Source organism: Bacillus rossius, chromosome 15 (assembly GCF_032445375.1).
Source record: "Bacillus rossius redtenbacheri isolate Brsri chromosome 15, Brsri_v3, whole genome shotgun sequence".
Classification (NCBI taxonomy): Eukaryota; Metazoa; Arthropoda; class Insecta; order Phasmatodea; family Bacillidae; genus Bacillus; species Bacillus rossius.
Genome location: NC_086342.1, coordinates 47,806,915 through 47,879,003, shown reverse-complemented (window position 1 = coordinate 47,879,003; position 72,089 = coordinate 47,806,915). Strand labels below are relative to the sequence as shown.

The 72,089-nt window shown below is 38.5% G+C and overlaps 1 protein-coding gene and 1 long non-coding RNA gene across 3 annotated transcripts; one reads left to right on the top strand and one right to left on the bottom strand.

The window, feature by feature from the left end:
- Positions 1 to 2,091: 2,091 nt before the first annotated feature.
- LOC134539594 (uncharacterized) lies at positions 2,092 to 6,700 on the top strand. Its single transcript, XR_010076338.1, has 3 exons — positions 2,092 to 2,840; positions 2,877 to 3,692; positions 5,933 to 6,700. It is a non-coding gene; the product is annotated as an uncharacterized LOC134539594 (long non-coding RNA).
- Positions 6,701 to 15,333: 8,633 nt separating this feature from the next.
- Positions 15,334 to 68,198, bottom strand: LOC134539593 (uncharacterized). 2 transcript variants are annotated; one of them, XM_063381758.1, is made up of 5 exons: positions 68,078 to 68,198; positions 31,396 to 31,649; positions 28,580 to 28,720; positions 24,176 to 24,333; positions 15,334 to 15,747 (listed from the first exon to the last, which is right to left on the bottom strand). In XM_063381758.1, exons 2-5 carry the CDS (start codon positions 31,585 to 31,587, stop codon positions 15,567 to 15,569), a joined length of 672 nt encoding a protein of 223 aa, XP_063237828.1. In that variant the 5' UTR covers positions 31,588 to 31,649; positions 68,078 to 68,198; the 3' UTR covers positions 15,334 to 15,566. The 2 variants fall into 2 exon arrangements, 1 of the variants encoding a protein (XP_063237828.1); XR_010076337.1 differs by lacking the exons at positions 28,580 to 28,720; positions 31,396 to 31,649; positions 68,078 to 68,198 and adding an exon at positions 24,457 to 24,507.
- Positions 68,199 to 72,089: the final 3,891 nt, after the last annotated feature.

The following is a 72,089-nucleotide window of genomic DNA, read 5'->3' as shown; positions in this document are numbered from 1 at the left end:
GCACGCACGAAAAAGCATGACTCATTGTCACGTTCCGCCTGAGCCGAGCGTGCAAGCGAGAGCGCGGAACAAGCGATAGAGAGGCACGATCGGCTTGTGACGCATCTATCTCTCTTCCACTCCATCGGCCGATGCGTCCGAGTAGAAGAGAGACAGCGGCAGCACACAACCTGCACGTGAACTGTTTTGTCAACTGTTTATAAAGTGAAGTGAAAGGTAATGTGGTTTTCATTGCTTATTACAACAACAATTTCGGCAATAAATGTTAATTATTCTTGCATTTTAAAAATCTGATTACTAGTATAATTTCAAGTATTTATTCTTTTATTATTAAAAAAATAGCATCTGTCGGCGAGTGCAGTAATAATAGGTTATGTTAGCTATTTGATTACAATTTCTTTATATGAAAACTTGTTCATAACTATATTTAAACGAAAAGTTAATGTGGTTTTCATTGCTTATTACAACAACAATTTCGGCAATAAAGGTTAATTATTCTTGCATTTTAAAAATCTGATTACTAGTATAATTTCAATTATTTATTCTTTTATTATTAAAAATAATGATTCATTTTTATTCATAAAAGAGTGCAGTCAATTCATCAATGTTTTATGACGTTGTCACGTTAAACTATCGTCCGTAAACCAACTTTACAGACAGCCAATTTTTTTTTACAAATGTTCATAATGTGCATTTTTAGATATACAGCACACATCCAACAGAAAGTTTAATTTTTCCACACTTCAGATAATACGTCCTGAGTAATAGACTCTTAAATGCTGTGTGTCAACCCTGGAAAATCATTAGGTAGCGCTGAAATGTGGACACGATCCTTTATGAATCTCCAAAGGAAAAAAAATCGCATGGCGTTACGTCAGGTGAACGTGGAGGCCAGTGGAAAAAGAGCTCTGTCGTCTCGACCATTACGACCAATCAACGGTCAGGGACTTGGACGTTCAACCACTCTCGTGCAAAGAGATTCCAATGTGGAGGGCCTCCATCCTGTTGCCAATTAAAGTTTACAGGTTCACTCTCTACTAATTGGGAAAAGAGCCATTCCATCTTTGAAGGTGACATTGTCCTCCTGTGGTCGTCCTTAATGAAAATATCTTAGTTAAGTTTGTTATTTCAAATAGACTTGAGTATGTGGTAGTTTTGTTGCTCCATGCCACCTTTTGGGTGATTTTTTTTTTTTGCTTGATTCCCCCAAGAATAAATTAAAGTATTTATTTTTGATCGATGTATTATTATTTTATATTTTTTTGTCATTTATTCTAGCGGTCGTTGTGTGGCATGAGACATCCAGTTCCATGGTCGATTAATTTCCCATAACTTCTGGAACATGAGTAAGTCTTTCTCCTTCTCTTGTGGCCTCAGGATGCTGCATGTTTGCGTATTTACTTTTCCTTTTTTCTTTTTGGACCGCTACACATATATCATCACATTGATATTCCAATTGATTTAACCTAAAGAAAGGACATATTATTGTAAATTTTAATTGTTTACAAAAATGTTAGTCTTTCTATATTTTGTGTAACTCCAGGGTAGGTTTAAATGCCACAAAGGTGTAACAATTTTTTTTTAAATATCGTTATTGTAATAGTTTCAGGATATATGCGGGGCCCCAAAACTATATTGTGTAAGTTATATTGATGTCAGTATGTAACATAAAATACTCAGTACAGATATCAAGATATATGATGATATATCTTTATATATATTGTCGCGGGTTGAAATTTTGCAGGGTTGTTGAAATCAAATTTAGGGACTTTACTGACGGGACTCTGGGCTGGCTGCTCTGTTCACTCGTCAGCGCAAGTGGCGTGACCATGTAATTGGGGCACGGGGCCGGCGCGGCGCGCTGCGGGCTTGCAGAATTTTGTTTGTTTGTTTGGCCGCGCGCTGGCGCAGCCACGGGCCGCAGTTACTGGGGCGCGCTGTCGTAACAAGCCGCGCGGTGTGGCCTGCACATCGGGGTAGAGGGGGGTAGCCTTCCCAGATGTTCTAGTTAGTTGTTTAGTAAATTTGACTTCAATAACGAGCTTTTGTTATGGTAGGCGCGGCAGGGCGCGCGAATTTAAGCGCAAGTGATTGGTGACTCGGGGCTCACTCAGGCGGAGGCTATGCGTCTCACCTGTGGTCACGAGTTGTTAGTTCGTTCGTGATGTAGGAATTCAAGCTTTCGGGCGGAAGCTATGGCCGACGCCAGAGGCCACGAGTCGTTTAATTTAAGTTAGGTCATAATGTAGTCATCTTCAAGCTTTCGGGCGGAGGCTATGGCCCTCGTCAGGGGTCACGCGTCATAGTTTTTAAAATGTAATGTTCGTTCGGGATTTCAAGGGCAGGAGAGGCCCCTACGTTATTTTTTTAAAGTAATCGATCAAGAAAGGCTTTTCGGAAAATGTGAGTATGGACTTATCTTTGTTTTAATTTTAAGTATTAATTATGATTTGAGGTATTCGGAAGGACTAGGGAAGTGTTTAGTGAAGTTCTCTCATTCTCTCTCTTGTAAGGTCGTTCAATCGTTAAGGAAGTAAAGAGATTATTGTTTTAAATTGTAATCCCGCTATTTAAATGTTCTTTAAAATGATGTTTAGTATTTGACTTTAAGAATAAAATAATTTTAATTAAGTATTATGTTATTTTGCAAAATCTCCTTAGTTCAGCTCTCACCAGACATCCTGTACGGGATGACGAACCTATGATCCTAGGTACAGTAAAGTATTTTATGAAGTTAAGACTAGTTGATGCCAAGCGAGTTGTTTCTATGTAAAGAGCTACGATTCTCGCCCCCCCCTCTGAAGGTGGATCGTGACAGAAATGGTGGAGGCGCCGGGTAGGTGCACGTGACGGAAATGGTAGAGTTCGCCGGATAGGTTCTATTTCTGGAGAGAGAGAGAGGTAGATTTTTATGTTTATTATTAAGTTAGTTTCAGCTTCTGATAGCAGGTTATTAAGAGTTTACTTGAGGAGAGGATTACGGAATTTAATCTAAGTGGAGGAAGTCTTTGAGATTTTTTTTTGACGTAACAGATGTTTATTTGAGTATACTTGTAAGGATAAAGTTTATAGTGATAAGTTGTTTTAAGTCGTTGAGTTTATCAGGGATTTTTACGTGAGGAGAATACGTTATAATTTAAATGATTAATAGAGATAATGCAAGTGGTTTAATTTAATTGAAATTAATTTTAAGATTGTAGGTTAAGAGAGTTAAAATTTAAAATAAAGTTTTTTTCGTAAATAGGAATTATTTTCAAGTGAAGTTTGTTTTGCTGTCGTGCGCGTAGGAGACGAGACGTACGAATTAAATCAGTCGAGGGAAGGATAAACGTTAGAAAGGAATTAAAGAGAAAACGAGAGTTTATGTAAAAGAGAGTTATAGAATTTATACCTAGTGATGTTTTGTTTTAATTAGAAAAATGTTGAGAGTTGTTTCAGAACGACACGTCAGTGGACGTGGCAGAATGAACACGTGACGGGGAGGTGCTGAGACCTAGCGGAGAACGGAGGAACCGCAAGCGAGGGTTGGCGCACCTGATGGAATTCGGTGACGTCACGAGCACGTACAGAGACGTGGACGGCCGTGACCTTGTTTTGATCAGCTGTACGGTAACTTAGCGATAAGAAAATAGACTATTGGTTAAATAAATTTAAATTTAAGTGTGTTTTAGAAGAAGAGGAACTTTCAGTATGTAAGTAATTTATTTTAAGAAGTGTATGATGTATAGGCTAGAAGTGTTTCGTTGTAAGTTGTTTATGTTTTTGTTAGTTAAATTCTACCTCGGTTTTAAAAATATTTTTTTGGGATTTGTAAACATTATTAAGGAGGTACACTATAAAATCGATAAGCTTTGAGAAAACTGGGAAGGCTAGATTTTGTGTGTAGAGGGAATTTACTCCAAGGGAACAGAGAGACAAAATTAATGTTTTCTTTAGGGCGAGGGACCCTAAGGTGAGGTGTTGTGTCCCTGGGAAGTAGGGATTGTAGAGCAGACCCATAGGAGATGGGCTGGCTACGTGAATTAAGGGTTAGGAGAATCCTGAGAGTTGTGAGTAGTTTGGGGCAGGAGTTCCCCATGGTAGTACCGAAGTGGCTATCCTGTATGGGATAGGGTACCATTTCAATGAAGTTTGTTGGTGGGGTTAGAGCCCCCTGTGTAGTGGGCCTATAGCAGATAGGCACTACAGTGAAATTTTTGGTTATTTTGTGAGGTAAATTCCCTGGAGGTTAAGTAAGATTGGATTCAGTTAGGAAGGAGGGAAATGAGAAACATTGCTGTAGAGAGTTAGTGTACTTGCCTAATGTGAAATTGAATTTTACTAAATTAATTTAGGAGAAAGTTTTGTTCGGTAAATAAATAATAATGGAAGATAGCTAGATAATTAATTAATTTTTTTTGAGTAAGGTGTTTTAAGTAATGAAATAAAATAAGGTGAAGTAATTTGAATAATTGGGGAGGAGTTTCTTTAAGAGTTTAGATAATTGTTTTTGAATTTATTGAGATATTCAGCCAGTGAAGTTTGAGTGTGAGAGATACAGTGAGATTTTAAGGAAATCGGTTGTTTATTAATTAGGACAAATGAGATTTTATGATTAAGAGTCAGTAAGCATAGTTAAAATTTACGACATGATATTTGTTGACAGTTTACAGTTATTAAGGAGAAAACAGAGTAATCTATTTATTTTTATTTTAATGGTTTGAAGATAAGATTATGAATTTTTTTTGGAAGTTTCTTTGGCATGTTGGAATAATTTTTTTTGATTTTTAGAATTTACAGAGAAAATTTAATTGATTTACATTAGTTTGGAAGTATGGAGGTTTAGTGTTCGATTAGCCCTAACTTGATGGTCGGATCCCAAAAGAATGCCGTAAAACCGATAGCCAATTGAGAGGAATGCGGTAGGCGCTTGTGTAGAGAGGGGTTGTGGGAAAACTCCTTGGGACTGATGGCAGATCAGGGGCCCTAAATAGTGTGTGATGCTGTAAAACCAGTGCAGAGAAAGCCTGGTATGCTTAAATTTTTGGGCACAGGTTATGTAAACCTGGGGTTCCATGGGATTTAGTCATGTTAGCTGCTGTGAGACATTAAGATTTCCAGGCTCCATAGTAAATTCAATGTAAATTTTTGTTTTCTTAAAATAATAAATTTGTTTTTAATTTTTTTTGAGATATTTGATTTGTAACAGTGAATACAGACCCCGAGGAATAAGAGTTGTCATGCTGTGAGAGGAGAAGGTGGTAGGCCTAAAAGGGTACAGGCACCACAGAGGTTATGTGCATTGCATAATTTAAATATAAGGAAACTTGAGAATTTGAAATTTTGTTGTTGGTTTGTACACCCATAAGAAGAGTATAGGCAGAATTTTTATTGTTATGAGATGTCTAATTTAATTGAAAAGAAGAAAGTTTAAAGATGCAAGGTAACATTATTATTGTAATAATTGAAAGAGATTAAGAGGTAGAGAGAAATAGGCAGTTTTTGTTTGTAAGTACTAAAGTTTACAAATAGAAATTTAGTAACTAAGAATGAATAATAAGTTAAGTCTAGTGTAAAAGTTTTTTTTAAGTTTGTTAAGTTAAGAGTCACAAGTAAATTTTTTTTAGAGAGAATGTCTTTGATAGGAAGTATTAGAAACTTATGGGAATTTTAGGGTAACATAAATAATGTAGGTAATGAATAATAAATAGATGGTAGGTCTTAAGTTAGGATTAACATTTGAAGCAGAATTTAATTAAGAAGAAGGAAAATAAATAGGCCTAATGAAAAGAACAAAAAAGGATTTTATGGTAAAGCATTTTTTTTAAGTAATAAACAATGAATAATAATGTTGTTTCAGGGTAATGTGTACTAATAATACAATTTTTTTTTTAGGACCAAAGAACAGGAATTATGTAATTTAAATTAACATGTATTTTTGAAACTGTTACAGATTCCTTAAGATGAGCTGAGCAGCAGTCCAGTTTACAAGATGACAAGAGTTCGAGAGACAAGATACAAGATCACTGAAACAAGAGCCAAGACTGAAGATTCAAGAGAAGAGAAAGCTGGCAGCCATGGACTTACAAGTGGAGATTAATAAGGTCATGTAAAGTTTTTTTTTTTTTATGGAAGACAGTAACTGGAGTTTTTTTTTGTTATAAACATTATTTACAGAACTTTTTAGGTTATAGTAATGTAATGGAACTAGTGAGTTGTGGTAGCTGTCAAAAAGAACTAATACCTTAAGTTTAATTTTTAAAGTTAATTTTCTTAATTTACAGAGGGATTAGTAGTTTTTTTTAAACCTTATTTAGGTTGGAATTTAAATACAATAGCTTATTATAAATGTGTACGAACAGTTCAAGTTCACAGTACTGATAGGTAGGTCAGATGATCTTATTGATTTTGATGATTTGTTGTTTTGAGTTGATTTTTAAGTGTTGTGAATTAGACAATGAAATAGTTCTGAAAACTTAAATTATTTCAAGCTAAGAAATAGTAAAGTTAATTGTAACTCAAAGGACACCAGAATTTAATTTTTTTTTGAATTAGTAATGTTTGAAAATTTTATACTTTACAAGAAAGGTTATAAACAAACAGATCGGATGGAACAAGGATGCAGTAAATCACAATTTCATTTAGAATTATTGATTAGCTTTTGAGGTTATGAAGTAAAAGTAATTATAGTTTAAAAGTTTGAATAAAAAAAAATGTTTTTTTTTTTTTTTATTTGTTTGAAATAGAAAGTTTAAAAGTTAATTAGTCATGATCTAGGTGGGTGATGGGGTGGGAATTGGCCACTCTTTTTCCCTATAACCTCCCTAACATGGCCTTCTATTACAACTAACAGAAATAAAGAAGAAGAAAAATGAAGAATTATTAGTTAGAATGTTTCTTTCATGAAGATACCTGATGAACTTTTACTGTTTGGAAGAATAGAAGCAAGGTTAGTCAGATATTTTTACTCAGAAGAAGAAGAAGATAAAGCAGTTTTATGACTCGACAAGCCAGAGATTGGTGTTTCCCCTCTGCGCTTCTATTGACTACGTTGTTTACTCTCATGGGATAGCTGGTTCGGCACCATGGAGAGAGATTGGTGGGCATTGTGGTTGCCCCCAGAAGAAAAGAAGAGTAGAAGAGGTTATGGGTGGGTCATGTGAACTGACCTTCAACCCAGTTACTTCGTGGGGACTATTTGCTGTATAGAGAAGATCAAGACTCAAGAGTTAGGGAAAATCATTGGAGGTCATGTTTCCCTTCCTTAAGTTTTTCCTATCAAATTATTTGCCTGATTAGATTATGCTAAGGGTGGGATACTTTATGTTAGCAGTTGAATTAATTAATTATATTTTTTTGTGTGTTTGCATCCTTGCCCATCGATTGCAGTTTAGTAGTTAGTTTTGTATTTGTCAGGCGTGATGGTAATGCCTGTTGATGATGTTTCAGAATTGTAATCTGTTCGTGATGAGGATGGCACAACTCCGAAGCAGATGTGGGGAGAAGTTGTGAGCTGCCCTGGAAGCCAGTCCAGTAGCTGTTGGAGTTGAGTGGTGTTTGCTGATGGCCAGCCCAGGGAGCTACTCTTCTCGACAACACTGACTTCGAGGAGTTGCACCAACCTTCACGAGATAAGAGTTTAATTAATTGAAACACTGTAAGGACACTTAATTTTTTTTGAAGAACGAAAGAAGTATGGTAATAAACGGAAACCGAAAAAAAAAAAATAATAATAATTATCAAGAATTTGCACATTGTTTAACGAATACTGAGAAACTAAGAACAGTAATTTAATTTGTAAAGAGAGCTTCACTAACAGAACAATTTTTTTAGAATTGAGAACTCGAGCCTCTGAAGGTTCCTGTGAGACATAACCAGATAAAAGTTTTACATTTAATTTTATGAATACTTGTTGTTTTAAAATAAATCTTATGCAGAATCTAGATGTATGTTCAGACAGCAAGGAACTAAGAAAATTATTATTTTTGTGAAATGAGGAATTTATAGTTATGGTTTAATGGAAAAAGACAATTTGTAATTTTGAGGTAGCTCAATGGGGCTCGAGCTCTGTGAGGGGAGGGTTATGTCGCGGGTTGAAATTTTGCAGGGTTGTTGAAATCAAATTTAGGGACTTTACTGACGGGACTCTGGGCTGGCTGCTCTGTTCACTCGTCAGCGCAAGTGGCGTGACCATGTAATTGGGGCACGGGGCCGGCGCGGCGCGCTGCGGGCTTGCAGAATTTTGTTTGTTTGTTTGGCCGCGCGCTGGCGCAGCCACGGGCCGCAGTTACTGGGGCGCGCTGTCGTAACAAGCCGCGCGGTGTGGCCTGCACATCGGGGTAGAGGGGGGTAGCCTTCCCAGATGTTCTAGTTAGTTGTTTAGTAAATTTGACTTCAATAACGAGCTTTTGTTATGGTAGGCGCGGCAGGGCGCGCGAATTTAAGCGCAAGTGATTGGTGACTCGGGGCTCACTCAGGCGGAGGCTATGCGTCTCACCTGTGGTCACGAGTTGTTAGTTCGTTCGTGATGTAGGAATTCAAGCTTTCGGGCGGAAGCTATGGCCGACGCCAGAGGCCACGAGTCGTTTAATTTAAGTTAGGTCATAATGTAGTCATCTTCAAGCTTTCGGGCGGAGGCTATGGCCCTCGTCAGGGGTCACGCGTCATAGTTTTTAAAATGTAATGTTCGTTCGGGATTTCAAGGGCAGGAGAGGCCCCTACGTTATTTTTTTAAAGTAATCGATCAAGAAAGGCTTTTCGGAAAATGTGAGTATGGACTTATCTTTGTTTTAATTTTAAGTATTAATTATGATTTGAGGTATTCGGAAGGACTAGGGAAGTGTTTAGTGAAGTTCTCTCATTCTCTCTCTTGTAAGGTCGTTCAATCGTTAAGGAAGTAAAGAGATTATTGTTTTAAATTGTAATCCCGCTATTTAAATGTTCTTTAAAATGATGTTGAGTATTTGACTTCAAGAATAAAATAATTTTAATTAAGTATTATGTTATTTTGCAAAATCTCCTTAGTTCAGCTCTCACCAGACATCCTGTACGGGATGACGAACCTATGATCCTAGGTACAGTAAAGTATTTTATGAAGTTAAGACTAGTTGATGCCAAGCGAGTTGTTTCTATGTAAAGAGCTACGATTCTCGCCCCCCCCTCTGAAGGTGGATCGTGACAATATATTTCTTGTGTGCGTGTGTATGTCACTGAACTCCTCCTAGACGGCTGGACCGATTTTAATGAAATTTTTTGTGTGAGTTCACGGGGATTCGAGGATGGTTTAGATTCACAATTGGATATTTTATCTCGATTCTGAGTTAAGAAAAAACTAAAAAATGTAATGTGTGTCATAGATATACAAACTGTTAGTGTCATTCCTCTATGTCTGCCGATCAATAGCTTTCAAGCCATTACGTTACGTTTTGCTATTGTAAGGAACTAAGTAGAGAGTAAGAAAAAAAAAGCTCTTGACAGTTTGTAGTGTCGCCATATTTGTTTCAATTTTCAATACCGTTTTTGTATATTACAATTTAAATTGCAGAAAAAAATCATGTTTCATAGACACATAAATAGTGAGTGTGTCATTTCTCTATGTCCACGAGGTCTCGCCGCGTTATTTTCTCCTTGGGGCGAACCCATCCGCTTGATTAAATAAACAGGTTTTATCGTTGAATGATTTCATGATATATTTCATGAAAATCTGCTCTCATAAAAAAGTTAATTTTATAGACATTCAATAGGTGTCTCTCTCTCTCTCTCTCTCTCTCTCTGAAGATCAATCTATGAATCGTTACAAATTTATTTCCTTTATTTTTTAGTTTGATTTGATACAATATGATTTCACTAAAAATCAATTTCTACCCCTTCCTATTTTCATTTCCACATTACGAAGTTTCACTTCTTCCACGCGGAGGGACTCCACGCAATATTTTTGCATGCAATTAAAAACTATTTTTTAATGATGCCAAAGAAGTATAACTTCACATGCGCGTACCTAAGTACAAGCACCCATTTTTTAAATTTAATTTCACGTGTATGTTTTCAATGTCATTCGAGTTGTAAAATTTTTTTTGTCAAATTGGTCATTATTTATACTTTGTTTCATTTTGTAAACATACGTATTTTAGGTCTTATGACAAATAAAAAAAAAATAGTTTCACTAACATTCTTAGGTTTTTATTGTGTGGATAGTTACAAGTTTAATATTATGTAGGTACATAAATTATCAAACATAAATTTCTTCGAAATTTATTCATAGGTAGGTAGGGCTACTAATATTTTCTATTTGTCAATATTGATATTTTTTTTTACATTACCTACTTATTTGCAAGGAGTTTGGTTTAGTGTTTATAATTTATCTGCTGAGCGTCAAGAGTCTTAGGGCTGCTGAGACCGAAGACCAGAAATATTTATCAATTATGTAATATATTGTTGAAAAATTTGAATTTAACTATTTCAGGAAAGTAGATTTTTTTATTAATTAGAATCGTTACGTGTAATTGCCATCTTCCTTTATTTCATATTAAACATTATGTTTGGTTGAGTGTGAGATAATTTTATTTATGTATGTTTTAATTTCATTTAATTTCTTATATATATATATATTATTACCTACCTACTCCTATTAAATTTCAGGCGGATGTTAACAATGTCATTCCAGTTGCATAATTTTTTTGTCAAATTAGTTGTTATTAATATTTTTTGTTTCATTTTGGAATATGTTTTTTTATACTTAATTCAAAGATTTGTGGTGTGTACAGGGAGGGATGTCTCTATTAATTTCTATACTCCTTTGGATAAGCGGGATATTGCCACCACAGTTTTACATATAAAGAAATCCTACAAATGTTTTAAACATTATGACAAATAAATATAGTTTCACAAACATCCTAAGTTTTTTTTTTTTTTTTTGGTGTGTATAGTTTGAAGTTTAATATTATGTATGTACGTAAATTCTTAAACATGCAGTTATTTATTAATTTATTTAGATAATTATTAAAAGGTAGGTAATAAGCTTTCTATTTGTCAATATTGTTATTATGGTAGATAGGAGTACAGTAAATGCCTACATTCTTATATTCCTTTATATCTCTTTCGATTTGGAGTGTTTCCGAGCCATTCGGGGTCCTCAACGTCAACCCCCCCCCCCCCCCCCCCCCAGGTGGTTAGCGCCCCAAAATTTCGAAAGTTTAAAAAATTTGAAAAATCTATCCCTTTCGATTTTAAGTGTTTTCGAGCCATTCAGGGTCCTCGAACCCCCCACCCCCCTCTGGGAACAAAGCCCGAAAATTTCGACAATTTCAGGAATTTCAAATATCTATTCTTTCGAGATGGAGTGTTCCAAACCATTTGAGGTCCTGAAGATCCACTTTCCGCAAAAGTGAAAGCCCCAAAATTTCTAAATATAAGAATATATATAAATTGGATGTTGGCATGTATGTCGTCGATAAACTCTTACACTGTTTGACCGATCGCCATGAAAGTTGGCACATCGAAGTGTTTTTATTATGGAGAAGGTTTTTATGCTAACAATTTTTTTGTAACTCGCCGCTAGATGGCGCTGTAGCGCATCAACTTCTAAACCTTTCAACCGATCGCTATGGGTAAACAGAAAACCATAGGTCACAGATACACAAACAGTAATTATGTGTCATTTCTTAATGTCCACCACACTGGACATATCGCTATCCATTTTGCTGTAACTCGCGGACAATATATAACCCGGTGTTCAGCCCGGGCAAAGTCGGGTACTGCAGCTAGTAATTCTATATAATCGTAAATGATGATATGACCTCTGAAGTATTTTTTAACAACCTTAAAATCTTTTCCTTTTAGTATTAATTTCTTAACACCCTGTTGAGATTGTACTCTGTTGTTCGAGCCAAGTGATGAATCAGTCGGCGCATATTGTTTATTCTGATACTTATCTATATACATGTGGGACGGGGTGCCATTGATACTTGATCCCTGGGCTTCTCTGCTGTGTCTTTTGTGATGCGAACCTAGCCAAGTAAGGCCACCGGCAGAAATTTTGGTAGCAGAGCTGGTGGTTCTGGCATTCTGTCTTGCTGAGTTGTTTACGCATGTGTATAAAGGTTTTTCTTGCATGTGTTCCTACCTCAAATTTTTGCATGGCTTGGGGGTTGGCAACAGTTCTGTGTTTTAGTGATAGTTGTGTAGGTTATTTGTTTACAATACCATCTACTTTTGTTCCCGAGTTGTTGTTGAAAGATGAACTCGCTTTCGAGTGACAGTCACGTGGCCTTCCTTGCGAGGATGCCACGGCGGCCATTTTACGTTAAACATTGCGAACGGCCCTCCAAAACAATGTACCTTCTGTTTCTGACCAAATAAAAAAATCTTAACCCAAATGATGAATATAACATATGTGCGAGTAAGATCCTGGTATTGCAGGAGTTAATTTATAACCTTGATGATGAGAATTTTCCAATCACACTACCTCGGGTAAAAAAACCGTTCGAGTCATTTAAGCAGACTCATCCAGTGTTTACTGGATGTTCATTCCGCTTAAGTTCTCTGAGTCATAGATTGCCTCACTAGAGAATATAGCTGCAGATATATAGAAGTTATTTGATGAAGTTAGTAAATCAGAAACATATTTTTCCTTCGTGTGTGATTTAGCGCCTTTGTCATATCTGGCAAAGATTTGTGACCAGCTTAATACATTAGCATTTTTCACTTCCTTGGTACAAAATCCACCCTTTTCACATGTTTCAGGTATTTCCAGAATTAATTTCGATTCAGTTCTAAACCATGTGTGTAGTGCTGTTTCCTTGTCCAACCTACCCAGTATGGACAACACTGCATCGACACAACCCACGAGTTTGAACGCTCGTGTTGTTTTCAGTGCATCACCAGGTATGCCACATGCAGTAACCACACCAAGCAGTTTTCCACCTCTTAAAGTTGTTGGTAATCTTACCCACCAACTTGATAAGATTTTGAAGGACTTCCCGGCCACTTGTGGTCTTTGTATCCCGAAATTTTTGAATTTTCTGAAGCCTATTGGGAAGTTGCGGCAGAGCAACAACATACATGAAATAAAACTTTTAGAAGTTATTTACCCTTTCACTTTGGGACCTTCAGCTGAAAGAACACAACTGGCCATTGCACAAAACTTATCCTTTGTCAGTTACCGTGAGGCCATTCTGATTTACAACCGAGTCGCTTAACGAGGCTGCTGCCATTTTTCGGCTGAGCGTAACTGAACATGAAACTGTCAACAGCATTCTAGAGGGACTGTCCCCTGATGAAAGATCTAAACTAAACCCTTAACATTCTCCGAGCTTGATAGAATGTGTATTCACTCCCAGAACGTCAGATTTGCTTAACATCATAAAAATATTATATTTCCTCAGTTTTAAGGTAGTAAAGAGCCCGGGTATTTTTTTATTTCATGTAAGGCAACGAAAACTACCCTTGATTCAGGTAGTGGTTATTTATTTGGAAAACCCCACATAGCTCAACACATGGACTATTTTTCATATATTGTAAACGAACCAACCATATCGTCAATAATTGTAAAATATTGCAACAAAAAAAACACACACACAGAGCAGGGATGCAAAGTGAGTGACTTACCCAGCAAACCTAACAAATTCAGTAATTCTTAATACAATGCTTACCTATTTTGTAAAATCAAATCTATTCATTGTTTTCAAAGAAAAATATTTTGGAATTCAAATTTCTTGTATGTCGCAGATCAGAGCTGTAATCTTATTTCACTTAATTTAGTGTGATTTTAATCCTTCCCCTGTCCATCGTATTGAGGTATCTTATGGCACTTTTGAAACTGAAGCTCTAGTGGATTCAGGTTCCAATCGTTACATTATTTCACAATATTTGTTCATTAAATTAAAAGAAGGAAATCTTGTTAAACCAGTTGTAAATGGTGATTTTAAATGTTACACTTCTTGAAATGATATTTTACTCGTAGTTAGTCGTCCTACCATTCAGTTAAAAATTGCACTCTTGACCTTGATGTTTCCGTGTTTGGTTTCCACAGATGTTGGTTTGTATTTTATTCTTGGAGCAGATTTTATGGTAAAATCAGGACTTATCCTTGACATGAAAGAAAATTTCATTTTCTTTAAGTTTCAACTTAACCTTAAAATTCATTTTCAGATAGTAATCAGCATCACGATAACCTTCCAAAAATTAGAAGTGATAATAACAACAATAAATAATTTGACCCTTTCAATCACTTACATGACAAACAGCATCTGGCTATTAAAAGTTAATGTTAACAAAGTATTTCCTAAAGTCCTAATTTTTGAATTAGGGCTTAACAAGCTTCTCGAACACGAAATAAAACTCCATGATAAAGGTTATGTTAAAAGTCAACCTTATTGTTTGGCACCTACACAGATGAACCTTTTGACTAATGAAGTACAGCAACCATTGGATAAAGGTTGTAATCGAACAGTCTACTTCTCAGTAAACGAGTCCCGCGTTTTTGGTCCCTAAACCTAACGGTAAACATCGAATGGTTGTTTACTTTCGTCGTGTTAACCAGAAAAATGAGTTAGAAAGAGTGCCTCATCCTGATTTACATCAAACATTTCATTTATTTTCTAAACTAAATATTTAACTATTAGTGATCTAAATTCAGAATACCATCAAATACATTTAAAAAACGAGTCTAAACCCATTACTAGTTTTTATGTACCCTGGAATTTGTATCAGTTCACATACGTGCCTTTCGACCTTCATATTGGTGCTCAAGTACTGACACGTTTATTGGATCAAAACTTCCGTGATACTAAATTTCAGTTTGTGTATGATTACTTGGATGATCTTGCGGTGTCCTCCGAGCGATGCTTGTGAGACAACTGTTGTTACTGAGGATAAAGAAGCCTGCGTTCTGTTCCCATTACTGCACGGGCTACGTCAACAAGCAGATCTCGCAGTTCGGTGTCTCTCACAGGGGGCCTACCATTTGTCCGAAGGACCACTTGTCCGAGTGACCACTTGTCCGAGCGGCCAACTCTCCGAACTTTGAGGGGCGGATGGTTTCTCCCACTCGCTCGACCTTGCTCCGCCCTGCCTCCTCTTTGACAGCCAATCCCAGCACGGCAGATAGGCCGCCAATCAGCAATAACTCTCTCACATACCTCCACTCTGCTACACCGTCTGCCAGGGGCTCTTGACCCTGTGAGAGGACAATGCCTCTTGCAGAGCTCCTGTTCCTTACTTTCGGGGCCAATCTCATTATTCTATACATACATATAGCCTGTATGTAAGTTATCGCTATGTTTACACTTACAGTCATGGTACCTTCGTACTATTTTTTACAACATTGCTGAAAATGTTAAAAATGAAAAAAAAATGTAATGATGCAGTTACATAATTTATTCACTATTTGGAATGAAAATTACATTAGCCAAAGTTCGATTACATATGGTCAAAAAAAAATATTTCAATGTTTTTTTAAAAAGTTATAATTTTAACATATGTCACTAAAAATTGAATTTTTTAAAAAAATATGTAATTGACGTAAACATATTTAGTTTCAAAATCCATTAAAATTGCGTGTTTTGGCCCACACCTTTCTTCAGTTAGCTTTAGCCGGACGTAACGAACTTGCCTATATCCACATCATCCATGACTGCCAGCACATAGTCTGTGAGCGCGGTAAGACTGTAGTCTCTGTTTCGTTTCAAGTTGTACTCTTCAATGACGTGTCTCACGCGTTTCACCAGGTCTTCAGAGCCGTTTGGAATGGATATGTTGTAGTGCTGATGCCTGAGGAGAATATACGACTGATTCAAGAACATTTCAAATATCTCATAAGCTTCGACATAATGACGATGTGTATTTGAAGAGACCAGAGCAAATATGTTTTTAATAAGTAACAATATATCATAATCTAATAGCTGAGGTAATTTTGTGACTCTTTAGATATCAGTTGAGAGTCTTGACTTAAAACAATATAAAATAATTTTAGTTCTAGAAACATTTCTCATTAAATATTACTGTTTACTTTTTTTTTAGGAATTATTTATGTTTTTAAAATGTATAACTGTATGAAAAATTGTTTGAAACTATATTTCATTAAATTATCATATTGTTTACATCAAATATAAAAGCCACATTTAAATGATTTTTTTTTCTTTTGACTTAAGTAGTGTTTTACATACACATTATTACACATTTTTACTTTTTACATAGGTTTTAGTATTCAATTTAATACAAAATTGTTCCACAATTGTAAACATAGACTCGCCCTGCAATGTCAAAACTCATTTCTTCAATATTATTCATGAAAGAACTACAGAAATAAATGAAGCCCTATTCTTATTTAATTTGTGTATTATATAATTTAAAATGTAGCTTAATATTGTAAGTAATCAAAAAAATTATATTTCTATGATTTTTTTTATTAAATTCTTTATAATATTGCTGATGCTGTACACAAACGTGTACGTGATGAAACTAAGATTTTCCATTTTTAATTACTCAGAACGTTATTCCAGGACTTAATACTAGGGCGCCAGAGGTCATCAAGAATTAAAAACAAAATAACACAAAAAACTTATTTTATTGTTTTAATCATAATGAGAAACCTCGAGTCATGGAAATAATAACCAAACAAACAAATATTAAATAAAGTCTATGGGATGTCGTAGATAACATGACTCTTGAATAAAATACAAAATAAATAAAGTTCCTGAAATTGTTCACTGAGTAAAAGTTTTGGGGTTTTGCTCCGGCTTGCTCGAGCATGAAACGCCTAACCAAAAGACTTCTGGACTTGTGTACATATAGTTTGTGCTAATGTGAGTAAATTTGCTGTTAATCGCCGAAAGTCAATGTTCTACTAATTTTATAATAATCCAAAGTTTATAAAATTACAGTTCGTTTACGTTGACGGTAAAATTTACGCCAATTTTAATATATAGCGATGATGCAGACCATACCTTAACTCGGGATGATTAAAGTCGTTCGTAAAATACTTCGTCACTCACGTGAATTGAATGCGATTCTTCTGCATTCAATTACAGGGCGTCAATTAACATTGCCCAGTATTTTGACGTAATTTCCAGATCAATAACGCCGAAATTAGCATCGCCACGAACGAAATATTCCCAGAGGGAATACACTACCACACGCACTAAATGGCGTCATTTTCCACTCTTTCTCTTCTCTCTTGCCGAAATTAAATTGTTAATTGAAAAGGGCCAATCACGGCCGCGACACGTTAGCGTCCTTTTTAATGAAGCCAATGAAATGTCAATATCAATCAAGCATAGGCTCGTTAAAGCTGTTCCGAACGCCGCGCGATTATTTATTTTAGCAGTTGTCATGACGACACAGCACGAGATGCGCGCGCCGCCATGCGTGGAACAAAACAAAACACTACCGAAAGTATCGGGAAGCGGTATTAACCTCGAACGTAAAACAATAATAAACAGTTTCAGTTAGTCTGATAATACCGTAGTATTACAGTGCCGCTCCCGATATAAATTTATATTTCACTGTCCAAAAAGTTAAATTCAATTTAGATCGTTAAAACAAATAACTGGAACTGGTTACTTCACAAGTTGGCAACATTGCGATGAAAGTTGAAAAACGTTATTCTCTTGCCAAACGACACTACTCTTCGTAGGCTGGACAGTCGCACTGTTGTTTGTAAACATGATCTGTCTACATGTTGTGGAGTATCAGTTACCTGATTAGGCGAAGCAAGGATGTAGAAGACAGCTCACCAATCTCCATACATGGTAAGTGACAGCTGAGCAGAGAGGTCGACTGCGGTGTAAACCACAGTGCTGGGATGGCGGTTCAGCCAACAATACCCTGTTGTAGGCGATCGACGTCGTGAAGACTGCTGGACCAGTGTGCTGTTCATCGATGATCGCATCACCTGATGTCACCAATGACATCACGATGGATGCTGTGGTGTCGTGCTGATGCGGACCCACCGGGTCTGCGGCGTGTTCGCTGGGGTCGTACCAACTGGTACGAGCTGCTGAGTCAAATGTCCAACACATGACTCTACATGTGCCTTGGACTACTGCTGCTGCTGCTGCTGCTGCTGCTGCTGCAGCTGCATCTACTGCTGCAGACGGTGTCGAAGGGGACCGCAACAAAACTCGTTCAGTTCGTCGGCAATCAGAAGACACACACACATTAATCACACGTCCTATAACAGTTCTTATCACTCGCGCGATATGAATATACAGCGTCCTGTGATCGTGCCTCATGCTATCACTAACCCCTCTTCTTCTCTTGCTCCCCTACTCTAACATAAATTAAATGACTCGAGATTCCTCAAACTCATAAAATTAATAATTCATAACAACTTAATAATAAATATAAACATTAATTGAACACATAATAACTCTGTTAAATAATAAGGTAATGCATAAATAAACAGTATTTGCAACAATAACATTGCATAGTGCTTTTCAATAACAACAGGTTATTGTTTACCTTTATTGTAGGTGATGAATAAATAAAATATATTTTATGGATGTTATCAACATAATATCCTCACCTAGTAAATAATTACATTCAATTTCTTAATTGATACTTGTCAATAATATTGTGCTTTCAATAACATATTAGCATATTTAATATGCTTCTCACATGATCATATGTGAATATTTTCCTTCATCACATGTTATACAATAGCTACACTTATTTACAAGAAGAGACATTATTTGCTTCTCAGCTATGAAATAATGACAATAACCTCAAGATAAATATTATTGATTGAGTGCTAGTGTATAGTGTTTATGTTTTTAAAGCTGTTCATTAAAGACACTCTTTAAAATTCTTTATCTTTCATTTCTTCTTTTCTCAATATAAAGTGGAGTGTTTTTACATCCTATTCATAAGAGTGTAGATGAAGTTGATATCCACTTATAGTTTCGGGTGTCCTGTGGGAACCCAATTAAAGTGCATTATTAACTACTAGACGATGAAGAAGCATAGGTAGGGGCAAGGCAGTAGCCTGGATCAAACTGTAAGTACTCATACCAATAAGTGTGTTCATTTAGTAGGATATTAGTCAACTAATCTTTAGGCCATTAATTATATGTAGTATTTAGTTGTGTGTTGCATTAGTTATACATTGTAATATGTCACATAGTGTTTGTACACATCTTATGCCAAATATTATTTAAAACTCACGTGTATATCCATTGCTAATATGGTCGAATTCGACTAATAGGGTGATAATAACTGTGTCTCAACACAGTAACTGTACACACAGTACATAATATTTGGTATGTCTCTCTAGGACAATGTACCAAACCAACGCTCAGGCAACACATATGCTCCAAGCACAAATATCAGTTGGAATAAAATCATCAACTGACAAACACCCTAATTCTTCGAATATAAATTACCATATCGAAGCAATGAGGTACCTATACACCTGGATTACCTCTATCAACTCATGAGGATATATATAATTAAATTTCCTTAGCAACATAAACAATACAATGGTTTTTAGCATAACACAAGTAATAATGGTACATATTTGGTGTTCTAATTCACCACAGGTGTTTTGTAAGGCCTAAGCTGACTCAAATTGTAATTCCCTACAATTTTTCCTGTATCAGGGTCCTGTAGAGTGTAGCAGTTACATTTCTCCACAGCTACTACTTTGTAGGGACCTGAGTACAATAAAAATAGTTTCTTCGCTAGATGAGCCCACTTGTTACTAGTTGGTGCTGTACGGCGTAGAACTAAGTCTCCTACAGTGAATTTACTGATCCTGGATGCTGGCTTCCTTTTCTTCCTAAGGTCGGCTTCTCTTGTTACTTTGTCTCGTACCAGTTCTTCAATTTCTTCCTCTATTCCTTCTCTGTTGTTAGCCCCTCCATGTCATGTTCAGGTGTGTCTCTTCCGGGTATAAGGTTGGTGGTAATACCTACAACCTTACTGAGCATAATTATTTTGATGCTCCTCAATTACAGCTTGAGAGTAGCTGCAATTCGCAGTCTGCTGAGGCTGCGTTCCTGTGCAGTTGGGTGGGATCGGCTGCTGCCGAGCAAAATATCCTCGCTGCATGGGATACGATGTGGTTGGAGGATGGTTGAGTGTAGAGAAACTCGCTGGTGATTGATTCACAGGAGCGGTGTCTGCTACAGGGGGATGCAACATATGCTGTTGCATATTGTTGGGCGGCTGACGGTTAGAGTAACTCCTGTACTCCCACCTGGGTGGCCTTCCATTTGGATCTTCAGGACGGTAATGCTTTCCCCACCACTGGTTTTGGTTGTGGGTGTAGGGTTTCTTCGGCTGGTGGTTTCCTTGATGTTGAGGTTGGAATTCCCTCCTGGTCTTCCACTTCCCTGTCCGGTACTGTTTCGCAGGCTGCCATGACGTGCAGTGGACGTTGGCCTTGCCACCATCGTTACCACGCTGCCAGGGTGTGTAGAGTGGTGCTGCCTTCTGATGTGCTGGCTTGAGGTCTTTCTCCACCTCACTATTGTTGTTCCTGGACAGCCGCTCCAGCCGGTCGAAAGCGAGGACCTGTTCGCGGAACTCTGTGATATTGTGGAAGCTGCGCCCTGTCAAATGTACTTGGTACTTGATGGGTAGCTGGGAGGTCACCATCGCCATGAACTCAATATCACCCATCTCTGGTTCGAGGTAGCGCGTCCTCTCGAACATTTGAGACAAGTGTGTCTCCAGAGTTCGGTTCTTCTTGCTATCATACCGCTCGGTATGCAGGCGTGCTCTCAATGTTCCCTGTATTTTCACATTCCAAAACTGCTGTTTGAAATGGCTTTTGAATTCTTGGTAGGAAGTGATGGTACTTTTTAATACCTCCCACCAGTAATACGCATGGTCCCTCAGTGCAGTTGCCATGCATTTCAGGCGTTCAGTATCACTTAGCCTGAACATGTCAACGTATTCCTCGAAACGTCGAAGGAATCTCATTGGATTCTCTCCTTCATGGGCAGAGAACCTAGGCATCGCCTCTGACCATTGGCGTGCCGGGTGGTGCATCACTGCAAAGGGATCCAAGGTGGTGTGTGTGTTAGCGGGGTTGGAGCGTGTGATTGGGAGCTCAGGTTGCTCAACTTGCGGTGAATCACAGCTACTGAGGATTTCATTGGCATTGGTGTTCAGGGCTGGGGCCAATGCTACATGGTGACTGGAAGTTCGAGTAAGATTGTCTACCCTCAACTGCAATACCTTCTCTTGTAGCTTGCCTACCTGCTGCTCTATGTCCATCGAAAACTCTGTCTGCCTTTTTACTAATGTGTCCACCTGCTCCGTCATGTCTGTGGTGTGATTGATTACCACATTTTCAATCATGGTCTGGCATGTGGATTGAATTTGTTCCAGGCCACAGCTGTTCTGAGCAGCTTGCTCAGCTAATTGATTTAACCTGTCATTCAGCTGGCTGGTCTGGGTATTTAACTCTGTTGCTAACCTAGTTGTAGTACTACTGCACTGCTGTTGTATTAGCTGCAACTGTGTATCAGTGTAGCTTTCGTGTTCTGCCAACCGCACAGAAATAGCAGCCACACTACTTTTTACTTCACCCATTTCACTTTTAAGGGTGCTATCTATGACTTCCAGTTGTTGTTTAATGCTATCTTTAGTGCTATTGAGATTTTCCTCCAACCTAGCATTTTGTTCTTCTAGCCTAGTACTCTGTTCTTGTTGTTGTTTGTCTAATTGCTGTCGAAGATTCTCCTCTAACCTAGCACTAGTGCCCTGGAGACTCTCCTCTAACTTAGCACTCTGTTTTTCTAAACTAGCTTGTTGTTGTTTGTGGTTAGCTTTCACCTCCTGCCACATGCTCTGCAGCATGATGAGCAAGCTAGCACTTGTTTCATTACTTACTGCAGCTGGCAATGCAGGTAAGTGTGTGTGTGGTGTGGTGGTAGCTTGGGGTTGTGTCACATCCACTCTAGCCGCTCCAGCCTGTGTTACTGGGGTAACAAAATCTGTGTTAGGTACTTGGCTAGGTGATGTGGGAACAGACACATCTACAGAGTGTGTAGACTCCACACTGCTGTCCCTGGAGCTGTCCTGACTGACACGTCTACTCCTTCCCCTAGTTTCCATATTTACTTATAACTTACAACATAAGAACACAATACAAATATGCACACTATCGGCCCCACAGTTCGTGCGCCAGAAAAAAATGTTGTGTCTCTTATTCCCTTCTGTACACAAACGTGTACGTGATGAAACTAAGATTTTCCATTTTTAATTACTCAGAACGTTATTCCAGGACTTAATACTAGGGCGCCAGAGGTCATCAAGAATTAACAACAAAAATAACACAAAAACTTATTTTATTGTTTTAATCATAATGAGAAACCTCGAGTCATGGAAATAATAACCAAACAAACAAATATTAAATAAAGTCTATGGGATGTCGTAGATAACATGACTCTTGAATAAAATACAAAATAAATAAAGTTCCTGAAATTGTTCACTGAGTAAAAGTTTTGGGGTTTTGCTCCGGCTTGCTCGAGCATGAAACGCCTAACCAAAAGACTTCTGGACTTGTGTACATATAGTTTGTGCTAATGTGAGTAAATTTGCTGTTAATCGCCGAAAGTCAATGTTCTACTAATTTTATAATAATCCAAAGTTTATAAAATTACAGTTCGTTTACGTTGACGGTAAAATTTACGCCAATTTTAATATATAGCGATGATGCAGACCATACCTTAACTCGGGATGATTAAAGTCGTTCGTAAAATACTTCGTCACTCACGTGAATTGAATGCGATTCTTCTGCATTCAATTACAGGGCGTCAATTAACATTGCCCAGTATTTTGACGTAATTTCCAGATCAATAACGCCGAAATTAGCATCGCCACGAACGAAATATTCCCAGAGGGAATACACTACCACACGCACTAAATGGCGTCATTTTCCACTCTTTCTCTTCTCTCTTGCCGAAATTAAATTGTTAATTGAAAAGGGCCAATCACGGCCGCGACACGTTAGCGTCCTTTTTAATGAAGCCAATGAAATGTCAATATCAATCAAGCATAGGCTCGTTAAAGCTGTTCCGAACGCCGCGCGATTATTTATTTTAGCAGTTGTCATGACGACACAGCACGAGATGCGCGCGCCGCCATGCGTGGAACAAAACAAAACACTACCGAAAGTATCGGGAAGCGGTATTAACCTCGAACGTAAAACAATAATAAACAGTTTCAGTTAGTCTGATAATACCGTAGTATTACAATGCATATTTTTTTTTAAAAATACATTATATTCACATGTAGAAAAATTAATGTTTCATAGGATTCATTGCAAATTTCTTCTGCTATAAAATCGTAATAAAATTGTTACTTTTTTAAATAAATGAGATACTTTACTCTATCAATCATAGAAAGCCAAGTAATTGTTTTTGTATCTTCGTTGGCCGCGATTGTTGATATGTCGCGTTCATGTGGCGAGGATTGGAAGCTAGAGCATAACTCCTGACATACATTAATAAGTGTCAAGAAAAGTTTCACTAAGCCTCTGTCCATAACCGTGTAACATAAACACATAAAAACTTAGCCTATCTTGTGTCACCTAGCAAATATCCACTCATAAGTCTTACTGGACATACTTGACTTACATAAAATGCAGATGTTAACTACAAGGTTTTATCAACAACACAGACAGTATACGGCTTAAATCGTGGGTACGTATTATTAATTACTCATAATAATATTTGGTTGAGAATGTATAACATAATTTTTAAAAACATTTTACAACTAAATTTGTAATTTGTTATGGCAACAAATTTCCTACATCAAAGGTTTCGCTTGAAGTTTCATTGAACTCTGGCTTTCAAATTTCTGCTAAGTTGTCATTACATCATTTTTTATTTTATATCCTACAGAAACGTAAAATTGGCCACATAATAACAACCCATAGGCATGAAGCAAATAGACACAAAATCATAGAAACCTACACAAGTTGCAGTATCTGCAGCGGTATGCAGTATATGCTGCGGTATTTATTTGTAGTGGTGTGCAGTATATGAAGCGGTATACACTATATGAATCGGTATGCGGTATACTCAGTGGTCTGCAGTATATGCAGCGGTATGCAGTATCTACAGCGGTATGCAGTGGTGTTGAAATGTCTGGAGAGAACAGTGCAGTGATGCAGTCACTGCAAATGACCTCGCGGTTTAAATAGATAAATGGTTTTCACTTAGTTCCTTTACGTTTGGCGACTTACCCAAAGCGTTTCGCATCAAGGATGTGCACCTTGAGATCATACGCACTTCCACTTTGTACAAACTTCTTGTACGTAGACATCGTGTAGTCGGTCTTGGTAATGTTGATGGTAATCGATGTCAGGTTTCCAGGTACCCCAACTCTGCCCTTGTAATAAACCTACAAAAATTACTTTATTGTTAGTTTTCATTAAAAATAATTCTTAGACCTTTCTAATACTTATATAATACACCTAGAAGTTCTTAAATGAAGAGTGTTATTAAGTTTAGCAAATAATCTTACATTGTTAATAGTATTTCATTTTAACAATCAAACTTGTTTAGTTGGACTGAATGACAGCCATCTTATTTCATGTTTACTTTTCAGGGAAGGGGGTGGTTACAAATAAATGATATCTATACTAATAATTTAAACGTGTTATACGTTACTTTAATTTAAACCATAAAAATTCTCATTTCTTAAACGTATTTAAAAGTAGTTAAAATTAAGGTGTCTGAAGTAAAGCAATTGTTTACATCCATATCATGTATGTTTCATTTTTGTTTATTTTAACACACCTTACTTTCGATTTTTGATGTGTAACATTTAAGTTTTTTTTTGGGGGGGGGGAGTTAGTTTGTGAATTCGATGGAATTCAAGGAACGGAATCAGGTCCAGACCCGGGGTTGAGGATTCTATCAGGAATTTTTCGCTTTTATCGGAGCTGTTACATTATATATTTTAAAATTTCGGTCCTCAAATTGAATGATTCGATAGTCGACATGGCTGCTCCGAGAGCGCATACTAGCGGCGGCTGCGGCAACTACGGGTGATTCGCGTCCAAAATTTTTTTGTCGAAAACACATTTTACGTGTATTTAACACGATCGACATTATTTTAAAGAATTCTATGTTAAATTTCGTGTCCAAGTGTCGTTTTATAAATGTATTTGCAGCATGAAAATCAATGAATAGGGACCGAAAAATTCGCGGGTTCCATGACCTCTAGGATGAACTTTATAGTTCTACGTACACTCAGTCAAATGCCACCCTCTCATTGGCTGCTGTCTTGTGAAGATTTCCCAACGTAGCGGCCTGTGATTCGATACAGCTACGGTTGAGTGTTTCTCACTGGCCCAGAGTCATCCAGGTGAGTTGTGAGCCAATAGCAGAGGCAGCACTAAGGTTTAACTATTTGAATTTCAGGCTGTCGTGAAATGAATCCGCGAATTTTTCCGGTCTCTACCAATGAATTTGCTCGTTACCGGGGTTAGATGTAACACACCACTGGCTAGTGTTGAAATACTAGCTCACATTTTAAAAACAGATTTCACTATACGCACATAATTACTCAATTTCGCTACCACTTCGCAAATAAAACAGTATAATTTCTACCGCTCTTGTGTAATGTATATTATAAAAATAATATTGTTTTGGTTTAAAAGTCTGCAGATTGGATGATATGACGGAAAAAATAATGTAAATTGCCATTAACATTATTTAGAACCTAAAAATATGGTTATTGAAGTTTTTTATGTTTGTCTGTTGATGTGTTTGTTTGAATGTTTGTTCCAGCATCACTGGATATATATTGGATGACTTTGATGAAACGTTTTGATTAGTTATGTCTTTGGCTAAAGAAAACACTAGGCTATAAGTTATTTCAGAATCCCCCTTCTAAAGTGGCGACATATAAGGGAAAAGTAATTAAAATAACTGATTTAATCTTAGAAGCTAATCATGCATAAGAAAATATAGTGGGTAACGATAATAAGCATATTAAAATACCAACTACAAATTTTAGCATTTTGCTAAATTGTACTTCTAGGATATCTCCAAAGCTAATCAAACGGGGGATAAAAACTGATCTCAAATCACATACATATATAATTAGTTATCTTGCATGTTTTTTTTTCGAGCTTCGACTGCAAAGGGTTTGAAAAGTGGGTAGATGCGGTTTTGCAGTAAAATATCACATTTTCCCAGAAAATCATTTGAGGATTAAGAAAATGATCATGAATAATTAGTTATGTTGTGTACTGTTAACATTATTCGCAATTAGACCCCAAAGGTAGTGAAACAGTGTTAAATGTTTATAGTAATAAATCATATATACTAGAAAATAAAGTGGTAGGTAGGAAGCTAAGCAGAAAAATCTTCATTATATAATTTAATAGCATATCTTTACCTTGTTTCAATATTTGACTAAAAGAGGTAAAAAGACAGTCAGTTGGATTATAGTAGGTATAAATTAATGTCCCTGAAGTAAATGAAGGGAAAAATAAGTTATTTTGTATGCTATATAAACATATAAATTTACCCTATCTTTTTTTACGTCTTGCTGAAATTCCACTTATAAGAGGTAAAAAATTTATATATTTTTTTAATTTAACATTTAATTATATATATATAGTACTCCAATCGAACTTAATTTAAGATATTGGCAATGATTAACAAACATACCTTAAACTTAAGTTGTAATTAAGGTGAATATAATTTTATTTTAATGTCAAATATAATATCCAGTAAATCAGTTTGTTTGTCAGGATATATATATAAATTAAATATAAATCTATATTTAAAATTAATATTATCATTTTCACACTTGTGGTAGAATAAATGGGATTAGTTTGGCTTTATTTGGTTAACGGAAATTGCCGTATTTACTAAAGCTCTACTTATAAATTTTCACATATGAATTACTGTAGGAACAGCGGTGAAAAGTGATATTTGGTAGTATGGTTTAGTTAGTTCGTACCATAACTACTAATAAACTAATAGGTAAGATAAGAAATTAGATAACTGTGTTCTTTATTTTAAATAATTTTGTAAGCGTTTCAAAAATATTAAAATAATGTGGGAATCCGTAATAAGTACCTACTCTGCCCAACTCTTCTTCCAGAACCATCCTTCTGTTTCCTGTAACCAACCTGCTTGTTATTAATGCATTAAATTTTTGCATCCCGCATGTAAGTGCCCAGGGTTTTTCCTGTGTCTATGCAGGTTTTGCCTGGGCCCAACTTATCTAGTTTTTAGTCTAGGATAGTCAGTGAGGGAAGTTAGTCATGGCGCCAATCCCCCTCCTAGCACATGATGCATGCTACCTCAACACCCTGCATGATTAGAGCGTATAGGCTTCGGCCTGAGACGCACTTAGTCTCTCTACCTAACCCGGAACCCTTCCACATACACTTAGTTTCAGTTAGGTTAGGAAAAAAAAATAATCTTTCCACAAAATTGTTGCACGAAAACGTTGCATTAAAATTCGGCCTTGAATTTTACTCCCTTTGCGCCCGAAGATGTTTCACTCCAAAAAAAGAAGAAACGTGCCTAAATGAATTATTTCGAAAATAAAAGATAATGCATATTTCATTCAAAGGTACTTGTCTAATACCATGCCTTATTTGCTGCGCCACGCCAATCAGACATGTCCTCACATTTTATATGTTTTGCTTTGGAATTCAAGAAGACAAGTTTGTATTAGATGATGGCCATATGCCAACCTTAAAGTTATGCACTTTCAATACCTTAGGAAAAAAGGTTAGTTAATGTCGCAGACGACAATCAAGGCAGCTGAATTGGGGTTTGTGAGTGGTGCAGCGATATGAAGAAAAAAAATGGGTGCGTGTACTTAGGTACGCGCGTGAAAAGTTATACTTCTTTGGCATCATTAAAAAATAATTTTTAATTGCATGCAAAAATAGTGCGTGGAGTCCCTCCGCGCGTAAGAAGTGAAACTTCGTAAAGTGGAAATGAAAATAGGAAGGGGTAGAATTTGATTTTTAATGAAATCATTTTGTACCAAATCAAACTAAAAAAATAAAGGAAATAAATTTGTAACGATTCATAGATTGATTTCCGAGAGAGAGAGAGAGAGAGAGAGAGTGAGAGAAAGACACCTATTGAATGTCTATCTAACTAATTTTTTTTATGAGAGCAGATTTTCATGAAATAAATCATGAAATCATTCAACGATAAAAGCTGTTTATTTAATTAAGCGGACGGGTTCGCCCCAAGGAGAAAATATACGCGGCGAGACCTCGTGGACATAGAGGAATGACACACACTCACTATTTATGTGTCTATGAAACATGATTGTTTTCTGCAATATAAATTGTAATATACAAAAACGGTATTGAAAATTGAAACAAATATGGTGACACTACAAACTGTCAGGATCTTTATTTTTTTCTTACTCTCTACTTAGTTCCTTACAATAGCATTCACTCTCTCTCTCTGTCTCTTTATATTCCCCCTCCCCAGGAGCGTTAAACGTTTAACGCCACCTTGTTGGAAGTCGCATTAGAAGTATCACTTCAAAAAAGGTTAAACGATGTTATATGAACCAGATTTCGTCCAACGACCGCCAGGTGAGTCACCACAATTCCCACCGAGCTTGTTTATCAGACGCGACTGTCTGGACCCACCGTGTGGTTCCCCAGGAGGGCATCTGCGTAGACGTGAAAGACGCTGGAGTCGCCCCACCACAACACGTCGCCGTGCACCGACACGACTGGGAACGAGGAGCTCAGGCCTATCTGCGGCAGCTCCAGCACGTAACTGTGCTTCTGGAACAAAAAAAAAACAAGAAAACATTCATGACGTGAATACGTCTTTAAAAGTCATTCCATAGTGGCAGGCAATTCAAAAAAACGAACGATAACAAAATCGGGGGATACAGTTTGGTGTTGCAGCTACATATCTATCATCTCCATCCAAAATTTAATTACACCGCTGGATAGTTACAGGATCAAAGAATTCGTTACGCTAAGTGAGGACTGAGACGCATCGCGCGCGGTGAAGGGGGAAGCACCGCCATTTTGAGGTCATTTTGCTGCGTTTCGAGATTTCCATTTAGTATAACTTTTGACTCGGAGAAGCTACGACGTTCGTTTGAGTTTCAATCGTCAGCTCTCGTCAAAAATCTATCGATTGCATATATCAAACATTAGTGTAAAATAGTTACAGTGAATATATATGGTGTTTAAATAAAAATATTACCTGTTATGTACACGTATTCACGTACAACACACGGCCGTGTCCATGACACAGCCACGCCCCATTTTTTTTACTTTTACATCCTACAATGTCTAGAAAACTCATACATACAAAACATACAAACAATATCACTATATTTCTAAGTTAAATACTGGTAAGTTGAAATATTTTTTTCTAGAAAGCTGGAAATAAATTAATAATTTTTGAGGCAGTATATCCTGGGTTAATATGAGCCAGCCGTTAGTATTAGTCACTAACATTAAAATTTGTAAAAGAGGTTAAAAAAAAGTAAATTAAAATGTTATTTTATTGATTGATGTGATTTTTGCTTTGTCAGAATGTACAATTCAAGACATTCATGTGATGTATAATAATTGTTTCAGGTCACAGATAACAGTTATTATGAATACGTGTCAGCATCCATTTTGAATAAATCCTTTCTGCCCTTAGTATTCTTTGGATACTTACCAATTCAAAAATTCACAAACTGTGCAAATGTAATTTGTCACTTATTATAACCTTTCAGTGTAGGCTACATCAATATTTACTAAAACATTTTTTTTGTGTGTGTTGTAATTTTTGCTAACAAAGTCTAACAGTGCTTCTGTAACCACATCTCAATTTTATACATAAACTTACAACAGAGATTTTGCACTGTAAATATCATCATATTATTTTAAACCACACTTGCCATTTTTATTCTGTCTCAGATTATTTTTAACACCATAAAAGTTTTATTTTCTCACAGTACTGATGTCACAGAAGGTAGACATGCTGCTATCATATTGAATATTATAAGATAAATATTTATTTTCAGTTTGTGCAGTGTTTAAGGCTGTTTATTTATAACGCTGGGAAAACTCTCAAAAAACAAATTTAAGGGTTGTATGGTTTTATACTTATTATATTTTTTTCTACGTCACTAGAGACGAACATGCCATGCAAGTCAGGCAATGAGAAAGAAATTGGCAAACGGCCGTTTACTAAGCCATGCCATTTAAATAAATGGCTCTTTTTTAACTTTCATCTCTACAAAACTGATGCAAGGTTTCTTAGGTTATATTTTAAGTATTTATTTCTCAGTTATTATCCGTTTGTAAATGCTTACATTTGTCAAAAATACCGCATGCAATTTTAAGTGAACTAGATGCACTCACATACAAGCTTTCTTTCGTGAGTACTGAATTTCCTGATTAATCAAGTGAACATTAATAATGTTCGCAAGGATTTCACGGCCATTGTCTGAAGTAGCTTGGCTTCTGGGTTGCTGCCGCGTCCTTGGAGAGTAATTGATCAACGTTTCGGTCGACATTGCAGTCTCCATCATCAGGGTGCAGCTACCTACCCCCTGATGATGGCGAATGCAATTTCGACCGCAGCGTCGGTGAATTTTTGACGTGACAACGTCTAATAAATCGATGAACGCCGGCTGCACGCACGAATAATTGTCCCGTTAAGCACATTGTTCCGTTACGATGTGTCCCGTTACGCTCATTGTTCCGTTACGCTGTGTCCCGTTACGCTCATTGTTCCGTTACGCTGTGTCCCGTTACGCTCATTGTTCCGTTACGCTGTGTTCCGTTAAGCTGTCGGCGAGTGCAGTAATAATAGGTTATGTTACAATTGACTAAAAAATTATGGTGATTATAATTTATGATAGATATTTGATTACAATTTATTTATATGAAAACTTGTTCAAAATAATATTTAAACTTTATAGCTAAACGCCATTTTTATAATTAATTACAAGTCATCTACACGTGAACTGTTTCGTCGACTGTTTATAAAGTGAAGTGAAAAGTTAATGTGGTTTTCATTGCTTATTACAACAATAATTTCGGCAATAAAGGTTAATTATTCTTGCGTTTTAAATATCTGATTACTAGTATAATTTCAAGTATTTTTTCTTTTATTATTAAAATAAAAATGATTCAATTTTATTCATAAAAGTATGCAATCATTTCATCAATGTTTTGTTATGACGTTGTCACGTTAAACTATCGTCCGTAAACCGACTTTACAGGCAACCAATTTTTTTTTGCCAAGGACACGGCTACAACCCAGAAGCCAAGCTTCTTAAGTGAATATTGTTAACATAGTGTAAAAAAAGGGTGAAATAAATAATAATTATTATTATTAGTGCGGGAATACGCGGGGAATTGAAATGAAGTGGAAGAGCTCGGAGTTGGAGCACGGCGAGACAAGCGTGTACCAATGCCCGGCGCTGTTACCAAGCTGCGGGTACCTTGTGCCTGAACTCCACGACGTACTCTTTGTACGTGACGGATACGTTTCCCGCCTTGATTGCGTCGCCGGCGGCGGTCAGCAGTGCCTCTATGTAGCCGTCGGCGTCCACAGAGAAAGTAGACCGGGGCTGTGTGAACCCCTCCGCGGCGGTGAAGGCCGCGAGCAGCAGGACTGCGGCGCAGGACAGCATGGTGACGCAGTGGCCGGCAGCAGGAGTTGAACCCGGAACCCCGCTTCAGAGAGCTCCTGTGCCTGATGCCGCACACAGCCCGTATTTATATCCGGCGAACTTGCAATTTTTATTTATGAATTCATTTAAAAAGTGAGATAACTAGTAGACAATGCTGCGTTACATTATCTTAACGTTTATTTATGATGGTTGCATTTTATGATAAATCGTTTTCTCTTTCTTTGCTCATTTTCTAACGTTTATTTATGATGGACGCATTTTAATAAATATATTTCTCTTTCTTTGCTCATTTTCTAACGTTAATTTAAGATGGTTGCATTTTATGAATAATATTTTTTAATCTTTATTTGCTCATTTAACTCGGTTGTTTATATAAATAATGATAGGTTTCCTCACCAACAGTCATGATGCAACCAGATAACAAGGTAAATGCTTACGAACAAAGGTAATTTTTATGGACTGGTTTTATAAAGAAAATAACAACCATGAAGTTTTACTTGAGCAAAAATAAATAATTGTATCCGTGTTTGTTATTACAATATATATATATATATATATATATAAAATTTCAAGGCTCGGGATACAAAATTTAATTTAAGGCCCTTCTTACAGTCCGAAGCATGAAAACGTTGCCTGTCCCTTGGTAACCTATGACCTGTTGAATTTATTTATGAAATACATATACACACTACTAAGCGATCCCAGTATCGGACATCCCGTGTTAAATATTATAAATCGTTGCGGCCATTCGTAGTATTTTTTTTTTTCGGACGCAATAGCTTCAGGCACGGTTCCACACCAAACAGTCTAACGCACCTTAATGTCATCGCACTCATACATATGCAATAATGTTTTGTATTGTGCTGAAACATGACTGTCCTACGCACAGAAAGTGTTTTGTTTTATTTAAATAATATTTTTAATTCTTATTATTTATTGACATTTGATGTTTTGTTCTATGATTATGTATTTGGACGTATCTGCAAGTACCATTCTCTATGGCGTAATCTGAATGACGCCGAAGCTCAATTAACAAGACTCCTCTAGGGAACATTGGACTTAAAACGGCAAATTGAACTTTTTATTTATAATTTGTAAAACAGAATTTCCATTGTTGGAAAATCCTATTTTAATTTTAAGGCATTTTGATGTATTAATTTGTTTTGTTAATTGTCTGTGAGTGATTTTGAACGTGTAATTAAGTCAACAATCTTAGTGATTCAGCCAATCAGCTGCGGTGTTACTTAAGATAAGCGTCACTACAGAATTAACGGTAACGAGTCTTGAATTAATGGCGAAGATGGCTACATAGCCTGGGTTTAAATCCCCTTAAAAATCAACGAATATAAATAGCTGGGTAGATCAAGACTAAAGTACATGTTATTTAATTAGGGCACGTCATAACTGACGTGTATTCAGGTGTGATTTACCGTGAGTAAACAGCCGAATCATGATGCTATGTTAATGTAACAGTTTTCTACCTACATACATCTTAATAATGCCGACGGACTTTTAAATATTAAATTTCATTGTTGAGCGCGTTAATGGACCTTTTGAGATAAACATTTTATAAAACAATCACGCATCCTGTTTCTGTACTTGACTTTGTTCAAACACCTAGAGGTGAACTGAGACAGATGTCTCTAGATGCTCTACCGCAATTATTTATTGAGTTTAGCCGCGGAATATAAAAATCAACTTTAATAAACAACACTACAAGTAAATATTATTTTCTCACGCAAAACTTTCGATTATAAATTGAGATTGCAACAGACATTATTATTTTGGAACTATATGAACTTTTGTTTTTATGCTATCTTGTGTGCAACCTAAATCCAGCAATTTTAGAACATATGAATAGCATACCACTGGACCAACTGGAAACTAATATATATATATTTATTTGATTAAAGAATATTGGTGTTAATCATATGTTTCTTTGTTGTCATTTTACAGTGTATGTGTATGTGTCCCTTATAGTTTCCAGTCGTCTGTTGTCTATTCTCATGTCTTGTGAAGATTTTAAAGTGTGAGAATATTTCACTTTTTCCCTTATGTACTATACTTCATTAATTTTGACCTATTAAGGAATTTTAGTTTGTGCATAAGGGTGGCGCCCATATTTGAATTTTATTGAACTTATGTTTACAGAGCCATAAATATCCAAAGAAAATTATTTATGATTTAAACTCTGATAAATAAATAACACCATTCCTACGTCCATAGACTATATTCAGGAAGTGACAATTATATTTTGTTTCTACCTAACAACACCACACGTTATCTATGTATATAGCATATATATAGCAGTACTACAGAAGAGTGGCTACCACAACGTGGAGCCCAACACACCGAAGAAATTTAGCAGCAGTAGTACAACTACAGAAAGTGGCAACCCATTTAGTGGGGCCCGATTTGTTTGTATCAAAGCTAATAGGTTTGTTTACATACAAACAAGTATTTCATTGAACTGTCAAGTAAGCAGGATTTTTGTTGTGATTGTCAATTGTAGTTTGTTAGAGGTCTGACACAGTACGTGTGAAGAGTGTCCCGCGACTCACAGCTCTGACAGTGACACATCGTCGGCCATGGAGGACTGTAATTCGCCAGAGACAATAATAATGAATGTACCTACACACTCACACACGCAGCATCGTGAGAGGTTAGGGCGGCCAGTGTCACCTCTTCCCACAGGAGGGGTAACACCAGAACAGGACAAAACAACAACTGCACCGGGAACATCCACATCGAGTCCTGACATGACACTAATGCTACAACAGGTGTTACAACAGCTCGCCAAACAGGCAGAACACACTGCACAGCTCACAAAACAAACAGAGCAGTCTGAAAATAGGATAATGTCCCAACTCACAACACAAACCGAACAGTCTGAGAATCGAATAATGTCTCAACTCTCCAAGCAGGCAGAGCAGATGGAGACAAAACTAGACCTCACTTGTTCCAGTGTACAAAGTCTGGAACGTAGCATAGAGGAGAAGCTAGTGCAACAACAGAGGGAAATTAACCAAGTAGTGGAGAAGGTGACTCAGACAGTCGAGCGGGTAGGAGAGTTGGAAACACAACTACTAACCATTCGTGAGAATGTGACCCTAGAACAACATGGTCTGAGAGAGTTTTGCCAGCGCAGTCAAGTCAGCATGAGGGACGAGCTGCATGGACAGACTCGACTACTTGAGGTCAGGCTGGAGGACATAGAGGTGGCGACCTCTAGCCTACGAGATTGCCTGCAGAATCTGACTGTAAGTCAGAGTCGTACACCTGACACAACTGGTAGTACCCATCGAGAAGCAACTGAAGTGCCACCTACATGTACAGATAGACAGCCGTACAGCACCCCAGGGTGCAGTTATGACATACAACCTGCTGATTCACTACCCAGGCAGACTGTAGAGACTAGGGCAGCAGTTGAACCTAGGGTAACTACAACATCAACAGAGCGCCATCTGGACCCGGTAGCTCTGATGCACCATCCAGCAAAGCTGTGGGCAGAGGCCATGCCTACATTCGCAGGCAGAGCAAATGAAAGTCCTATGAGGTTCCTCAGAAAATTCGAGGAATATGTGACCATGTTTAACCTCACCGACGTAGAGGTTCTGAAATGTTTGAACAACGCGTTAAAGGGTCAAGCATTCTATTGGTGGGAGCTGACCAGCACCAACACCCACAGTTTCACCCAATTTAAGGAGCTGTTCAGGTTGCAGTTCTGGAACATCAGAATCTAGAGTAATCTGAGGGCACAACTTCACACAGAGAAATACGACCCAAGGAAGGGCACATCTCTGGAGGCACACTTGTCTAACATGTATGACAAAACAAGATATTTGGACCTCCCTATGACCGATGAGGAGTTTGTGGCTGCCATGTTGACACAGCTGCCTCTGAAATACCAGAAGCAGTTGTCTGGCTTGCACTATCGTGATGTCACTGAGTTCCATGACCGGCTGCTAAACTACGATAAGCTCGAGAAACTGGATCGAGTGGCACCCAGGACAGAGGAGGCAGACCAAGCACCACCTCACCAGAAGCAGCACCAGGTCAACCCTTACTGGCAAGGACGTGAGGGTAAACAGAAACCAGAGCGTCAGGCCGCAGTAAACTACATGAGCTGGCAAGCAAGGGGAGAAGCACCTTGTGGTAACGGTGGGCCCTACCACAACCGATACAAAGGGGCACACTACAACAGGAAGCGTACCTGGTGGCCCAGCAACAGAGGATACCACAGCGGTGAAGAGGGGGCAGAACGAGCCAGGAAGAGTGCCCGGTATGAAGAGAGAAGGCGGTCATACTCGCTGGAGCAACGGCCACCCAGGGAGTCTCACAACTACAGTCGTCGTGCCTCATCCGATGACGAAAGAGAATACCACTACAACCAGCACCGTAGGATGAAGGAGAGACAATACCACGACCAGCGTGAAGATTCCCGCCTGCCATACTACCGAAGTCCCAAGACGACAGACAGCGGTGGAGGCAAGCCCCACTACAGCCACCCGTCTGAGCAACCGGCGTCGCCCAACAGGACGTTTCGCCAGAGCCAAACACCTGGAATGACCAATCAGCATGGAGCACGTCCACGCTATCTACTGGAAAACCCTGTTGCGGCAGAGTTTAAGTCCGCAGTACAGGAAGCAGCTGGTACCAGTACATGGTACAACAACAGAAATGTGCCATACTCGCAGGATGCGCGAGTGTCAAAGGGCACGTTAAACTAGAAAGGGTTTCTGTAGGATCGCCCCGCACCGAAACCCGACCTCCAGACTCAGGGGTGAATAATGTGACATGTATTTATAGTTGTATAAGCTACCACAAATTTATGTGTACCGTAATGATGAGAGATAATGAAAGGGAATTTTTGTACAAAGAGACCGACGAGGGCGTAGTACCGCAATTTCACACGGTCTGCCCACAAATTAACCTAAACATATATGGGCAAGAAGTGGCTGCACTTATTGACAGTGGAGCAGAGGTGACCTGTATCAGTGAGGAGCTGGTATGTTTCCTAGAACGCATTGGCATGAAGGTACCAAAAATTCCAGTGCCTGCCATAAAAATTATTGGTGTTACTTCTAGAGCCAGTCCTATTGTGAACAGGCAAGTGCTCATAACAGTATATGGACTTGGAAAACCCAAGGAGTTGACAGCACTAGTGGTAAAGGGATTAGCAAAACCACTAATCATTGGAACTGATTTTCTGTCACAGTTCGGCATAGTAATAGATTTCAGGAAAAGCACTATACAACCTAGTGACAGTCCTACACCGGTGTCATTAACAGACAAATGGCATGTCCGAAACAACTTCATAGGCATTTTGATTAACACACCTATGTGCAAGCAAGTGTGTACCAACCAAGCCAACGAACAGCGGCAAGCTACCATTGAGGACATCAGACAGTCAGTTCAAGATTCCAGAACTGTCACACACATTCAGCTGCAACAGCTATTCAATGTGTTGAGAAATTTCCAGCATGTATTTTCGGATAAACCAGGGAGAAATAAATTTTATCAGGCACAAATCAAGACACAAGAGAATGCACCTTTTCATAGGAAGTCCTACCCTGTTCCAGCTAAATACATACAAGAGGCTACTGCATATTTGCAGCTCATGATAGACTGGCATGTTGTGAGAAGGGAGGCTAGCCCTTATACCAACCCTATTGTCTGCGTTGGAAAGAAAGATGGGACTGTGAGACTCTGTCTTGACGCAAGAGAGTTAAACAAAATAACCATCAAGGACAGGGAGAGCCCGGTACAGACATCTGAAATTCTGAGGCTGTACCAAGGTGTCAAATATTTAACCACCATGGATCTGTCATCTGGTTACTGGCAGATTCCACTTGAGCCTGAGTCATGTAAATACACTGCTTTCCTATTCCACAATCAACAGTACGTTTTTACTGTGATGCCGTTTGGACTCTGCAACGCTGTAGCAGATTTCACAAGGTGCCTTGACACTACTCTAGGGCCTGAGTGCAAAGGATTTGCCAGAGCATATGTGGATGATATTTTGATAACATCTGTCACTTTTGAGAAACACCTGCAACACATTGCTACTGTGTTACATAAATTACAAGGTGCAGGTATGACAGTAAAAATACGCAAGTCAAAATTTTGTAGGGAAGAACTGCCATTCTTAGGGCATATCCTTACTCCAGAAGGAATTAAGACAGCTCCAGAGAAACTCCAGATTATTCAAGATTTCCCCACACCCAGGAATGTGAGACAACTAAGAGCCTTCTTAGGCATAGTTGGTTTCTACCGAAATTATTCTAATAAGGTAGCCCAGTGTGCAGTACCTTTGTTCCAGCTCCTTAAGAAAGATCATGTATGGAAGTGGACTGAAGAGCATGACCAAGCCTTCAGAAGTTTGAAAAACCTATTCCTGGAAGAGCATGTAATATACCATCCTGTTCAAGGAAAAGAATTTCTGCTGTACACAGATGCATCTAATACTGCCCTAGGATGCAAACTTGCACAGGAACACCTAGGAGTGGAAAAAACAGTGGCAATGGCCAGCAGAACATTAAGTCCAGCTGAAAGGAATTACACTGTGACTGAACGTGAAGCATTAGCTATAGTGTGGGCTCTTCAGAAGTACCGTGACATACTACTAGGTGAAACCATTAAGCTGCTAACTGATCACCAGGCCTTAACTTGTCTGAAGGCTGGGAAGTTGTTTGGGAGCAGACTTACAAGATGGTTTTTATTGCTGCAAGAGTATGATGTACAGATTCAGCACATCAAGGGGTCATCTAACACAACAGCTGATTATCTGAGCCGCCTTGAAGAAATTCAAGATAACATAGCCCCGCCCACCAGAAGGAATTCCTAGTAGCATTAACAGCAGCAAATGTTTTGAAATCCAACCCAAAGCTCCAAGAACTACTAAAGGACCTGCAAGCCAAGCAGCAGGAGGACAAATTCTGCCAAGACACTGTTAAACAGCTGACCAGTCACCCAGCGGAACACAAGATCCACCAATATTTTTGCAGATCCCCTGAAGGAATATTATTTGCACACTCAAGAAAGAAATATCTATATGAAGATGCATGGAAGCCAGTAATTCCAATCAGCATGAGACAGCAAGTCACATGGGAAGTGCATGTTGCACTTGGGCATGCTGGAAGCAAGAAGCTAACGGAAGCTTTAAGGAGGCAAGTATATTGGCCCAATATGCCTCGCTTTATCATACAAGTCACTAGAGCATGTGATCTTTGTCAAAAGTCAAAATCACCTAAAGAACATCTGCATGGAGAGATACAGCCTATTCTCCCCAAGGCACCACTAGAGTTATTGTCAGTGGATTTATTTGGCCCACTACCCCAGTCCAAAGGAGGGGCAAAATATATATTTGTGATTCAAGACATATTCACAAAATTCACAAGGCTGTACGCTATTGTAAATCCCATTGCAAAAGCAGTTATGGGTAAATTAAAATTATTTACTGAGGAAATTGGGATGCCAAAGATGGTACTCTCAGATAAGGGTACACAGTTTACTAGTGAAGTGTGGCAGCAGGGCGTACGCAAGTTAGGCGTTACCCCCACTACCATTTCTGTACGCCACCCTCAAAGCAATCCCGTCGAGAGATTGATGAAAACTATTGGAGGTCTATTACGTATATTATGTCACAAGTCACAGCAATCCTACCATATGTAGAATGTGTAATAAATTATACAGTACACAGTTCAATAGGAGTCATCCCACACGAAGCCATGAGTTTGGATAGGTCCGAGGCGATCAACCCTATCTACCTGCCCCGACTGAGTCAAGAGCAAGAGGAGAAAAATTTACCCACTGGTGAAGAGGTGGAGGAGTTCATAAGAAAGAAACTTACAGCAGAAGCTGCAGTCCGCAAGAGGAGGCACCCCGCATCAAAATTAGCAACCTTCAAAATTGGTGACCTAGTGCTCAAGAAAACTAATCCAGTGAGCAGAGCTTGGGAAAATGTTACCAAGAAATTGTTTTTATTCTTTGATGGCCCATATGTTATAACTGGATCCACTCATGAAAATTGTTATGCTTTAGCCGAGCCATCAACAGGCCAGTCAATAGGCCGCTACAACATTGCACAGCTGAGGGAATATAAGAACCCTACAACTGCAAATTAAATATTGGTCGGTGCACTAGTTAATGTTTACCTCATTGTCATGTGAGCGAGTAAGCTGGAGTAACAGCTGAGAGCAGTCTGTATGTGATGGCTAATACAAGAGCCATATAATCCCCGTGTTTATAGTGTGTTATGTGGTTATGTATATGGTACGCCAGGAGAGGCGTAATATAGCCGTTGAGTATACCCTTGCGTAAGAGCGGAAGTATAATTCCCGCCAGTGTCCTGTGACGAGGTGAAGTGACATGCCACCCGCACTGGGATTTTGAGTAGCCAGTGAAGCTATTATGGGTATAAATTGTTTATGATGTATTTGAGTATTTTACGGCTAATGTATTCTTCAATTTGGGTACTGACCCACTAACACTGACACATATTGGGAAGCCCTAGACTCGCCCTATTTACTGTGAAGAGCTATGTAATTATCTAGCAAGAAGACATGAGAGTAACTGTGTTCGACAAAATACATGTGAGATGTTATTTCACCTAGCTGTGTACACATGTGTAAACACTGGCATGCAAAGCAGTTCTACAAGCACAAAACACTTTGCAACTACAAGCAAGATTATTCTAGGTTACCTTGTTATAGGTTATTCCAGTTGATATTTCGTTGCATTGTAACACTTTTTCTTGCAGAGATCACCACTATTTAAGATGAAAAGAGATATATTATTTTGGTTTGATATGAGAAAACTAATGAGATTTGAAGGAATAATCCTTTTTCTGATGTTTTAGGTTGGTATCACTTGGGGATACTGATTAGAAAAGTATGCATCCATTTCGCATACAAATCCAATCTGTTAGTAGTGTTGAATTTAATTAGGTTTTATTCCTATATTTGTGGTTAAAAGAAAAAAAGAAAGGGGTATGCTGATCCGCTATGAAATGATAACAAGAAATTTGCAGAAAACATCTATATGAAGTTTTATTGTGAAAAGGACCCTATACAGAAAATTTATAAATTTTCATGATATGAATCACTCGATTTTCCGAAGTTTGTTTTGACGTCCCTCGGCTTCTGGTCCCCGTTTTCCCGTTGAAATAAATGTCCTGTTATGCCCGTACTGCCCTCGTCGGAGAGGTGTGGGTCCAGGCCAACGTGGCCGGGACCGGGAAAGGCGGGACCTGGAGGGAGAGTGAAGTGATTGCGAGGAATGTTGGTAGGTTGTCGCAAGCAGAACACGGCATTAACGAATTTCACTAGCCGTCTTTTATTAACGCTTATAAAGTCCTGCCGCAGCCTGGCGGAACCGTCGCGGAACAAGTGCCCTACCACGGCGACACGGACTCCCTGATGACGGGGCGGTTCTCAAATACGTTTCGGCGCGAATCGTAAAGTTTATTAATGCTAGGCTGACCCAGTGAGAGAGGGCCCGAAGACGGAGCGCTGTACATACGCGGCCCGTTACGTAATGTTCCGTGGACGGCGAAAAGTTCAGAGACTCGTAGCACCACGTTCGCGTTGTAGAAACTGCCCGCTAGACACGTCTCCCGATGACTCGTAAGTTAACAATGCTAAGCTGATTCGCGGTGGCAGCTCAGCTGCCGTGACCGACTGCGGACTGAGCGAACGTTCAATCCCGAGCGCAACGCGCGCGGCTCGCGGAGCAACGAACACGTCTGTCTCCGCTCGAGACCAGGATGCGACTGACTCTCCCCGCTCGCCCGCGGGCCGGCGCCCGCGGCTGGCGGGGAGGGAGGGGAAATCGGCCGGCGTGGGAGAGAGCTCCGTCCCGCGGCGCGCCAGGCTGCGATTACATACTACGGCGAAACCCTTCAGAACAGTTATTGAATTATTTACAAAGACATACACGAGACATTAATTACACAGCGAACTTGCACAATAATTAATAAATAAAATAAGTTAATTACATTTAAGACCCTTGATCATTTGCAAATATATATACACAGACTTAACCCTCACTGGCATGCTAGGGCGCACGCGGGTGCGTCCCTGGCCGTCGCACTCCACTGGGGACACACAGGGAGGACGTTGACGAGGCATAACGGCCTGAGGGAGCCGAGGAGACACTTGGGTCGACGTCAAATGCCCCCCCTCCGACGAGGCCGTTATGTCCGTCAACGCCTCTCATTTATTAAATGGACATGAAGCACCGGGCCGTGGCACTGGAGAACTGACCTGCTGAGTCCGGGACCCTCGTGACAGATGGAAGGGGCGTGGCACCTTTCGCGGCGCGCGCGGCAACAGGCGGCGGCGTCGCGTCCCAGGTGGCCCGCTTGACAGTCCGAGGGGGCGTGGCACCTTTCGCGTCGCGCGCGGCAGCAGGCGGCGGCGGCGTCGCGTCAAAGGCGGCCCACGTGACAGTCCGAAGGGGCGTGGCACCTTTCGCGGCGCGTGCAGCAGTGGGCGGCGGCGTCGCGTCAAATGTTGCCCACGTGACAGTCCGAGGGGGCGTGGCACCTTTCGCGTCGCGCGCGGCAGTGGGCGGCGGCGTCGCGTCAAAGGTTGCCCACGTGACAGTCCGAGGGGGCGTGGCACCTTTCGCGTCGCGCGCGGCAGTGGGCGGCGGCGTCGCGTCAAAGGTTGCCCACGTGACAGTTGGAAGGGGCGTGGCACCTTTCGCGTCGCCCGCAGCATCAGGCGGCGGCGTCGCGTCCAAGGTGGCACACTTGACAATCCGAGGGGGCGTGGCACCTTTCGCGTCGCGCGCGGCAGCAGGCGGCGGCGTCGCGTCAAAGGCGGCCCACGTGATAGTCCGAAGGGGCGTGGCACCTTTCGCGTCGCGCACGGCAGCAGGTGGCGGCGTCGCGTCAAAGGTGGCCCACTTGACAGTCCGAGGGAGCGTGGCACCTTTCGCGTCGCGCACGGCAGCAGGTGGCGGCGTCGCGTCAAAGGTGGCCCACTTGACAGTCCGAGGGGGCGTGGCACCTTTCGCGTCGCGCGCGGCAGTGGGCGGCGGCGTCGCGTCAAAGGTGGCCCACGTGACAGTTCGAAGGGGCGTGGCACCCTCCGCGTCGCACGCGGCAGATGGCGGCGGCGTCGCGTCAAAGGTTGCTCACGTGACAGTCCGAAGGGGCGTGGCACCTTTCGCGTCGCGCGCGGCAACAGGCGGCGGCGTCGCGTCAAAGGCGGCCCACGTGATAGTCCGAAGGGGCGTGGCACCTTTCGCGTCGCCCGCAGCAACAGGCGGCGGCGTCGCGTCAAAGGTGGCACACTTGACAGTCCGAGGGGGCGTGGCACCTTTCGCGTCGCCCGCAGCAACAGGCGGCGGCGTCGCGTCAAAGGTGGCCCACTTGACAATCCGAGGGGGCGTGGCACCTTTCGCGTCGCCCGCAGCAACAGGCGGCGGCGTCGCGTCAAAGGTGGCCCACTTGACAATCCGAGGGGGCGTGGCACCTTTCGCGTCGCCCGCAGCAACAGGCGGCGGCGTCGCGTCAAAGGTGGCACACTTGACAGTCCGAGGATGCGTGGCACCTTCCGCGTCGCACGCGGCAGTTGGCGGCGGCGTCGCGTCAAAGGCGGCCCACGTGATAGTCCGAAAGGGGCGTGGCACCTTTCGCGTCGCGCGCGGCAGCAGGCGGCGGCGTCGCGTCAAAGGTGGCCCACGTGACAGTCCGGAGGGGCGTGGCACCTTTCGCGTCGCCCGCAGCAACAGGCGGCGGCGTCGCGTCAAAGGTGGCACACTTGACACTTTGAGGGGGCGTGGCACCTTTCGCGTCGCCCGCAGCATCAGGCGGCGGCGTCGCGTCAAAGGTGGCACACTTGACAGTCCGAGGGGGCGTGGCACCTTTCGCGTCGTCCACAGCATCAGGCGGCGGCGTCGCGTCAAAGGTTGCCCACGTGACAGTGGTCGCGGCACGCCCTCGTGTGTGCAGATCGGTTGTGTCAGCACAGCCGGTTCGCACCGCGTAGGCCCCTCGTGAGCCCCTATGGCAGTTGGGGGCGGCGGCGTCAGGGGCGGCGCGTCTGAGTCGGCCTGCCGTATCCACCCGGACGTCGCGTGCCAGTCGTACCACAGGGGCTGGACGGGCGCGGCTTCCTCCGTCTTCAGCGATGTCCTGCTCGGCGTCTCCACCTCATAGGGCGGGGGCTGCGTTGGAGGCGGTGTCGGAGGCAGCGTCGGCGGCGGTGTCGTGGGCAGCGTCGGCGGCAACGTCGGTTGCAGTGGCGTTGGTTGCAGTGGCGTTGGGAGTATCGCCGACTCCTGCAGCGTGATGGCGCCCGCCCAGTGTGACCACTCGACCTTCGCGGTCGAGACACTTGCGGCACCACCCACGCCCAGTTTCGCTCGGCACTGGTCACACTTAAAGCAGGACGTCCATTCCTCTTCTCGCGCGACCAGTTGTGAACACTCCCTGTGCCACAGATTCCCGCACGTCCCTCAGATCCGCCCATCCGATGTCCCGCCGGGGCACGAGTCCGCACCGCACATTGTCCTACCATACGCCCGGTACTCAAAGCAGAAACCGCACTCGTAATCTGCGAAGTGCTCGCAGCACTCGCCGGGCTCCGGAAAGTCTGCTTCCGCCCATGTCTCGTACGCTTCCTGGAAGTCGTCCATGTTTATCGGGAGTGTCTCTGTTCGGTAATTCAGTCCGTGTCTTCCTCTCGCGGTGTTATCTTGAACCGAAGATCCCTGCTGCGTCGCGATCTCAGGTTCGTGGCGCTCCCACGACACGTTATCTGTCGCGCCACCGATCCTTGTCGCGTCGCCCGCCGTCTCCGGTTCACACCGCTCCCACGTCGCGTTATCTTACGCCGAACGTCTCGAGTTCGCGTCGCTCTCACGCCGCGGTATCTCTCGCCGAAACGTCTCGTGTTCGCGCCGTTCCCGCGCTGCGTTATCTCCCGCCGGCGCGCCGGCGCGCCGTCTCGAGTTCGCGCCGCTCCCACGCCGCGCGGTTGCACCTGCTTCCGTCCTGTCCTGCATCTGCGCGCTTCCGTGCGCTTGCGTGCGCTTGCGTGCGCTTGCGTGCGCTTACGGCCACACTAGTTGGGCGCCAAATGACGTCCCTCGGCTTCTGGTCCCCGTTTTCCCGTTGAAATAAATGTCCTGTTATGCCCGTACTGCCCCCGTCGGAGAGGTGTGGGTCCAGGCCAACGTGGCCGGGACCGGGAAAGGCGGGACCTGGAGGGAGAGTGAAGTGATTGCGAGGAATGTTGGTAGGTTGTCGCAAGCAGAACACGGCATTAACGAATTTCACGAGCCGTCTTTTATTAACGCTTATAAAGTCCTGCCGCAGCCTGGCGGAACCGTCGCGGAACAAGTGCCCTACCACGGCGACACGGACTCCCTGATGACGGGGCGGTTCTCAAATACGTTTCGGCGCGAATCGTAAAGTTTATTAATGCTAGGCTGACCCAGTGAGAGAGGCCCGAAGACGGAGCGCTGTACATACGCGGCCCGTTACGTAATGTTCTGTGGACGGCGAAAAGTTCAGAGACTCGTAGCACCACGTTCGCGTTGTAGAAACTGCCCGCTAGACACGTCTCCCGATGACTCGTAAGTTAACAATGCTAAGCTGATTCGCGGTGGCAGCTCAGCTGCCGTGACCGACTGCGGACTGAGCGAACGTTCAATCCCGAGCGCAACGCGCGCGGCTCGCGGAGCAACGAACACGTCTGTCTCCGCTCGAGACCAGGACGCGACTGACTCTCCCCGCTCGCCCGCGGGCCGGCGCCCGCGGCTGGCGGGGAGGGAGGGGAAATCGGCCGGCGTGGGAGAGAGCTCCGTCCCGCGGCGCGCCAGGCTGCGATTACATACTACGGCGAAACCCTTCAGAACAGTTATTGAATTATTTACAAAGACATACACGAGACATTAATTACACAGCGAACTTGCACAATAATTAATAAATAAAATAAGTTAATTACATTTAAGACCCTTGATCGTTTGCAAATATATATACACAGACTTAACCCTCACTGGCATGCTAGGGCGCACGCGGGTGCGTCCCTGGCCGTCGCACTCCACTGGGGACACACAGGGAGGACGTTGACGAGGCATAACGGCCTGAGGGAGCCGAGGAGACACTTGGGTCGATGTCAGTTTATGTATTTTATTTCTTTGAAGAAAAATCTTGGTATAGGCTGACCTGAAAAACACTGTGTAGAATCCTATGTCGCGAGATGACACGCTCTTGCAGTGAGTGTCCACAGGCCTCAAAGTAAACCAACTTCAAGATATTCAATTCTCCAAGCAAAAGAGAAAATTTTCAAGAAAATATAAATTATTTTCAAAATACTAATTCAGCTCTGATAAGAGAGAAAAATGGAAAAAATGTACTACCCAGCAGGAGCTGTTGCAAGCTATCCTGAAAAACACATGTTGTGTTTACAATTGATAATATAGCATGTTGCTATCTACGCCAAGGCTAGGAGCCTCAGACACATTACAAGGCTAAATTCCTGTAAGGAATATATTTGTGAGAAATGAACGTTAATTTCCGACCCAGCGAAGCCCGCTGCGGGTCAATAAAACACGATGAAAATGAAAGTGAAATGAAAGAGCATCGAACAGCTGATCTGCTCCGATAGTCGCCAGAGTGAAATCGGAGACCACCAGTCAGATAAAAAAGTTCAAGTTACTCACTCACCGAGACGACTGAGATAAGAAAAGAAAAAAAAAGACAAGAGAATTCGCCTGCTGCTGTGAGAAAAGAGGCGGATGAAAAGTAACCAAGAAAAGGAACATATGGTGTGATTTCTTTCACACAGCCTTGTTACCTAGCTAAAAATACTTTGTTTAGCTAAAAACAATTTTTGTTTAAAGAATTTAAAGAACTCATTTAAAAGTTATTAAAATCAGGCTATTATAATAATAGCCTATAACACTGTATATAAGTGTAATGTAAATGTTATGATATGAAATTGTGAATTGTAAAATTTTATGAATTGTTGATGAAATGTAGATGTAAGATATACATGAAGCTGATATGTGAAATGATATTGTGAAATATACAGTCAGCACTAGGCTTAGGCTGCATGCAAATGAACATTGTGAAAATCACATCCTAACAATATGAGGAATGTATTAATTTTCCAATTAATTTATGCAAAGTGGTGATAACTTGAATTTAAAACTTTCCAGAAATATGTTATTCATGTTTAATGATCTTATTGTTAATTAACCTTCCGTTAGGCGCGCGCGCCTGACAGGTGCATTCTTATCTTGTTTATGTTCCCTGCACGAGGTCGTGTGTCGGGGAGGGGGCTGCTATCGTCTAGCTTCCTAACTTTTGTTTCTTCTCTGGTTAGTTCATGCATGACTGTTGACGGAGTTACTTCAAGGCTGTGGCAGCCATTTTCACCCTGCAGGTGCAGCGCGACTACTGACGTAAGTTTTTCGACTATGATATTTTCAATTGCTATCTTCACCAAATTGCTTATTAATTCTATTCAATTACACACTTATTAGCTAAGATTGTGAATTTAACATTAACTACTGAAAAAATAGAATCACCTAGTAGGTGTGACGCGACTTCATGTGTTTGTTTTACAATATGTGTTTCAGGATGGCTGGGAAAAAAATAATTTATAACTTGGATAATCCTGAAGACGTCAAGAGAATCCATAGTATGCTGTTTGATGATACTTCGGGAGATGAGGACTTTGGAGAACAATCTGATTCTGATAGTGAAGATCAGATACACGAGCGAGAGGAAAATTCAGACACTGAGCAAAGCTGTAATGAATCAGATGGTGATGATCCCGGTAATGCATCTTACTACATGGCAAACCGTAAGAAAAATGGTAAGATCGTCGATTCGTACCAATGGAACAAATGCCCATGTCCGAACAAGAGGAGAAGAGGTAAGCAAAATTTGTTATTACACATCCCTGGGGTTATAGGAACAGCAATGAATGCTGAAACCATTTTAGATACCTGGCTTATTCTTTTTGATGAGTCAATACTCGACTCTGTTGTTGCATGGACAAACCAACATATTGAACTTGTAAGACCTCAATTTAATCGCCTCAGAGATGCACGTTCGACGGATGTAATAGAGATGAAGGCTTTTATGGGTTTGTTGTACCTAGCTGGTGTGTATCGTGGGTCACGCCTGAACTTAGAAGACCTTTGGGATCCCTCTGGGGATGGTGTTGAAACATTTAGGCTCACCATGTCCTTAAAACGCTTCCGATTTTTGATGAGGTGTATTCGATTTGACAACAAAGAGACGAGAAATGAAAGGAAAGAACTAGATCGAATTGCACCAATACGAGAATGTTTTGAAACATTTGTTGTTAATTGCCAGAAAAGTTACTCTCTTGGAGAGAATGTCACACTTGATGAAAAATTAGAAGCATTTCGGGGTCGTTGCGGTTTCCGCCAGTACATTCCCTCAAAACCTGCCAAATATGGAATCAAGATCTTTGCACGTGTAGATTCCAAAATGTATTACACTTTCAACATGGAAGTATATGCTGGGAAACAACCAGATGGACCGTATGCTGTCAGTAATCATTGTACAGATGTTGTTCATAGGATGGTATCGCCCATAGTCAACTCAGGACGAAATGTTACTACTGATAATTGGTTCAGTGATGTTCCACTTTTGAGTGATCTGGCCGATAAAAAACTATCCCTTGTTGCCACACTGAAAAAAAATAAATGGCAAATCCCTGACGTATTCAAACACATGGCTAACAGAAGTAAAAAGTCCAGTATATTTGGATTCAGAAAAGAAGGGACTTTAGTTTCCTATGTTCCTAGGAAAAACAAAAATGTATTTCTCATATCCAGCCTTCATTTTGACGATGCAATCGATGATTCTACTGGGCCTTCAAAAAAACCGGACATCGTAACATTTTACAATGAAACTAAAGGTGGTGTGGATACGGTGGATAAATTGTGTGCAACGTATAACGTGGCGAGAAATGCTCGGCGGTGGCCTTTGGTAATATTTTTTGCTATGCTCAATGTGGCCGGTATCAAAGCACAAGTCATTTACTCTGGAAACGGTTATGTTGTAGCCAACTGCAGGACATTTTTACGCCAACTTGCCAAAGGTCTTGTTTCAGAAGAAATGACACGACGCAGTGCTGAAAAACAGAATTTACACATAACACTTCGGCACAGATTGACAGAAGTAACCAAGCAGCCTCTCAAGTGTAGGGAATCGAACAGCAAATCACAAGAGATGAACGACCAAAACAATAAAAGGAAATTGTGTGAGCCTTGTCGCGAAGACAAACAACGCAAAAATACCAAATATTGTTGCGCTACTTGTGGCAAATATTTGTGTTTGAGTCATGTCACTATTATTTGCAAAGATTGTTATGAATGTAAGACATCTTCTGCAGATGATGGTTTGGAAGTTGATAGTGAATAAGTGCAAAAGGCCTGTGAGTTGGTGAAAAAAAGACAGCTGAAAAACAAACAGTGTCTGCAATTTTTATATTTTATGTGTTCTCTGAATTTTTAGTGCTTTTGTTTTTTCATTTTATCATGCTATTTTACTTTAAAACATATTTCCATCTGGACTCATTTGTACGAGAAGAAAAGTTTGTATATTACCTATTAATTTCACAAAGATTTGGATTGTGTATGTACCAAATAAGAAGTGTAAATAATGCATGGAATTAATCGAAATATAAGAACTTACATATTTCATAACATATCTCACTAAATTATGTTTTATTTAAATACTGAAAAATAATTTTAAAATATTATACCTGAATTTCTTTGTTACTGATCTACAGCTATTGTTTTGGATTTTTTATGCATTTATACTGTGGTAATATTAACAATAAATTATGAAGATTCTTATGTTAAATAAATTTTAAATTTACATTTTAAATCTTTACATATATATAGTTCAAATTTACATGGTATTGTAATGAAACTCTTCAGTAGTGGGGATTTATGTTGGTGGAAATAGGAGGAGCACCTCACAGGTGCATTGCGCCAATCCATGTTTGAAACATAGGTGCGCCTATCGGAAGGTTAAGCTAATATATTATTCTTGTTAATAGATTACGAACCGAGAGCTATCTAAATGATTTTATTTATTATTATAAGCTTTAATATTTTAAGTATATTTGTTGGTCCAATTGTATGTCTGCATCAAGTAAAGAAGTTGATAGGCCTGCAGACACTCGTGCTTGCAAGTGCACGATCACACATGTAATATCAATAAACTTTGATTTACGAACGAGAGGTTTAAGTTAAGTGAGTGCAGTGATGACACTCGGCAATAGGAGCGAACAGAGACGCGAATTCCTTCGGAAGTGTACCTAAAAATGACGTGTGCTGCAATGATGTGCTGGCGCCGCGGTGCTCCGCCGCGTCACGCACTGGGCCAGGACCAGGGCGGCAGGTGTCGTCGCTCCGAGACACTACCCCAGCAGGAGCAGGTGGCGGTGACCCCGTCTGCTGCTCCGTCGCCGCCGCGCGTCTGTGACGTCAGCCGACGTCCCGCGCTGATTTGGTCGGCAGGGCTGTCCAAGGGCAGCTGAATAACCACCCGGTGATGTATGGTCCCAGGTTCGCCTTCCACAGGATGCTGCCAGCACCACGGATGGAGGCCGATCCACTGCTACAGTGATGACCTGGATAAAGTCCCATTGTTATGCTACATGTACATTTTCCTCACATATTTCCCTTGTGATCGCGACGAATACTTACTGTAAGTATTATCCTCCGAGTGCCACTGCATCCAACTTAGATCCAGGACTGACGATGCTGAGAACTTCGACAAGATTGCAAGTTTTCCCGCGAAAAATGCACCGACGACCAGCGCAGGTCTGAACTCTGTGACGGAGTGCCGCGTACTGAAGGAATCGTCCACGAATCAGGAGGAGGGGTGCGGGACAGGTGTCCTTTCTCGCGCCAAAGTTTTTTTATTCTCCCTCTTTCTTTCGTCGTTTTGTGGTGTCGCGCGAGTCGTTGCCTGGCAACTAACTTTTTTATTTTACTCGAGCAGCGAGTTTTCAACTGAAAAGCACACCGTGTCTTGTTTGAAAATTTGAAAACTGCAACACACTATGCTTATCAAGGGCGGCAATTCTGTGCTGAAACATGACTGTCCTACGCACAGAAAGTGTTTTGTTTTATTTAAATAATAATTTTAATTCTTATTATTATTATTTATTGACATTTGATGTTTTGTTCTATGATTATGTATTTGGACGTATCTGCAAGTACCATTCTCTATGGCGTAATCTGAATGACGCCGAAGCTCAATTAACAAGACCCCTCTAGGGAACATTGGACTTAAAACGGCAAATTGAACTTTTTATTTATAATTTGTAAAACAGAATTTCCATTGTTGGAAAATCCTATTTTAAATTTAAGGCATTTTGATGTATTAATTTGTTTTGTTAATTGTCTGTGAGTGATTTTGAACGTGTAATTAAGTCAACAATCTTAGTGATTCAGCCAATCAGCTGCGGTGTTACTTAAGATAAGCGTCACTACAGAATTAACGGTAACGAGTCTTGAATTAACGGCGATGATGGCTACATAGCCTGGATTTAAATCCCCTTAAAAATCAACGAATATAAATAGCTGGGTAGATCATCCTACAACCAGGATGCTTATTACGTCGTATAAGACTAAAGTACATGTTATTTAATTAGGGCACGTCATAACTGACGTGTATTCAGGTGTGATTTACCGTGAGTAAACAGCCGAATAATGATGCTATGTTAATGTAACAGTTTTCTACCTACATAGATCTTAATAATGCCGACGGACTTTTAAATATTAAATTTCATTGTTGAGCGAGTTAATGGACCTTTTGAGATAAACATTTTATAAAACAATCACGCATCCTGTTTCTGTACTTGACTTTGTTCAAACACCCAGAGTTGAACTGAGACAGATGTCTCTAGATGCTCTACCGCAATTATTTATTGAGTTTAGCCGCGGAATATAAAAATCAACTTTAATAAACAACACTACAAGTAAATATTATTTTCTCACGCAAAACTTTCGATTATAAATTGAGATTGCAACAGACATTATTATTTTGGAACTATATGAACTTTTGTTTTTATGCTATCTTGTGTGCAACCTAAATCCAGCAATTTTAGAACATATGAATAGCATACCACTGTACCAACTGGAAACTAATAAATATATTTATTTGATTAAAGAATATTGGTGTTAATCATATGTTTCTTTGTTGTCATTTTACAGTGTATGTGTATGTGTCCCTTATAGTTTCCAGTCGTCTGTTGTCTATTCTCATGTCTTGTGAAGATTTTAAAGTGTGAGAATATTTCACTTTTTCCCTTATGTACTATACTTCATTAATTTTGACCTATTAAGGAATTTTAGTTTGTGCATAAGGGTGGCGCCCATATTTGATTTTTTTTGAACTTATGTTTACAGAGCCATAAATATCTAAAGAAAATTATTTATGATTTAAACTCTGATAAATAAATAACACCATTCCTACGTCCATAGACTATATTCAGGAAGTGACAATTATATTTTGTTTCTACCTAGCAACACCACACGTTATCTATATATATAGCATATATATAGCAGTACTACAGAAGAGTGGCTACCACAACGTGGAGCCCAACACACCGAAGAAATTTACCAGCAGTAGTACAACTACAGTATATGGGTAGGCAAGTTAAGCAGGTATGTGGAGACCAGGCAGTTTGTCGGGATGTGGATTACGTTTGGAAAATGATACACATTAGACTCCAATTAAACGAAAAGGAAGCACATTGGGACGCAAGCTCGAAAAAAAAGACAAACATTAGGAAGCACATTAAAAAATAATTACAATTCGGAAGCATTTTCAGCGAAAAGGAGACACATTCAACCAATAGGAAGTAAATTAGACACACATCCAATTAAAAAAAGGGGGGGGGGGGGTTGTGTGTGAATTTGGTGTACGGACGATAATTTTACGTGCTAACGTCATAAGAAAACATTGATGAAAAATTGCATACTTTAATTTTCAAATATTGTATACAGTTTTTGCAAATTTAATTTAAATAATTTGTTTAAATATAATCACGAACAATTACTTAAAAAGCCCGCCTTAACCTGTTTGATATTATAGAAGATTTTCTTGCACGGTGGTTGGCCGGTTCTTGCACGCTCGGCTCAGGCGGAACGTTACCGTTTTTCGTACGTGCAGCCAGCGTTCATCGATTTATAATACGTTATCACGTCAAAAACACACAATAGGAAGCACATAAAAAACAACGAACAACAGTAAGCATATTCAACCACATCGACACACATTCAACTCATTAGGATACGATGATTGCTAGAATTTGGGTTCCTTGGATTACCTTGACCTTGACCTCAGGGCCATCCACGATTACGTCATTTCTTTTTCCTTCTAGGGTTTCGTCATTTCCTGTGGTCATTACGGAATATAGCTCCCCAATCCTGAACGTTGCACATATCGTTACGGTGGATCGCCATCGAGCCCCCACTCCTGAGTTACACTTTGCGACGGTTGTAGAACGCCATCTTGTTTTAGTCTGCTGGACGCAGCCATATTGGATGAAATAATTATTCTCGCCATCTTGGTTTAAGTTGTTTGTTTCTAGAGTCACTCAGCCAGGGTTGATAAGCTCATTAACCGTGTGTAGGCCTAGACAACAAAAATCCATATGGTTCACATAAATTCACAAATTTTCCAAAATTCACATTGTTTGTTCATCATAAGCGGATACGATAATAACATATACTTATTTAAATGTTTTGGAAAAATATTAATTTAATAAAATATAACAAAATAAAGAATATTTTTCTTCCATCACATTTAATTTGTGTGTTAGATTATGTAAACCATACTGACGTCACAACCGCTTATAACAGTAGGACCAGAAATTTCTCAGATTCCTTGCTCACAAATAATATTATACACGTACTAAAGTCTCTTCTTAGCAGGAATGTGTACAAGTTTGTTTACGTTTGCGTTAAAAAAAACTGTATAGAAGACGTGTCAGATACAGTGTTTGTGCCTACATATGTCCGATTCTCTCTTCTCCAAAGTCAAACTAAGAATGTTGGAATTTACTTATTCTTACATGTAAAAATTATCACTACCTTTTATTTGAAACTGTAAGTTTTAATTAAAACCTTGATGTGTGCCTTTATAGAAAACAATAATTTTTAAAAATAATGTAATATATATATATATCAATTTAATATACAAAATTATACACATAAACATAAACATTAAATATACACAACATAACCAAAAATTATAAGCAAGCAAAAATGAATATAAACAAAGATCAACCTCTTACAAATCGCCCAGGCATTAACATATTAAAGTAGTGTATGGATGTAGGTCCGGAAAGCAGGATGAAGGGAGAGGAATGCAACTATCGGCAGCTATCTTGGGATGTGACGTCACGGCCGCCATCTTGAATGACAATATCCGTGGTGACCATCTTGGATTCCACCATTGTGTGTTCCTCTATTTTTTTCTCTAAATACGCCACCGTCTTGGATTGGGCCATCTTAAAATTCGTAATTTAAAATCCGTCATCTGGGATTCTACCATCTTGGATTATCTCATCTAAATATCTGGAATTTTGCATCATCTTGTATTCCTCCAGTTAATTTACAAGAAATTTTGGCCATTTAGTTTTATAATATTTTCCGCCATCTTGTATTTCACCATCTCGTGTTCCGCCATCATGTGTTCCACCATCCTGTGTTACGCCATCATATGTTCCGCCATTTTGAATTATGATGTCACATCTATCTAATTGAAAAACCATAACTACTATCCAGAAAATTCGAAAAAAAAAATTAAATTCATAAAAGGTTTATTAAATTAGTTTCAAAAACGCACGCAAATATGTAGGCCTATGTTGGTATCCACTAATGTACGAAATAGTAAATTGGTCATTTTATGAAAAAATATTTAAGGAATTTAAATTTTATTTCAAATATTTCATTCTTAATTGGTTTTTGAAGTGTAAAAGCTGGACAGTTTTGTCTACTACAGCAACGGGTAACACTGAAAAAAAGTGGGATATGTGATATACATATTTTACAATGAAAATACAATTAACAGTTTTTATTTCAGGGATTCCTTAACTGTTATAAAGAGGTAAGGGGGAAGACGTTTGAGAGTTTGGTTTCATTAATTTACATTTAAATGTTTTATGTATATATTAATGCATCTTATTATATTACATTTACAAGCAATCATATATTTTTTTTCAATTTTTTTACTTTGCAAGACCTTTGTTTTTTTTTCGTACGCTCCTGATTATTCTAACACAAAATTTGTTGTTGTTCTTCGTTTGCTTCTGGTTTTACCTGAAAAAAAAAAAAAAACAATCCTCCATGCATACGAGTATATTTAGATATGAGACATGCAGTTGTAATCGGTGTTACATTTAATTGGTGAATTTCTGTTAGCAAATTAAAACTAATAATATTTTAATCAGGTGAAATTCAATACATGCCTTGAAACAGCTGAGATACGCTACCGCGTAATACAACATCCCTTCCCCTTGAGGTGTTACGAAGCCCTCCTTCTCTTACGACTGTAAGAGAGCATCCCACATCCAACATAAAAAAATATATATATTTACTTAACAAAAAACTGTAAATATTTAAACATTGGAAAATGAATTCTCTCTGATGGTTTATAGAAATTACATTTGTGACTCAAGGAGCTAATTTTTATTATGGTTTGATGCATGCAGCATTATCTAAAGGACATAAATGTAGGTTCTACAGCACGAAACTCGTCTTGAGGAAGAATGCTAGACAACACGAGAAGAATAACTGCGCTAAAAACCCTCTTCGCAAAATGATAAGTTGTATTTGGTGTGGCGAGTCGTTAACGCGAAGATAGAGAGAGAAAGAGCTTTAAAAGATAGGGTAGAACTTTTGATGTTCTATAACAGTAGCACAGAGCGCTGAAACTATACATTTAAACTTTTGCTTACGTTTTAATTTACGTGGCTGAGATACCTGACATAAATATTTTTTTGTCTGCAGGTACTTATAAAAAACAATATTTACCAAACTGTTTTGTGTTTTGCACAATAGTTAAGGTACTTTTAAAGACGTTGCCAAGTGATAGTTCGTTTAAATAACAATTTATTTATAATTTTGAGATCGTTATATCTTTCCTGGACGGCGCCTTGTGATTGGCCGAGGCTGTGACGGCGCCTCAAATTGAGCGCCTGGCGCTAGGGATGATGGGAAATGGAACGTTTTGGTCCGGCTGGTGGAATATAACCTCCCGCCAGGACCTCCTGATGGAAGCTCTTAAAGCACAGTAAATTCTGCGTCGGTGCGAGACAGTGCGTTTTCGTGCCCGGAAAAAGTTTCTCGCGATCCGCACTTATAAGCAGATTGCGTGTGTCAGTGTATATGGTCCAGCTGTCCTGCATCCAGATAGGCCATATTGCAACGGTCGTTATAACATATTTTTTCTGAAGCGCTGCAGTTTTCAGGCCATTTTGACAGCTGGGTTTATGTGAAAACATGTTTGTTGTGTTGTCTAGACTTGAACCTGTTTATTTATAATTACAAACATTTTCATTGTTTTCCTCGCCGAATTTAAAAAAAAATTGGTTGTCTGTAAAGTCGGTTTACGGATGATAGTTTAACGTGACAACGTCATAACAACACATTGATGAAATGATTGCATACTTTTATGAATAAAATTGAATAATTTTTATTGAATTATCACTTTTTTGTATGGATATAAACCAGTGAAATGAAATCTACAATTTAATTGATAAATTTACTTTTATTTGCACTCATTAATTCAAATATGTTTGTTACTTTAACGAAGAGATTATTTCAACTATAACTTTTATACATGTTTTCTATTTAACTTCTTCCAACCTGCGTTATTCTGTTAAGGATAGGACGATTAAAGTAAAAGTAGGAAACGAATGGGAGTGTTTCAAGGATGATGTGAAGGAAAATGGCTTACCCAATACCAAAATGCAGTCAAAAATAATATATTTTCGCCACGGACTCTGCAGCAATGCTAGGAGGAACGGGTTAGCAAAGAGCAATGAAAATGTTTCATTGAAATGCATGAAAACAGAATTACGCCACGCACTCGGTCGCAATGCTAGTAGGTTCAGGTTAGCAAAGAGCAATATAAAATGAGCGTAACGGGACACAGCGAAACGGGACAATGTGCGTAACGGGACACTTTTTCGTGCGTGCAGCTGGCGTTATCGATTTATTAGACGTTGTCACGTCAATAATAATCAAAAACATAAACCGTCAAACCGAGATAATAAAGTCACAGGTCTTGAAAAACGGAATTGTATTGCTTTATTGCTATTTGGCCGAATTATATTTTAAATATACCCTGAAAAATAACAATTAGAGAATTTAATAAACTTTGATATTATAACTGAAAAACTTAGTGGCTCTTGTATAGGTTATGTCCAACATATCTGGAAACATTAAAAAAAAATTTGTTCTTCATTTTACTTTTTTTCGGGTGTTGGAGTGTTCTATTGCTTATATAAATAATATGTTTTTAATAACAAATTTTTGCCTTTTCCATTCATGTTTGTTGTTATTGTACGCGTAACCCTACCCTATACAGACATTTCAGAAACTAAGTATTTTATTTTCCAAGACTTTTGTTACAGTTATAGTGAGAGTGACGAATCTTTGCACAATATAGCTAATAATAAACGGCAAAGTTTCCCTTCCTTTACTCAGCGAGCTTGTAGAGAATCTGAAAATTTTTATTTATATGACACAGATTAACCACAGTGCTTTTTAAATAGGATCAGAAGGAAAAACTCGTGTTTTCAAATGACGTCTTTTCGAGTTGACAGTGACCGTAAATGCCAGGTATTATCATCAGAATGGTTCACTTTTTCCAGCTGATAATGAACAGCATAAATTCTTGCAAGAATTTTTTTTATGTTTGACGAGTAAATCGAAGTAAACCATCGTTACCATTCTTTTTCCGGGAGCTGAAAGAGACATGGTATTAAAACTTCAACGAATGTTACGTGATAACAATAGTTTGATAAATACCTAAAAAAAATGGTTGTCTGTAAAGTCGGTTCACGGACGATAGTTTAACGTGATAATGTCATAACAAAACATTGATGAAATGATTACATACTTTTATGAATAAAATTGAATCATTTTTATTTTAATAATAAAAGAATAAATACTTGAAATTATACTAGCAATCAGATTTTTAAAATGAAAGAATAATTAACCTTTATTGCCGAAATTCTTGTTTTAATAAGCAATGAAAACCACATTAACTTTTCACTTCACTTTATAAACAGTCGACGAAACAGTTCACGTGTAGATGACTTGTAATTAATTTTAAAAACTAACGTTTAGCTATAAAGTTAATATATAATCATGAACAAGTTTTCATATAAATAACCTGTAATTAAAAATCTATCATCAATTATTTGAATCACCATAATTTTTTAGTCAATTGTAACATAACCTATTATTACTGCACTCGCCGACAGCGTAACGGAACACAGCGTAACGGAACAATGAGCGTAACGGGACACAGCGTAACGGAAGAATGAGCGTAATGGGACAAATCGTAACGGAACAATGTGAGTAACGGGAAACTTTTTCGTGCGTGCAGCCGGCGTTCATCGATTTATTAGACGTCACGTCAAAAACCGCTACTGAGAACTGGCCACAAGAATCGGACTGCGCTGGAGAGGATGATACAATGCACTTACAATTAATTAAATAGCTGCCGTGGTGAGAGACGACCAGATATTTTCCCTGGACATTGATTTACGAGCACATGATAACACACAGGCAAGGGCAGCCGATTATCATAAGTTTACTGACGTCCTGCAATACCCATAAATATTCAGCAAGGTGCAGGTGTGATACAATTTCTATACATCACACATAAACCCCACCACCAAACTGCCTGTTCCCAATAAATGATTTTACTGCGTGAATTTTTACGCCAACGAGAAAAATGATGTCAACTTTTTCCCGCAGTCCAGACAACTTTTTTCACCAATTTTTAGTTGACATGTTCGTCAAAGGAAAAAGCGAACGCCTTCGTTACGTTTCTTTAAATCAGGAAAAGCTGCGAGATTAAAAATACTTACACCTGCAAGATGCGGTCAACACAGGTGGTAATGTAAATACCATCGATTTAGGCAGAATGGTTATTCCTATGTCTTCTTTTGTGAACAACAGTGGTGTATAATAGTTTCTCCGGCACCAGGCTAAAGGCGGAGGAGACGGCAGTCAACCACCATCTTGAATTGTGACGTCACGGCGGCCAACTTGTACTACCTCGTCCTTTGACCCTTACCTGGGCGGTCATTTTGCACTACCTCGACCTTTGAGCCTAACCCGGGCGGCCATCTTGTGCTACCTCGTCCTTTGACCCTAACCCGGGCGGCCATCTTGGATCCGCCATATATAAATTCAGCATACCACTCACTAATGTTAAAAAAAGACAGCACATTTGGAAGCACCATCAAAAAAGGAAGCACATTTGGAAGCACCATCAAAAAAGGAAGCACATTTTGGAAGCACCATTAAAAAAGGAAGCACATTTGGAAGCACCATCGAAAAAGGAAGCACATTTGGAAGCACCATCAAAAAAGCAAGCACATTTGGAAGTACCATCAAAAAGGCAGCACATTTTGGAAGCACCATCAAAAAAGGAAGCTTCCAAAAAGGTGCTTCGAAAATGTGCTTCCTATTTTTGATAATGCTTCCAAATGTGCTTCCTTTTTTGATGGTGCTTCCAAAATGTGCTTTTTTTATGGTGCTGCCTTTTTGATGGGATTCTTGGTCCTCTTGTAAGCGTTAAAACATGATACGTTAGTTTAATTGAATATAATTAGCGGACGATGAGGAAGGTCATGAGGTTCGGAAATAACTGGTCTATACGTCTTACATTGATTATGAACCGGCCTCGTGGTCCGGAGACAATTGATCTGTATGGATGGTTTTGAACATGAACGTTTATAGGTTATTCAGATTATCGAAAAACTAGACTTTCATGTTAGGCTTATCGGCAACGTATTAAATTCGTCGAACACTGTCGTACATTGTCTTGTGTTATATTTTTGAAGAGAGAATGATTTATAAACTCCATGAAAGGTAATGGAAAACAGAATATTAAATTTATTTAATATTTAGTTACACTTGTCACTGTTAAAGTATCGAACCGAGGACAGGAATTCAGCGATTCATTATGTAAATTAATGAGTGATTATTTGATGAATTTAGGATTTTTTCCCGAATTTCTAGCTAAATAATTATACGATTACAAGATGGTGCCCAAATTTCAAGATGGCGGGGCACCTCAGTAATAAATGATTACTGCACTCTAGTAGGTTAGAATAAAACTAACACGGTGTCAGCGCACTCTAGCAGACGATAACAAGATGGTGTCTTCCAGTAGATGAAGACAAGATGGCGGACATGATGTCATACCAGCTGACGATATATATACCTCAGTATTATTGGTGGGAGGTCAGTCTGTCAGTGGCTTCCGTGGAGGATGGATCAGTTGCCATTTTTATTTTATTGCTCTCACTGGGTTCGAACCGAGGACTCCGAGCTCCGTGCCATAAAAGTTTTTTTAATGTCAAATTTCAAGGTCAAGGTAAATACAGGGTCAAGGTCAATGTTCAAGGTCAAGGTCAAATTACAATGCCAAGGTCAAATTTTAAGGTTAAGGTCAAAGTTCAAGGTCAAGGTCCAAGTTCAATGCCACCAGTTGAGGACAAAGTTATGGTGCACAGAAAATTATACTAACATGTTGCCAGCACACTAGCAGACGAAAACAAGATGGCGGCCTCCAGCGGACGAAGACAAAGTGGCGGACATGTCGACATACTGGTTGATGATATGTACCTTTGTATTGGTAGTGTGAGGTCAGTCTAGGTAGCTTTCATGGAGGAAGGATCGGCTGTTTGCTCTTAGCGGTTTAGAACCAAGGACGGGAATCGATCTAATCAATCTGTATTCTAATAAGTTAATTTTTGATGAATATTGAACTTTTTTTCATTAAAATCGGATAATAAATAAAGATTTTCAAGATGGCGGATGTAACGAAATATGCAACATTAATAGGATCCAATATGACGGTCGTAACATAAAGTGTAACGATGACATAGTACTCAACCAAAATGGCGGGCATAACGAAACATGCAACATTTATTTAATCCAAGATGACGACCGTAACGATAAGTGCAACAGTGTTTTTTAAGATTAATATTATTTAATTCGATTACTTAATTTTTTTATGATTTTTAAAATTTTTCCCGATTTTCTAACATAAAAATTGCGGATTTTAAAGATGGTGGGCGTAACGGAAATTGCAACGGTGACATCATAATCCAAGATGGCGGTTATGGTATCCTTATTCCTAGAAATGGCTTATCGGAGGCTGTAGACATTGATTCTTAAGAAGGAAAAATTTTTCTGCTCTGCTTTTCCGGTAGTCTTCGTACCTCATATGAAGGAGGGAAGGTTAAGAAACCCAGTGGGCAGCAAGACAGGCGAGGATGATTTTTAAAATCAGCAGGTGGTCTGGAAAGGAGGAGGATTAGGAAGGTTTCGACAGTCTTACATGACTCAGGTAAAGTGGTCGAGGATGGAATGGCCCTGGAAGTGGAAGAGGGGAAGATATTCCTTTCTTATTCCTAGAGACCCGGAAAATTCGCGGGTTAATTTCGTGTTATGCTAAAATTCAAATAATTTTACCTTAGTGCTGCTTCTGTCATTGGTTCACTGTTAATCTGGAGGACTGAGGGCCAATTAGAGACCATCACTCATAGAAGTGGCGAATCACAGGCCACCCAGTCGAGACGACTCACAAGTCAGCAGCCAATGAACAGTTGGCATTTGCCCGAGTGTGTAGAGGATATTGGAGTCTATCCTGGAGGTTATTGAACCCGCGAATTTTCCGGGTCTGTACTTATTCCATTCCTTGTAACAAATTAGCACAGGAAATAAAGGTTTCAATGTGAAAAATCACATTACAAATTTATATTACAAAAATCCTATTACAATATATACTTTTTATGAGAAATACATAAATTCATTCGTCCTATCAGCACTTTAAGCTTTTTGTTTTCTAATCGACTGCGTAGCCTTGGTAAATTACAATCAATTACGTTATTAAAGTGATAGAAAAGTCAATAACTTTTATATTATACCTATATGCTGATAATAACTATCAGAATTCAATTGATCTACGTAGTTAGTAGTTTTAAAATCGTTGTATTTATTCTTCAGTACAGCTATTTTTTCTTGATAATTTACACACTGAAAACATGATGTCATACATCATGCCTCATTATAAATGTGACGTCATGTCCGATTCCTATAGTATGTGAATTTAAACCTCATTAGAGAATCCCATTTTTATTTTCCAAATAGTTGCCAGTAAAATTAAAAATAAATTCTTAAATCGTAGTTTGTGAGAAGGAATATCTACCTAATTTTATATTTAAACTAGCAGACCCGACAGACGTTGTCCTGTACACACGTCGTTAATTCGAAAATTTCAAACATTCTTCAATAAGCTGTAACAATCTGGACTGTTTTGATGAAAATTATAATTCAAGAGTTATTTTAATATCTAACTTCATTACATGTACACTTATACAAATTCGACCGATCGGTAGCATGTGAGTATATACTGTGTGTGTAAGTATGCATATACTGTATGAGTGAAGTGAAATGTAGAAGCTGTGTTAACTAAAAATATGCATCTATTACCACACTCCACGGATGAAATTTGTAGACTGGATAATAGCAGCCACTGTCTATGATTATTGACATGGATATTTCTAGGCGTCACCGAAAATTTTAAGTGAATGAAATGACTTATTACAGGTTGGGATATTATCCGTGGAGTGTGGCAATAACAGCATAGTAAATACAAACTTTAACTTGTTTTATGTAAAGGTAAACAATCTTATAATGAAACTATTTTATAACATTTATTTATTAATTTACAAAAACTTAATTTATCTTAATGCTATTGGATGTACAATATTTTTAGTTAATCCTTGAGGTGTATAAACAAACAAATTCGATGGTTTTCCAACTCTGGAACACGCAACATATAATTGACCGTGAGAAAAACACGTATTTTCTAAATCTAAGCCACAAATTGTCATGGTTTGGCCTTGTGACTTATTTATAGTCATAGCATATGCCAAGCGGATTGGAAATTGTAAACGTTTGAATGGTATAAGTGAATCTGAAGGAATCATTGGGATCCGTGGTAGAAGTACAACCTCACCTTGAAATTTTCCACTCAAAATAGTAGCTTCAAGAATGTTGCCCATGATATTTTTTTTTATAACTAATCGCGTCCCATTACATAATTTCGGAGCATTCAAATTTCGAAGAAAAATTATAGGTGAACCAACCTTCAGTCGCAAATTATGTGGTGGCATTCCAGGTAAATCTACAGGATAGTTAACAACTTCATCAGGATCAACAACAGTGTCGATCGATTTAAATGTAGTTTCATTACCAGGCAGTAATTGCTGTATTTTGAAAGGCATCAACATCTAAATTTTTCGCAGCTAAAATTGCTCGCTCTCGTAGCCATCCATGATTAGTACAATTATTTTCTCAAATCTGGAAAGATACTGTTTATTAACTCATTTTTGGTAGCCACCATGTTGCAAAAATTCTCTGGAAGTCGAATATATTGTGTATCTTCATACAATTCAATTTTACTATTGCCAATATCCAACAATTGTTCAGAGAATCTTGACGCTAATGGATCATTTTGAAGTTGAACGCGCATATTAATAGTAAGGCATAATTTTCTGACACTTCGCCATAGATAAGATTCTTTTAAACATGCGTTTATTTCGTCTGCATATGTCGCGCGTGGAATGACTGGTAATGTTTGTCTGAAATCACCAGACAGCAGCAATAGAGCACCACCGAAAAGCCTAGTATTATCCTTGATATCTTTCAGGGACCTGTCGAGAGCTTCAAGCGAATACTTGTGGGCCATGGTACATTCATCCCAGATAATAATTTTGCATTTTCTCAAAACTTGAGCCATGCCTGAATGCTTCTTTATGTTACACATTGCTTCGGGATTTGTGTGAACATTCAAAGGTAATTTAAGCGCTGAATGCGCCGTCCGTCCACCATCAAGTAACGTTGCTGCGATTCCTGATGAAGCAATAGCCAATGCAATATTATTTTATGATCGGATGCGCGCAAGTATCAATGAAATGAGGAATGTTTTACCAGTACCACCTGGTGCATCCAAAAAAAAGAATCCACCTTGTTGCGCTGCAATTGATACATTAATTTGATCATATACATTTCGTTGCTCAGCAGTGAGCAATTGTTCATTATTGGCAACAAAAGTAGCCAAAGAAGTTCTATCGAAGAAGTGTTCCCGTTGAACATCGCTGTTGATGGTATCTACTGCTGGGCGGTTCGGCGCTGGCATGCCGAAATGGATGAGCGGCATTATCGAAATAAGAATACAAATATGCTCAATAATTATTAATGACTCATTATATATTTCTGCGGAGAATTCGATATTTTGATTTTGATTAGTAATTCTAATCCGATGTAAAATATCCTCACTCATTGAGTCTTTATATTTGTCCCACAAAGCAGATGCTTCAGACGGAAAACACATTGTCAATATTATTGAAAATAATTGACGAATTTGTTGTGGAGATGAGCTCAGTGCTGCATCTGCAAGTGTGAGATCCCAATGGTTATCATCCTCCAATAAATGTAACTCACGACTCGCATCAAAGAAAGTGTCGTGTAAAGTACCATTGACTTTTCGCAAATATCGGAAAGATGTTGGTCCAGGAACGGTAACCAATAACAAACGCAAAAAAAAAAACATTCGCGTTGCTTAGGATGAACTGTATATACTCGACCTAAAGTATTTGTCATAAATATGTCGGTGAATCCTGGGACTGGAATGCCTCGTTTCCGTGGTTCCCAATTTTTTTATTGTTTATTCCACGTAAAAATTTTAGGAACATCAGTATACAATAATGTCCTTGCGAATTTACCAACAACATCTTGTCGGCAACAAAGGTTGAAAAATTCAGTAAGAGTTGTTTTTGGAGCCGTTAAAGCTTGTTGTAGTGCAGTCTGTTCTGTAAAGTAAACACGCTGTCCGTTTTCAAGATGCACAGCCAAATGTATAACAGCAGGATCCCTTTCATGTATAGGAAACGTAAAAATGCGCCAAATAGCTTCGTTACTGCTTATGTATCGACCCATTTGATAACGTGTAATTTCGTCATTGTCATTTACATTTTGAACAGCGAATACAGCTTTATCACTGCCCTTGTGAACATACTTACAAATGTATTTTATACATTTCACTGAACTGCATAGTTCAACGTTTATGTGCGCTTTATAGGTTTTGCACAGCAATGGTGAATATGGAACTACCCAGCGATTATCAATATCTACTGTCACACCGTTTAACAGACGCAATTCATATGATTGACCGCCATTGTCTACGTCTCTACGCCGGTAAGATGGATAACCGTCAATATTGGTGATAGTATCAGATTGGAATGGTTTTGGAAAATGTTTCGTACATTTTCCATTGTCCATACATGGTGACATCATGTTTAGAGTACCACATGGACCATGGATCATATTAGTAGTTACAATGTCAAACAATTCTTGATCAACATTCGGATCTGGAATTTCGGCTGAAATAATTTTGTCGATTTCTTCTGGGCGTACTTTATCCACCAACCAAATCAAAATATGCGCATGAGGTAAACCTCGTTTTTGCCATTCAACAGAGTAAAGCCAACAATGTGTTTCACCAAATACCGAGTGATGTGTAATCAAATTCATCAAAGATTTTAATTTTTGTTTAAAAACACGTGCAGTGATATCATGGCGATGCATCGATGTTTGACCTGGCAACAACAAACTTTGAATTTCATCCCAGTTTGGATTACACGTAAATGTGATAAAAAGATCTGGTCGGTCATATGCACGTACGTAAGTCATGGCGTCTTGAATATACTCTTGCATATGACGCGGACTACCAATGTATGATGATGGGAGAATATATGCGCTACCGATGTTGTTGATGTCATTAGATGCATCTACGTTACCAATAACGGCGTCACGCAAATGAATGTACTCCTCAGCACGAAGTTTTGTTTGATTAAATTTTATATATCGTAATCTCTCACTTTCGATTTTCACGTACATATCGACAATATACTGATGAAATAGCTGTCTGCATCGGAGAATGGTATTGTCTTCATTAGCACGTATCATCAATCGATATGCGTAGAAGTTCATAGCACTAACTTTCTTGATCAGTTCTTCACCTGCAAATAAATATATATATTAGAGATACAGAAATTATTTGGAAAAAAAAAATCTGTAAGATAGTCTATAAGTTGTACCTGTAGTTAGATTCCTTTGTTTAATACTTAAATGGTATCCATCTTCTTCTTCCCAAAATATCAACGGATACTGCAATGCATCGTAAGAACGATGATTGTCTTGAATTAATTGCATCGTATTATCTCTGCGTTGAATGCAAATGTCCCGACGTTCACATGGGTCACCAGCCATAACAACTGCAACTTCATTAATAGTTGGAACATTATATGTGCCTGCGTGCTCTCCGTAGGGCACTTTGTCTGCTTTAATAATAATGGCGTAGTTGTCGTTTTGCAGTCTGCTAGAAAAATTCTTGAACAATTGCAACAACTGGTTATGGTTTTGCAAAAACGTTTCCAAAATGTCCACAATTTCTCGTTCCTCCATCTGCTCTATATAGTTGTAAGCGCAGCGTGTGTGTGATTGTTGCTCCTCATTGCCCATAAAATAAATTTGGATCGGCATCAGGCATTGGGAGCAATGAACCAATTTGGTGGTACACTTGACCTTGAATTTTGAATGTAGATTCGAAATTACGACCATCTTCATTATGAACAATTTTTGTTGCTCCAAATGATGTCATTTGGAAGCATGAATTGAATTTACGAATTTTTCGCAAAAACAATTTCGATTGAGATGTGGTGCCAGCTAAAAGTGTTTTTAAAGGTTCCGGCGGTGGATTTAGCGATGGCAGTGAAATTTTTCCAGATGCGCAACATAAACCAGCTGATTCACCTTTGTACTTGAAAGCATGACAATGTTGACACTTTTTGTCCATACTACCAATCGAGATTAATGCATGTGACGAATAGTTGATTTCAGGATCATATTCAAACGCAAGGCGATTGAGTGATGCTCTTGTCAATGCTCGATCATTTTGCATCCGGCGTTGGTTACGTTCTCTATGTGCATCCGTCGCTTGTTGACGTGCCTCTCGTTGTCTTACTGCATTAGCACGAAGACGTCGAGTGCGTTGTACTGAATTTTCATTCGCACGTGTAGATGCAACTTGATCTCTCAGATTTGCATTATCCGCCGAGTGTTCTTCATCTGTTCTATTTATTCGACGATCATGGACCAATTGCGCGTTCGGAGTACGTCGACCAATATTTCTGGCTCTTCCTCGAAGACGTGGCATTTTTCTGAAGAAAAAAAAAATACTGTAAAATAATACGCAACGAATGTGAGTTTTTTTATTGAGAATGAAATTTTAATTAATTAACAAAAAAGATTTATTGTAACAAATTTTAGATAAAAAACGTGTAATTTTATTTTTTTGCTTGATAACTTTTAAAATGAATAATTTTTTCCAAAGTAAATAATTTTTAATAGAATTTTTTTCAAATTTTTTATAGTTTTATTTTAAATAGTTTTTTTATTTAAAAAATTAATAATTTTTATTAAAAATGATTGAAAAAATTCGTTATGGAATCAATAAACTACACAAATAATTTTTATATTAGGGTGGTTGTTAACAAATTTATACGAAATAAACTCAAGTAATCCAAAACGAATATGAGTTAATTATAAAAATAAAATTTTTAATTATCACCGAAAACGATTTAAAGTATGTAATTTTTAATAGAATTTTTTTCTAATTTTTTAATAATTATTTTTATTTAAAACATGAATAAAAAAAACAATTTAAAAAATTTATTATGAAATTAATGAGCTACACAAATAAATTTTTAGGTTAGGTTGGTTGTTATAAAACTCACGTTATAAAATTCTAATTTTTATTAAAAACAATTGAAAAATATGTTATGAAGTCAATAAGCTACCAAATAATTATTAGGTTATGTTGGTTGTTATAAAACTCACATTATAAAATTCTAATTTTTATTAAAAACAATTGAAAAACATGTTATGAAGTCAATAAGCTACCAAATAATTTTTAGGTTAGGTTGGTTGTTATAAAACTCACGTTATAAAATTCTAATTTTTATTAAAAACAATTAAAAAATATGTTATGAAGTCAATAAGCTACCAAATAATTATTAGGTTATGTTGGTTGTTATAAAACTCACGTGTAAATTTGATAAAAAATTTATACAAAATATATACTTACTTCGATTCCACCCTAAATTCGCAAAAAGTATCGTTTTTTAGGAACACTTCAAAACTCTTCAAACATCAATTTATATTCATAGTTAATATTTTAATTAGCACATGACTTAAGCGTACACAATAACACAAAATTTCACATATTTTTCTCAATTTGATCGCAGCACCAACTGTTGGGACAAACTGAAATTAAAATAGAATAATATTTAATATTTGATGCAGCGATGGTAGCGCAGTCTACTAGATCGAATGTAAAACATTCCAAAATTAACAACTACTTATAAATGAAAAATTAGTTAAATAAACATTTTCTAATTTTTATTAAAAACAATTGAAAAATATGTTATAAAGTCAATAATTTTTAAAATGAATAATTTTTTCAAAGTATGTAATTTTTAATAGATTTTTTTCTAATTTTTTAATAATTATTTTTATTTAAAACATGAATAATAAAAACAATAAAAAAAATTATTATGAAATTAATGAGCTACACAAATAAATTTTTAGGTTAGGTTGGTTGTTATAAAACTCACGTGTATTTATATTTATACAAAATTTATACAAAATATATACTTACTTCGATTCCACCCTAAATTCGCAAAAAGTATCGTTTTTTAGGAACACTTCAAAACTCTTCAAACATCAATTTATATTCATAGTTAATATTTTAATTAGCACACGACTTAAACGAACACAATAATAACACAAAATTTCAAATATTTTTCTCAATTTGATCGCAGCACCAACTGTCGGGACGAACTGAAATTAAAATAGAATAATATTTAATATTTGATGCTGCGATGGTAGCGCAGTCTACCGGATCGATTGTAAAACATTCCAAAATTAACAACTACTTATAAATGAAAAATTAGTTAAATGAACATTTTCTAATTTTTATTAAAAACAATTGAAAAATATGTTATAAAGTCAATAATTTTGAAAATGAATAATTTTCTCAAAGTATGTAATTTTTAATAGAATTTTTTTCTAATTTTTTAATAATTATTTTTATTTAAAACATGAATAATAAAAACAATTTAAAATATTTATTATGAAATTAATGAGCTACACAAATAAATTTTTAGGTTAGGTTGGTTGTTATAAAACTCACGTGTATTTATATTTATACAAAATTTATACAAAATATATATACTTACTTCGATTCCACCCTAAATTCGCAAAAAGTATCGTTTTTTAGGAACACTTCAAAACTCTTCAAACATCAATTTATATTCATAGCTAATATTTTAATTAGCACACGGCTTAAACGAACACAATAATAACACAAAATTTCAAATATTTTTCTCAATTTGATCGCAGCACCAACTGTTGGGACAAACTGAAATTAAAATAGAATAATATTTAATATTTGATGCTGCGATGGTAGCGCAGTCTACCGGATCAAATGTAAAACATTCCAAAATTAACAACTACTTATAAATGAAAAATTAGTTAAATAAACATTTTCTAATTTTTATTGAAAACAATTGAAAAATGGTTGGTTGTTATAAAACTCACGTTATAAAATTCTAATTTTTATTAAAAACAATTGAAAAATGTTATGAAGTCAATAAGCTACCAAATAATTTTTAGGTTAGGTTGGTTGTTATAAAACTCACGTGTAAATTTGATAAAAAATTATTTTTTTGCTTGATAACTTTTAAAATGAATAATTTTTCCAAAGTAAATAATTTTTAATAGAATTTTTTTTAATTTTTTTATAGTTTTATTTTAAATAGTTTTTTTATTTAAAAAATGAATAATTTTTATTAAAAATGATTGAAAAAATTCGTTATGGAATCAATAAACTACACAAATAATTTTATAGAGAAATGACACACACTCACTATTTGTGTGGCTATGAAACATGATTTTTTTCTGCAATTTAAATTGTAATATACAAAAAGGGTATTGAAAATTGAAACAAATATGGCGACACTATAAACTGTCAGGATCTTTATTTTTTTCTTACTCTCTACTTAGTTCCTTACAATAGCAAAACTTAATGGCTTCTAATAATGCGTTGCAATTTTTGCTTATAAAGCGTGTTTTTTTTAGTTTTTCTTAACTCAGAATCGAGATAAAATATCCAATTGTGAATCTAAACCATCCTCGAATCCCCGTGAACTCACACACAAAATTTCATCAAAATCGGTCCAGCCATCTAGGAGGAGTTCAGTGACATACACACGCACACAAGAAATATATATATAAAGATAAATATTTATTAAATTAGAGTTTTAGGGTGTTCTGTTGAGCAATTTATGAAGCCAGTACAAAAATTCTTCACAAGTAAAAACTGATTAAAATATCATCTTACTTGCACTAATCTAACTTCAAATATACCAAATAGAATAAACGTAACATATTTGCAGCATTTCCTCAACAACATACCTACAGTTAATTCACTGTCACATGTATAACGCACATCGCGCAGGCTTCCTTTGACCGAAGCACTCCGACACTTTGGCAACTCTAGCGATCTAGATAATTGCCTATAGTAGTATAGGATAGCCGGTCCGGGGACTGGGTTCTGGGTGTGGATTGCGATTGTCGGTCCGCCATATTGGATTTGTGACGTCACGGCGGCAAAAATTCCTCAAAAATCCTCAAAAATGACTCAAAAATTCCCGTTTTAAGAAAAAAATTCGCGTTTTCGAGGGAAAAACTCCCGTTTCGAGGGAACATTTCCCGTTTTATTCCTTAAAAATACCAGCAGCTAGGAATGTCCATATGTAGGCTTAAGCATCCATGTCTACAGCCTCCGATAAGCCTCTGACGTCATCATGGATGATGACGTCACCGCTGCAATTTCCGTTATGCCCGCCATCTTTAAATTTATTATCCGATTTTAATGTAAAAAAATTTAAAATTCAATTAATAAAATTTTAATAAAAAATATTTAAAAAACATACATTAACGACACGGAGCTCGGAGTCCTCGGTCCGAACCCGGTAAGGGCAAAAAAATAAAAATGACGACCGATCCTTCCCCCGCGGTGGCTGCAGGCAGACTGACTCCCACCACTTTTTTTTTCAAAGCATATATATCGTCACCTAGTATTACGTCATGTCCGCCATCTTGTCTTCGAAGCTGGAAGCCATCATCATTGTATCGTCGGCGAGAGTGCGCTGATGACATGTTAGTTTAATTCTTATCCGCTAGAGTGCAGTAATCATTTATTATTATTGCTGTGACACCCGCCATCTTTAAATTTGGCCGCCATCTTGAAAATCCGTAATTATTTAGCTAGAAATTCGGGAATAGTTCCAAAATCCATTAAATAAATCACTTATTAATTTACATATTGATTCGATCGATTCCCGTCCTCGGTTCGATACCCGATCGAAGCAATAATGTTTAATTTTATGTAAAAAATAATAATTTCAATAAACCATGTTCAACATTCGTAAAGAGACTCTAAATCCTCTATAACCATCATCCTATCAGACATCAAGACCACCATATTGAAAATGCGTAATTTTAATGCTAGAGATTCGGGAAAAAATTTAAAATTCATTAAATAAATAAGTAATCTATATACAGATTGAATAGATCGACTTAGGTCCTTGGTTCGATCCCTGGACGATACAAAACAACTTTAATATTTTTAAGAAGTACCACTAAAGTGGCAGGTTTGAGAAAATAAAAAACACCGCAAGTTCTTTTAAAAAAACTTTAATTACATAAGTACTACTCTAATACAAGAAAACAAAAAAAAAATACACAGTCAAAGTACTAAAGTTTTGTGGATTCCTTGATTCAAACAGTCTTGTTAATGGATGAAGTAAGTCTTTTACATGTTCGTAAATGTCTATTCAGTTTATCAGGTCGACATATTAGTACACCACAATTTTCACACGAAGACGAATTATCGACTTCATTAAAAGGACAGTGATATATTTCGTGTCGTTGTGCACTTTGAATATGTGCCAATGTTTTGTTACAAAATATACAGCTTGATTCCGATGAATGTACAGCCAGTCTATCACAATTCCTGAGGTGCCGTTTTAATC

Excerpts from the sequence above, each read along its gene's own strand:
- LOC134539593 (XM_063381758.1), bottom strand. The coding sequence starts at position 31,587 with ATGCTGTCCTGCGCCGCAGTCCTGCTGCTCGCGGCCTTCACCGCCGCG. Across the intron at positions 28,721-31,395 it reads TCGTGGAGTTCAGGCACAAG|AAGCACAGTTACGTGCTGGA; the intron begins GTACCCGCAGCT and ends TTTTTGTTCCAG. Across the intron at positions 24,334-28,579 it reads CCCTCCTGGGGAACCACACG|GTTTATTACAAGGGCAGAGT; the intron begins GTGGGTCCAGAC and ends TAATTTTTGTAG.